The 60,948-nt window shown below is 47.4% G+C and overlaps 1 protein-coding gene across 4 annotated transcripts; it reads right to left on the reverse strand.

The window, feature by feature from the left end:
* Positions 1 to 23,981: 23,981 nt before the first annotated feature.
* On the reverse strand, positions 23,982 to 60,222 carry IL34 (interleukin 34). Of its 4 annotated transcripts, XM_063437812.1 has the most exons (8): positions 60,089 to 60,222; positions 37,175 to 37,321; positions 33,550 to 33,650; positions 30,702 to 30,779; positions 29,876 to 30,037; positions 29,496 to 29,653; positions 27,044 to 27,110; positions 23,982 to 24,099 (listed from the first exon to the last, which is right to left on the reverse strand). In XM_063437812.1, the coding sequence occupies exons 2-7, from the start codon at positions 37,197 to 37,199 to the stop codon at positions 27,065 to 27,067; spliced, it is 570 nt and encodes a 189-aa protein (XP_063293882.1). In that variant the 5' UTR covers positions 37,200 to 37,321; positions 60,089 to 60,222; the 3' UTR covers positions 23,982 to 24,099; positions 27,044 to 27,064. The 4 variants fall into 4 exon arrangements, 3 of the variants coding, with proteins under 3 accessions (XP_063293882.1, XP_063293881.1, XP_063293880.1); XR_010086128.1 differs by lacking the exon at positions 23,982 to 24,099 and having other exon boundaries at positions 27,094 to 27,110; positions 29,380 to 29,653; XM_063437811.1 differs by lacking the exons at positions 23,982 to 24,099; positions 27,044 to 27,110 and having other exon boundaries at positions 29,129 to 29,650.
* Between the last annotated feature and the right edge of the window lie 726 nt (positions 60,223 to 60,948).

The raw sequence follows: 60,948 nt of genomic DNA on the forward strand, positions 1-60,948 counted from the left end.
ACTTTACCCGAGGAACCTCCACATCTCTCACAGCCAATCACAGCCATCCATCGCCCTCACAGCCAATCATAGCCAACCATCGCCCTCACAGCCAATCACAGCCATCCATCGCCCTCACAGCCAATCACAGCCATCCATCGCCCTCACAGCCAATCACAGCCAACCATCTCCCTCACAGCCAATCATAGCCATCCCTGATCCATCACCCTCACAGCCATCCATCGCACTCACAGCCAATCACATCCAACCATCACCCTCACAGCCAATCACAGCCATCCCGGATCCATCGCCATCACAGCCATCCATCACCCTCACAGCCAATCACAGCCATCCATCACCCTCACAGCCAATCACAGCCATCCCGGATCCATCGCCATCACAGCCATCCATCACCCTCACAGCCAATCACAGCCAACCATCGCCCTCACAGCCAATCATAGCCATCCATCGCCCTCACAGCCAATCACAGCCAACCCTGATCCATCGCCCTAACAGCCAATCACAGCCATCCATCGCCCTAACAGCCAATCACAGCCAACCATCGCCCTCACAGCCAATCACAGCCAACCCTGATCCATCGCCCTAACAGCCAATCACAGCCATCCATCGCCCTAACAGCCAATCACAGCCAACCATCGCCCTCACAGCCAATCACAGCCAACCCTGATCCATCGCCCTAACAGCCAATCACAGCCAACCATCGCCCTCACAGCCAATCACAGCCATCCCGGATCCATCACCCTCACAGCCAATCACAGCCATCCATCACCCTCACAGCCAATCACAGCCAACCATCGCCCTCACAGCCAATCACAGCCAACCATCGCCCTCACAGCCAATCACAGCCAACCCTGATCCATCGCCCTCACAGCCAATCACAGCCATCCATCAGCCTCACAGCCAATCACAGCCAACCCTGATCCATCGCCCTCACAGCCAATCACAGCCATCCATCGCCCTAACAGCCAATCACAGCCAACCATCAGCCTCACAGTGTTTACAGACAGGGTGACTATCCTGGGGCCCTCACAGTGTTTACAGACAGGGTGACCGTCCTGGGGCCCTCACAGCGTTTACAGACAGGGTGACCGTCCTGGGGCCCTCACAGTGTTTACAGACAGGGTGACCGTCCTGGGGCCCTCACAGCGTTTACAGACAGGGTGACTATCCTGGGGCCCTCACAGTGTTTACAGACAGGGTGACTATCCTGGGGCCCTCACAGTGTTTACAGACAGGGTGACTATCCTGGGGCCCTCACAGTGTTTACAGACAGGGTGACTATCCTGGGGCCCTCACAGTGTTTACAGACAGGGTGACAGTCCTGGGGCCCTCACAGCGTTTACAGACAGGGTGACTATCCTGGGGCCCTCACAGTGTTTACAGACAGGGTGACTATCCCGGGGCCCTCACAGTGTTTACAGACAGGGTGACTATCCCGGGGCCCTCACAGTGTTTACAGACAGGGTGACTATCCTGGGGCCCTCACAGTGTTTACAGACAGGGTGACCGTCCTGGGGCCCTCACAGCGTTTACAGACAGGGTGACTATCCTGGGGCCCTCACAGTGTTTACAGACTGAGTGACCGTCCTGGGGCCCTCACAGTGTTTACAGACAGGGTGACTATCCCGGGGCCCTCACAGTGTTTACAGACAGGGTGACTATCCTGGGGCCCTCACAGTGTTTACAGACAGGGTGACCATCCTGGGGCCTTCACAGTGTTTACAGACAGGGTGACCATCCTGGGGCCCTCACAGTGTTTACAGACAGGGTGACTATCCTGGGGCCCTCACAGTGTTTACAGACAGGGTGACTATCCTGGGGCCCTCACAGTGTTTACAGACAGGGTGACTATCCTGGGGCCCTCACAGCGTTTACAGACAGGGTGACCGTCCTGGGGCCCTCACAGCGTTTACAGACAGGGTGACTATCCTGGGGCCCTCACAGTGTTTACAGACAGGGTGACTATCCTGGGGCCCTCACAGTGTTTACAGACAGGGTGACTATCCTGGGGCCCTCACAGTGTTTACAGACAGGGTGACTATCCTGGGGCCCTCACAGTGTTTACAGACAGGGTGACAGTCCTGGGGCCCTCACAGCGTTTACAGACAGGGTGACTATCCTGGGGCCCTCACAGTGTTTACAGACAGGGTGACTATCCCGGGGCCCTCACAGTGTTTACAGACAGGGTGACTATCCCGGGGCCCTCACAGTGTTTACAGACAGGGTGACTATCCTGGGGCCCTCACAGTGTTTACAGACAGGGTGACCGTCCTGGGGCCCTCACAGCGTTTACAGACAGGGTGACTATCCTGGGGCCCTCACAGTGTTTACAGACTGAGTGACCGTCCTGGGGCCCTCACAGTGTTTACAGACAGGGTGACTATCCCGGGGCCCTCACAGTGTTTACAGACTGAGTGACCGTCCTGGGGCCCTCACAGCGTTTACAGACAGGGTGACTATCCTGGGGGCCCTCACAGTGTTTACAGACAGGGTGACTATCCTGGGGCCCTCACAGTGTTTACAGACAGGGTGACTATCCTGGGGCCCTCACAGCGTTTACAGACAGGGTGACTATCCTGGGGCCCTCACAGTGTTTACAGACAGGGTGACTATCCTGGGGCCCTCACAGCGTTTACAGACAGGGTGACTATCCTGGGGCCCTCACAGCGTTTACAGACAGGGTGACCGTCCTGGGGCCCTCACAGTGTTTACAGACAGGGTGACTATCCTGGGGCCCTCACAGCGTTTACAGACAGGGTGACCGTCCTGGGGCCCTCACAGTGTTTACAGACAGGGTGACTATCCTGGGGCCCTCACAGTGTTTACAGACAGGGTGACTATCCTGGGGGCCCTCACAGTGTTTACAGACAGGGTGACAGTCCCTGGCCCTCACAGTGTTTACAGACAGGGTGACTATCCTGGGGCCCTCACAGCGTTTACAGACAGGGTGACTATCCTGGGGCCCTCACAGCGTTTACAGACAGGGTGACTATCCTGGGGCCCTCACAGTGTTTACAGACAGGGTGACTATCCTGGGGCCCTCACACTGTTTACAGACAGGGTGACTATCCTGGGGCCCTCACAGCGTTTACAGACAGGGTGACCATCCTGGGGCCCTCACAGTGTTTACAGACAGGGTGACTATCCTGGGGCCCTCACAGTGTTTACAGACAGGGTGACTATCCCGGGGCCCTCACAGTGTTTACAGACAGGGTGACTATCCCGGGGCCCTCACAGTGTTTACAGACAGGGTGACTATCCTGGGGCCCTCACAGCGTTTACAGACAGGGTGACTATCCTGGGGCCCTCACAGCGTTTACAGACAGGGTGACTATCCCGGGGCCCTCACAGTGTTTACAGACAGGGTGACTATCCCGGGGCCCTCACAGTGTTTACAGACAGGGTGACTATCCCGGGGCCCTCACAGTGTTTACAGACAGGGTGACTATCCCGGGGCCCTCACAGTGTTTACAGACAGGGTGACTATCCTGGGGCCCTCACAGTGTTTACAGACAGGGTGACCGTCCTGGGGCCCTCACAGCGTTTACAGACAGGGTGACTATCCTGGGGCCCTCACAGTGTTTACAGACTGAGTGACCGTCCTGGGGCCCTCACAGTGTTTACAGACAGGGTGACTATCCCGGGGCCCTCACAGTGTTTACAGACTGAGTGACCGTCCTGGGGCCCTCACAGCGTTTACAGACAGGGTGACTATCCTGGGGGCCCTCACAGTGTTTACAGACAGGGTGACTATCCTGGGGCCCTCACAGTGTTTACAGACAGGGTGACTATCCTGGGGCCCTCACAGCGTTTACAGACAGGGTGACTATCCTGGGGCCCTCAAAGTGTTTACAGACAGGGTGACTATCCTGGGGCCCTCACAGCGTTTACAGACAGGGTGACTATCCTGGGGCCCTCACAGCGTTTACAGACAGGGTGACCGTCCTGGGGCCCTCACAGTGTTTACAGACAGGGTGACTATCCTGGGGCCCTCACAGCGTTTACAGACAGGGTGACCGTCCTGGGGCCCTCACAGTGTTTACAGACAGGGTGACTATCCTGGGGCCCTCACAGTGTTTACAGACAGGGTGACTATCCTGGGGGCCCTCACAGTGTTTACAGACAGGGTGACAGTCCCTGGCCCTCACAGTGTTTACAGACAGGGTGACTATCCTGGGGCCCTCACAGCGTTTACAGACAGGGTGACTATCCTGGGGCCCTCACAGCGTTTACAGACAGGGTGACTATCCTGGGGCCCTCACAGTGTTTACAGACAGGGTGACTATCCTGGGGCCCTCACAGTGTTTACAGACAGGGTGACTATCCTGGGGCCCTCACAGCGTTTACAGACAGGGTGACCATCCTGGGGCCCTCACAGTGTTTACAGACAGGGTGACTATCCTGGGGCCCTCACAGTGTTTACAGACAGGGTGACTATCCTGGGGCCCTCACAGTGTTTACAGACAGGGTGACTATCCTGGGGCCCTCACAGCGTTTACAGACAGGGTGACCATCCTGGGGCCCTCACAGCGTTTACAGACAGGGTGACCATCCTGGGGCCCTCACAGTGTTTACAGACAGGGTGACAGTCCCTGGCCCTCACAGTGTTTACAGACAGGGTGACTATCCTGGGGCCCTCACAGTGTTTACAGACAGGGTGACTATCCTGGGGCCCTCACAGTGTTTACAGACAGGGTGACTATCCTGGGGCCCTCACAGCGTTTACAGACAGGGTGACCATCCTGGGGCCCTCACAGCGTTTACAGACAGGGTGACCATCCTGGGGCCCTCACAGCGTTTACAGACAGGGTGACTATCCCGGGGCCCTCACAGTGTTTACAGACAGGGTGACTATCCTGGGGCCCTCACAGTGTTTACAGACAGGGTGACCATCCTGGGGCCCTCACAGCGTTTACAGACAGGGTGACCATCCTGGGGCCCTCACAGTGTTTACAGACAGGGTGACTATCCTGGGGCCCTCACAGCGTTTACAGACAGGGTGACTATCCCGGGGCCCTCACAGTGTTTACAGACAGGGTGACTATCCTGGGGCCCTCACAGTGTTTACAGACAGGGTGACTATCCCGGGGCCCTCACAGTGTTTACAGACAGGGTGACCATCCTGGGGCCCTCACAGTGTTTACAGACAGGGTGACTATCCCGGGGCCCTCACAGTGTTTACAGACAGGGTGACTATCCTGGGGCCCTCACAGTGTTTACAGACAGGGTGACTATCCCGGGGCCCTCACAGTGTTTACAGACAGGGTGACTATCCTGGGGCCCTCACAGCGTTTACAGACAGGGTGACTATCCTGGGGCCCTCACAGCGTTTACAGACAGGGTGACTATCCTGGGGCCCTCACAGTGTTTACAGACAGGGTGACTATCCCGGGGCCCTCACAGTGTTTACAGACAGGGTGACTATCCTGGGGCCCTCACAGCGTTTACAGACAGGGTGACTATCCTGGGGCCCTCACAGCGTTTACAGACAGGGTGACTATCCCGGGGCCCTCACAGTGTTTACAGACAGGGTGACTATCCCGGGGCCCTCACAGTGTTTACAGACAGGGTGACTATCCTGGGGCCCTCACAGCGTTTACAGACAGGGTGACTATCCTGGGGCCCTCACAGCGTTTACAGACAGGGTGACTATCCCGGGGCCCTCACAGTGTTTACAGACAGGGTGACTATCCCGGGGCCCTCACAGTGTTTACAGACAGGGTGACTATCCCGGGGCCCTCACAGTGTTTACAGACAGGGTGACTATCCTGGGGCCCTCACAGTGTTTACAGACAGGGTGACTATCCTGGGGCCCTCACAGTGTTTACAGACAGGGTGACTATCCCGGGGCCCTCACAGTGTTTACAGACAGGGTGACTATCCTGGGGCCCTCACAGCGTTTACAGACAGGGTGACTATCCTGGGGCCCTCACAGCGTTTACAGACAGGGTGACTATCCTGGGGCCCTCACAGTGTTTACAGACAGGGTGACTATCCCGGGGCCCTCACAGTGTTTACAGACAGGGTGACTATCCTGGGGCCCTCACAGTGTTTACAGACAGGGTGACTATCCTGGGGCCCTCACAGCGTTTACAGACAGGGTGACTATCCTGGGGCCCTCACAGTGTTTACAGACAGGGTGACTATCCTGGGGCCCTCACAGTGTTTACAGACAGGGTGACTATCCCGGGGCCCTCACAGCGTTTACAGACAGGGTGACTATCCTGGGGCCCTCACAGTGTTTACAGACAGGGTGACTATCCTGGGGCCCTCACAGTGTTTACAGACAGGGTGACTATCCTGGGGCCCTCACAGTGTTTACAGACAGGGTGACCATCCTGGGGCCCTCACAGTGTTTACAGACAGGGTGACTATCCTGGGGCCCTCACAGCGTTTACAGACAGGGTGACCATCCTGGGGCCCTCACAGTGTTTACAGACTGAGTGACTATCCTGGGGCCCTCACAGTGTTTACAGACTGAGTGACTATCCTGGGGCCCTCACAGTGTTTACAGACTGAGTGACTATCCTGGGGCCCTCACAGCGTTTACAGACAGGGTGACCATCCTGGGGCCCTCACAGTGTTTACAGACTGAGTGACTATCCTGGGGCCCTCACAGCGTTTACAGACAGGGTGACCATCCTGGGGCCCTCACAGTGTTTACAGACAGGGTGACTATCCTGGGGCCCTCACAGCGTTTACAGACTGAGTGACCATCCTGGGGCCCTCACAGCGTTTACAGACAGGGTGACTATCCTGGGGCCCTCACAGCGTTTACAGACAGGGTGACCATCCTGGGGCCCTCACAGTGTTTACAGACAGGGTGACCATCCTGGGGCCCTCACAGTGTTTACAGACAGGGTGACAGTCCCTGGCCCTCACAGTGTTTACAGACAGGGTGACTATCCCGGGGCCCTCACAGTGTTTACAGACAGGGTGACTATCCTGGGGCCCTCACAGCGTTTACAGACAGGGTGACTATCCTGGGGCCCTCACAGTGTTTACAGACAGGGTGACTATCCCGGGGCCCTCACAGTGTTTACAGACAGGGTGACTATCCTGGGGCCCTCACAGTGTTTACAGACAGGGTGACTATCCCGGGGCCCTCACAGTGTTTACAGACAGGGTGACTATCCCGGGGCCCTCACAGTGTTTACAGACAGGGTGACCATCCTGGGGCCCTCACAGTGTTTACAGACAGGGTGACTATCCCGGGGCCCTCACAGCGTTTACAGACAGGGTGACTATCCCGGGGCCCTCACAGCGTTTACAGACAGGGTGACTATCCTGGGGCCCTCACAGCGTTTACAGACAGGGTGACTATCCCGGGGCCCTCACAGTGTTTACAGACAGGGTGACTATCCCGGGGCCCTCACAGCGTTTACAGACAGGGTGACTATCCCGGGGCCCTCACAGCGTTTACAGACAGGGTGACTATCCCGGGGCCCTCACAGTGTTTACAGACAGGGTGACCATCCTGGGGCCCTCACAGTGTTTACAGACAGGGTGACTATCCCGGGGCCCTCACAGTGTTTACAGACAGGGTGACTATCCCGGGGCCCTCACAGTGTTTACAGACAGGGTGACTATCCCGGGGCCCTCACAGCGTTTACAGACAGGGTGACTATCCTGGGGCCCTCACAGCGTTTACAGACAGGGTGACTATCCCGGGGCCCTCACAGCGTTTACAGACAGGGTGACAGTCCCTGGCCCTCACGGTGTTTACAGACAGGGTGACTATCCCGGGGCCCTCACAGCGTTTACAGACAGGGTGACTATCCTGGGGCCCTCACAGCGTTTACAGACAGGGTGACCATCCCGGGGCCCTCACAGTGTTTACAGACAGGGTGACAGTCCCTGGCCCTCACAGTGTTTACAGACAGGGTGACCATCCTGGGGCCCTCACAGTGTTTACAGACAGGGTGACCATCCTGGGGCCCTCACAGCGTTTACAGACAGGGTGACAGTCCCGGGGCCCTCACAGCGTTTACAGACAGGGTGACAGTCCCTGGCCCTCACGGTGTTTACAGACAGGGTGACTATCCCGGGGCCCTCACAGCGTTTACAGACAGGGTGACAGTCCCGGGGCCCTCACAGTGTTTACAGACAGGGTGACTATCCCGGGGCCCTCACAGCGTTTACAGACAGGGTGACAGTCCCTGGCCCTCACAGTGTTTACAGACAGGGTGACAGTCCTGGGGCCCTCACAGTGTTTACAGACAGGGTGACAGTCCCTGGCCCTCACAGTGTTTACAGACAGGGTGACCATCCTGGGGCCCTCACGGTGTTTACAGACAGGGTGACAGTCCCGGGGCCCTCACAGTGTTTACAGACAGGGTGACTATCCCGGGGCCCTCACAGCGTTTACAGACAGGGTGACAGTCCCTGGCCCTCACAGTGTTTACAGACAGGGTGACAGTCCTGGGGCCCTCACAGTGTTTACAGACAGGGTGACAGTCCCTGGCCCTCACAGTGTTTACAGACAGGGTGACAGTCCTGGGGCCCTCACAGCGTTTACAGACTGAGTGACTATCCTGGGGCCCTCACAGCGTTTACAGACAGGGTGACCATCCTGGGGCCCTCACAGTGTTTACAGACAGGGTGACTATCCTGGGGCCCTCACAGTGTTTACAGACAGGGTGACAGTCCTGGGGCCCTCACAGTGTTTACAGACAGGGTGACCATCCTGGGGCCCTCACAGTGTTTACAGACAGGGTGACCATCCTGGGGCCCTCACAGTGTTTACAGACAGGGTGACCATCCTGGGGCCCTCACAGCGTTTACAGACAGGGTGACAGTCCCTGGCCCTCACGGTGTTTACAGACAGGGTGACTATCCTGGGGCCCTCACAGCGTTTACAGACAGGGTGACCATCCTGGGGCCCTCACAGTGTTTACAGACAGGGTGACTATCCTGGGGCCCTCACAGTGTTTACAGACAGGGTGACAGTCCCTGGCCCTCACAGTGTTTACAGACAGGGTGACCATCCTGGGGCCCTCACGGTGTTTACAGACAGGGTGACAGTCCTGGGGCCCTCACAGCGTTTACAGACTGAGTGACTATCCTGGGGCCCTCACAGCGTTTACAGACAGGGTGACCATCCTGGGGCCCTCACAGTGTTTACAGACAGGGTGACTATCCTGGGGCCCTCACAGTGTTTACAGACAGGGTGACAGTCCTGGGGCCCTCACAGTGTTTACAGACAGGGTGACCATCCTGGGGCCCTCACAGTGTTTACAGACAGGGTGACCATCCTGGGGCCCTCACAGTGTTTACAGACAGGGTGACCATCCTGGGGCCCTCACAGTGTTTACAGACAGGGTGACAGTCCCTGGCCCTCACGGTGTTTACAGACAGGGTGACTATCCTGGGGCCCTCACAGCGTTTACAGACAGGGTGACCATCCTGGGGCCCTCACAGCATTTACAGACTGAGTGACCATCCTGGGGCCCTCACAGTGTTTACAGACAGGGTGACAGTCCCTGGCCCTCACGGTGTTTACAGACAGGGTGACTATCCTGGGGCCCTCACAGTGTTTACAGACAGGGTGACTATCCTGGGGCCCTCACAGTGTTTACAGACAGGGTGACTATCCTGGGGCCCTCACAGTGTTTACAGACTGAGTGACTATCCTGGGGCCCTCACAGTGTTTACAGACAGGGTGACTATCCTGGGGCCCTCACAGTGTTTACAGACAGGGTGACAGTCCCTGGCCCTCACAGTGTTTACAGACAGGGTGACTATCCTGGGGCCCTCACAGCGTTTACAGACAGGGTGACAGTCCCTGGCCCTCACGGTGTTTACAGACAGGGTGACTATCCTGGGGCCCTCACAGCGTTTACAGACAGGGTGACCATCCTGGGGCCCTCACAGCATTTACAGACTGAGTGACCATCCTGGGGCCCTCACAGTGTTTACAGACAGGGTGACAGTCCCTGGCCCTCACGGTGTTTACAGACAGGGTGACTATCCTGGGGCCCTCACAGTGTTTACAGACAGGGTGACTATCCTGGGGCCCTCACAGTGTTTACAGACAGGGTGACTATCCTGGGGCCCTCACAGCGTTTACAGACAGGGTGACTATCCTGGGGCCCTCACAGCGTTTACAGACAGGGTGACTATCCTGGGGCCCTCACAGTGTTTACAGACAGGGTGACCATCCTGGGGCCCTCACAGCGTTTACAGACAGGGTGACTATCCTGGGGCCCTCACAGCGTTTACAGACAGGGTGACCATCCTGGGGCCCTCACAGTGTTTACAGACAGGGTGACCATCCTGGGGCCCTCACAGTGTTTACAGACAGGGTGACCATCCTGGGGCCCTCACAGCGTTTACAGACAGGGTGACTATCCTGGGGCCCTCACAGCGTTTACAGACAGGGTGACTATCCTGGGGCCCTCACAGCGTTTACAGACAGGGTGACTATCCTGGGGCCCTCACAGTGTTTACAGACAGGGTGACCATCCTGGGGCCCTCACAGCGTTTACAGACAGGGTGACTATCCTGGGGCCCTCACAGCGTTTACAGACAGGGTGACTATCCTGGGGCCCTCACAGTGTTTACAGACAGGGTGACCATCCTGGGGCCCTCACAGTGTTTACAGACAGGGTGACCATCCTGGGGCCCTCACAGCGTTTACAGACAGGGTGACTATCCTGGGGCCCTCACAGCGTTTACAGACAGGGTGACTATCCTGGGGCCCTCACGGTGTTTACAGACAGGGTGACTATCCTGGGGCCCTCACAGTGTTTACAGACAGGGTGACTATCCTGGGGCCCTCACAGCGTTTACAGACAGGGTGACTATCCTGGGGCCCTCACAGCGTTTACAGACAGGGTGACTATCCTGGGGCCCTCACAGTGTTTACAGACAGGGTGACCATCCTGGGGCCCTCACAGCGTTTACAGACAGGGTGACTATCCTGGGGCCCTCACAGCGTTTACAGACAGGGTGACTATCCTGGGGCCCTCACAGTGTTTACAGACAGGGTGACCATCCTGGGGCCCTCACAGTGTTTACAGACAGGGTGACCATCCTGGGGCCCTCACAGCGTTTACAGACAGGGTGACTATCCTGGGGCCCTCACAGCGTTTACAGACAGGGTGACTATCCTGGGGCCCTCACAGTGTTTACAGACAGGGTGACTATCCTGGGGCCCTCACAGTGTTTACAGACAGGGTGACAGTCCCTGGCCCTCACGGTGTTTACAGACAGGGTGACTATCCTGGGGCCCTCACAGCGTTTACAGACAGGGTGACAGTCCCTGGCCCTCACAGTGTTTACAGACAGGGTGACCATCCTGGGGCCCTCACAGCATTTACAGACTGAGTGACCATCCTGGGGCCCTCACAGTGTTTACAGACAGGGTGACAGTCCCTGGCCCTCACGGTGTTTACAGACAGGGTGACTATCCTGGGGCCCTCACAGTGTTTACAGACAGGGTGACTATCCTGGGGCCCTCACAGTGTTTACAGACAGGGTGACTATCCTGGGGCCCTCACAGCGTTTACAGACAGGGTGACAGTCCCTGGCCCTCACAGTGTTTACAGACAGGGTGACAGTCCCTGGCCCTCACAGTGTTTACAGACAGGGTGACTATCCTGGGGCCCTCACAGCGTTTACAGACAGGGTGACTATCCTGGGGCCCTCACAGCGTTTACAGACAGGGTGACTATCCTGGGGCCCTCACAGTGTTTACAGACAGGGTGACCATCCTGGGGCCCTCACAGCGTTTACAGACAGGGTGACTATCCTGGGGCCCTCACAGCGTTTACAGACAGGGTGACTATCCTGGGGCCCTCACAGTGTTTACAGACAGGGTGACCATCCTGGGGCCCTCACAGTGTTTACAGACAGGGTGACCATCCTGGGGCCCTCACAGCGTTTACAGACAGGGTGACTATCCTGGGGCCCTCACAGCGTTTTCAGACAGGGTGACTATCCTGGGGCCCTCACAGCGTTTACAGACAGGGTGACTATCCTGGGGCCCTCACAGTGTTTACAGACAGGGTGACCATCCTGGGGCCCTCACAGCGTTTACAGACAGGGTGACTATCCTGGGGCCCTCACAGCGTTTACAGACAGGGTGACTATCCTGGGGCCCTCACAGTGTTTACAGACAGGGTGACCATCCTGGGGCCCTCACAGTGTTTACAGACAGGGTGACCATCCTGGGGCCCTCACAGCGTTTACAGACAGGGTGACTATCCTGGGGCCCTCACAGCGTTTACAGACAGGGTGACTATCCTGGGGCCCTCACAGTGTTTACAGACAGGGTGACTATCCTGGGGCCCTCACAGTGTTTACAGACAGGGTGACTATCCTGGGGCCCTCACAGCGTTTACAGACAGGGTGACTATCCTGGGGCCCTCACAGCGTTTACAGACAGGGTGACTATCCTGGGGCCCTCACAGTGTTTACAGACAGGGTGACCATCCTGGGGCCCTCACAGCGTTTACAGACAGGGTGACTATCCTGGGGCCCTCACAGCGTTTACAGACAGGGTGACTATCCTGGGGCCCTCACAGTGTTTACAGACAGGGTGACCATCCTGGGGCCCTCACAGTGTTTACAGACAGTGTGACCATCCTGGGGCCCTCACAGCGTTTACAGACAGGGTGACTATCCTGGGGCCCTCACAACGTTTACAGACAGGGTGACTATCCTGGGGCCCTCACAGTGTTTACAGACAGGGTGACTATCCTGGGGCCCTCACAGTGTTTACAGACAGGGTGACAGTCCCTGGCCCTCACGGTGTTTACAGACAGGGTGACTATCCTGGGGCCCTCACAGCGTTTACAGACAGGGTGACAGTCCCTGGCCCTCACAGTGTTTACAGACAGGGTGACCATCCTGGGGCCCTCACAGCATTTACAGACTGAGTGACCATCCTGGGGCCCTCACAGTGTTTACAGACAGGGTGACAGTCCCTGGCCCTCACGGTGTTTACAGACAGGGTGACTATCCTGGGGCCCTCACAGTGTTTACAGACAGGGTGACTATCCTGGGGCCCTCACAGTGTTTACAGACAGGGTGACTATCCTGGGGCCCTCACAGCGTTTACAGACAGGGTGACAGTCCCTGGCCCTCACAGTGTTTACAGACAGGGTGACAGTCCCTGGCCCTCACAGCGTTTACAGACAGGGTGACTATCCTGGGGCCCTCACGGTGTTTACAGACTGAGTGACTATCCTGGGGCCCTCACGGTGTTTACAGACAGGGTGACTGTCCTGGGGCCCTCACAGTGTTTACAGACAGGGTGACTATCCTTGGGGCCCTTACAGCATTTACAGATTGGGTATAAAATAGTGCAAAGCGGCCAGGCCTGACTGCCATGCTAGACAGAAGAATCTAGTGGGAGCTCTGGCATGTAATCTAACGAGAGCAGCTGTCCCTGCACACTGTACCCTCATCGACAACACTGCTTACTCCCGTAGTGCTCCTGAAGGGAATTATCGGAACTTGTATTGATGCTACCGAGTGTCCATGCTACCGAGGAACCTGAGGTGGCTTTCCTGCCTAGTGAATCTGGGAGAGTTGGTGTCATGGCCACAGCTTGCTGGAGAGGCATAACAGCTTGCCTCCTGCCCACAGACAATGGGCCTGGTCACAGACTTTAAAATGATATATAGATTATGTGGGGTCCCCTTGTTCGCAAATCATGTTTAGGCTTGATTAGAAGAGTGTGCTTGTCCAATTCTAAATATGATAAAAATGAGGCTTGAGTATTAGTCTGTGGATAGGTATTAATGTCTCTTTTGGATATGATATTGGAACACAAGGCTTGTTCATATCAAAGGACTCCTTATCTTGGAGGGGATCAGGACATATGGCAAATTAAAGTCAGTTTGTGCTGAAGCAAGACTCCCAGGCCACTTATGTGTGACTTCACACACCTTGCAGAGTGGCTCTGCTGGGGTCCCAGCTTTCAAAGAGGAATTTGGGTTGTTGGCTCTGACCTCCCATGCAATCAAATTAACCCCTTGTAACAACTGACAATACCAATTCTACCAGGCAGCCAATTCATATATGCACGAACATAACTTTTGTTTTACCAAACCAATCTGAGTGCTTTTTGGATATGTTGTGCGCTCTGATCGGGGCTATTCGCAAATATAATTTTTGTGGGGTTCTGATGCTGATGTCATGTATTTTTGGGATATGTAAAAAATGTATGGAAATTTTCCTATTTGAGAGATAATTTGATTAGCTTAATCAGAGCTCAATTATCTCTCTTGGCTTGTGGGAAGGAAACCCCTGTGATTTTGTATTAGAAACCCCATGCTAGGGGCACTGCATAAGAAGCTGTGTGTGGCCTAATAAAGTTCAGATTGCTGCTTTTACCCAATACAACTGATTGCATCCATTATATTGTGGAAACTCTACACAAAGGGAATACTTTCACTATATTCAGCACATCTGGAATTAGGACTAGTGGCGGTTTGAAGGAATAACCGCAATAGACTCACAAATGCGTGACAGTGGGGAAGCGGCTGATCTCTGCCCCAGACATGCTGACGACTGGTGCCACATTCTTCCCCTCTTTGGACCGGTATGCTATCCCGGTCTGCTCTCTGGGGCTCTCTGGCAAAGCTACAGACACACGGCCTCCCCGCTGAACAAGCAACTGGCACTAACTGGAACACGCGAACAAGATGGTGGGTTCTGTGTGTTCCTTCATTCCACACTATAGTCCCCACTATGTCCTGCACCACCCAAATTACATATCTGAACCCACAGTGGCGAAGCTGGAGATGGGTCTGAGAACTGAGTGAGTCTGAGAACCGCAGCTGAGAGAGAGGAGGGAGGCTCCTGCCGCATCCGGGAGCCAAGATACGGACAGAGGCCCATCGTGAGAGCTGCGGCACACAACGCAACATGCTCGACCTGGGGCCCATCGAAGGGATCCCTGCTACCGCTGCACAGGATGTACCCAACTGCCACAAAGCAACCCAGCATCACCACTCACGTGGACTGCTGAGCCTCATACTGGGACATTCGTGGACGGTCTGTACACGGCCGGGTCTAGAACTACCCCTTTCTGACCATATAACCTGGCAAGATATTCTGCTAAATGAACTGCTATGGTGCTTATTTTCACTTATTGCTTCTTATCTCTTTTGTTGGGCTCTCATTTACAGCCTGTCTGGGGGCCTCTGAGTGCTTTTTACTCAAAGCTAAATTGCTTGTCTGCCTATAGAGCTAGGAGCTGTCTACTATATACAGTTTATTTCCAGTGCATGAAGTCTACTGTTCTTATCAATATGTACTGTGCTCTTCTTTCTTAAACAAGAAATGTGCTGTTTTTTTCTGTACACTTCACGTCAGACTACCCAATGTGTAATACGTACTTTTTGTTCTGCCAAGCACATAAAAAATAAAGAATTTTAAAAATAGTGCAAAGAATACTTTCTTTTTAAAAGGATATCTTAGATGTTCCCACCCAATAGCTGCTTAGTGGGTGTGTTTGTCCCCCCACAGGATGAAACCTCCAATCAGGAACATGTCATTGGAGCTGCTCCACGGAGCCCTTTTCACTTTCTTAAACTCCTGCATGAGTTACTGTATAGGCTTGGGGCGCTCATCCAGGAGTTGTGCACCTGGACACAAAATGTATTTAGGCAGCTTGGACCTCTCATCGTATATTTGCTGACAGCTGTGAGACCTACAGTCAGAGCTGAGGGTGGCCTTCATGGGGCTGTGTGCACCAGCGTCTGCAATAATTCAACATTGTTATGGTGCTTAGAGTGACCGTTTAAAGGTCCAAGCTTCCCCACTTACAGTAGATATCCTTGATCTATAAACAGTCCCAGCTATCATGTTACTGAATCTGAGAATGGAGTGATGCAATAGCCTAGTCTGTGAGAATGGCAGTCAGACCGTGACCGCGCTGAATATTGCATGCAAGCATACACAAGGCAGTTCATTAACACCTTAAGAACCACAACTTTATGGTGGTGCAACGCATTTCTGACCAATGCCTTTTTGTCACTTTTGCCACGCGTTCGCGGTGCGACAATTTCCCCTCTTTTAGTTTCAGTGCACATACATGTTGGATATCATACGGCTTACTATTGGTGTGCTGTATGTATACATCATGCAATATTCAATAGGAAGTAGATATTTGACAATAGGAGGAAATTTAAAAACTTATTTTTTTTATTTTATGTCTTGGAACACAACGTATATCATGTTCAAAATGTTCATTTTAGGCTAAATTCCAAGTAGACTCATTTGTGTTTGTTTCGTCTTCTTGTTTTAGTAAGTTTACCGGTCCGTTTGTACTTGATGTGATGCCATGTCATTGTAAAAGCAGCCTTCTTGAAATAGTAAAAAAAATGTCAAACCCTTAATGCGAATCACCTATAAATCGCAATGCTCCAGAGAGTTTATCAGGTCAGAATCCAAAACCAAGCGGCCATCTTGCCACTGGGCTGCAAAGAATCTGGAACTCTCTGCTTATGCCGAGCGCCCACAAATCCCAAAGAAAACTAAATCTCAAATGGAAATTGATCAGTTTTGAAAAAAGAAAAAAAACTGCATTCCATTTTTGAAAATGCTCACCGCATTTCTGTTGTCAATGTCAGATCCACTATTCTATACCCTCTCTCTAAATAACACAATCCTTGCAGACTCTTCTTGGCATTTTTTTGGTGCTATAAAGGATTATCCTGTAGCTGTTTTGTATGGCCTGACCAAGAATCGATCATAAGTAACTTTTCTTATTTACATGTAGCCTATGGTGCAAACAGTCATTAAATCCATTAAAACCTATATTGATTCATTCTATCCGGTGGGGCCAATGCACAAAAATACATAGAAATATTATGCACAATGTCTGCGTGTGACATTTGGACATTTGTGTTGGTTGGCACGCTTTTTTTATACTTCATCCACTGGAGGCATGCTATGACACTGGAAACAAAAGCTGTATTGACACGGAAAATACATTGCTCTGTGTCGGGGAAGAAATAGCCTTACTGAGAACATATTGTTCCAATATCTATTAATGACTTTTGCCCATTTAGATTCCTGGGATCAAGTGAAAATTATGCCCCCCTGGCCTCGACTATCACTCTTTGAACTCAACCATCACTATCACTCTTGGGGTATATAAATTGCCAATTTTTTGGGGGGGGGGTTGTTTCCCCCAAATGAAAATAGATTGACACTACTTTGAGAGCACACTCCAGCCTATTATACAGGGTATGAATAACACCAATGTCATCGAGTTCATGAAACAGCGCTATTTACTTGCAAACAATCAAAACTGCCATTGACCAATGCGTTGATAACTCATCACCAATATTCTGATGGATATTCCTGGAAATGTATTAACAAGAATTGTTAGCTATCAGAAATGTTTGAAAAATCGCACATCTCACTGACAAAGTGCCTACACATTACTTACCTCTGGAAATTAAGCTGCACAGCAGATTGGAATATGGAACACCCTGTACATGACGTTTATAACTTTCATCGTGTAGTATGTAGTGTCTATTTTTATACTAACCCAGTTTTGCTCGGTGGCCCCGGTCATTATGTTCAAGTTGATGAGTCTTGTTTTAGTCATAGAATAAAGTACCATCATGGTTGTGCCATGGATCGCGAAATAAGGGTCTTTGCGATTGTGAACACAGCAACTATGCCAGCTGTTGGGTATATGAAAGTTGGGTATATGAAAGTTGTTTCTATAGGAGGTGCTAACACTTTCCTTCCATTTATTGGATGCGTGGCGCGCGCTTAGGTTCGACAGTGCAAAGTGATTCCTCGGCTGTCTACGACATGATTCAACCAGCGCTGAGTTTGAGTCATTAATGTGTCAATCACAGTGATACAAATTTTCTATTCATTTCTGCAACTGTAGCCACACGCAACATATAGAGTTATACTGGAACAAATGTAAGGTTCGTATCAAGACAACAAGGGGTGTTCTTCGTGATTTGCTTCCAACATATCTTGCAGAATTCGTATGGAGAGATCAGTTCGGCAAAGACTCGTTTACCACACGACCTTTTTAGCAAAATCTAAATCTCTTCTTAATTTTTTAATTTAATAAATCCTTAGATTTAAAATAAGCATTTGGATTTATTTCAACTATGTATGGGGAAGATGTACTTCCTTTGTGTCAAGTTCATGTCCTATGAGGACATAATCCTCACTTGATCCGGTTCTAGATTGTAACGCCTTTCATCAACCCATTCAGAAAGATCAAATGATCTTTATTAACCAGTTATTAGTCAGTTTAACTAAAATTTTAGACCAAAATAGCTGAACTGGAAGCATAGCGGACTTCTAGAACGATTCCAATTCAGTTATTTTGAATTCCTGACAATTCTCCCTTTAGTAAATAACGCTGATGGTTTGAACTCTAGTTGTTCTTGAATGTGGCTGACACACTGTAATATAACCAAAAATTAAAAAAAAAAAAAACAGTCTCAACGCCCAAAAATACGGAGAAAGGTAGCAAGAGACAATGGGATCAAGTCCACAATATTAAATACAAATGTTCATATGTAAAAAGATATGTCCAGGTGGTTAGGGAATAGTTAGGAAGTCTGTGTGTTCTGAGTTTGAAACAAATCTTGTCCAATGTCACTCAGTATCCAACCTTAAATAAAAGAGGTACTGACATAGAGTAATAAAGTAACAGTAATGTAATACCTTAAAAAAAAAAAGTAAAACTCTTACAAAATAAAATGGTGGAACTTATCTCGAAGTGCCACTAAAACAACATTGGTGCAATACAGTGCATTGGTTGGAAAAAGTGTGGTTACAGCTCCTCAATGGACTCCTGCAGACCGGCCCTGTGTACTATGACCGATAAAAGATAAGACATGTAAAAGATAAGAAGTAACATAGTATAAAATAAAATATCGGCTTTAATGGTTGCACTTACAATATAACAGTTGTAAAAAGGCCCATCAAAACATGTCCAACCTACCATTCTAACTCTGAGGAATTTGGGGAAATCCATCAATTTGATGTGCCTGAAAACCACATAAATTCTGTGAGTGTGACATAAACATAAGGGGCACCTGTGTTTTTACGTTAATCCCCTATGAGCGTATTCTTTCTTTTATTTCCATAGGTCTAGGTATATTCTACTCTGTTTCTATAAATTGTGAGGATTAAGAGGAATCCTTTTGTTTTACCTGACCAAAAAGGAAGTAACTATCCTTTTTTTTCCTTTTTTTCACTGCACCTGGGTGGTCTGAATTCGTAACTGTGACGGTAGTAGTTTGTATCACCGTCCAATATTCCCTTTTTCCCCATAAAAAGATATTCCCAATAATCCACAGGAATCAATATCGCTGGTATCGCCAAATAATCCACACATGAGCCAAAGCTTAATGCTGGAACAAGACTGATTTACTGGAAGCAACAGGCATTCAATTTAAACAGTAACAGACTCCTCCTCTGGGCCAGGCTAGATAATGGAGTTTCAGCAACATACTAAACTAAATTATCTGCTGGCCAGAAACATTACAATTTTCACCATTTTCAGAAAAGTACTTTCCATAACACATACAGTTATAACATCCCTGGGTAGCTGAGGATACTGGGAGTCACATCCAAATCTCACGAAATTCCGTTCGGTAGTTTCCGTGTTGCATCGTGTGGAAGTTTGACCGGCTCGCCATGTGGTGGTCTCCGCTTTACAGTTCCATGAAATCAGTAGCAAGAGCCGGTCTCTGGGGGGCAGGGCCTGACCAGCATGGCGGACGGTCGCAGCTTGCTGGAGCTCCCTAGCAAGATGCAGGCCCAAGCGACATATGGAGACTCCAGCGGCTCACGACCTGACCCAAAAGGGGACACACCTGTTACAGAGGGCGACTGGAGTTCCCCGGCCCGAAAAACCGGGATGCCGACCGCCATAAGCATGGAAGCGCGGCTGCGGTCTAGCGAAGGCTCCGGGCGGGAGAGACGGACGATCTCCCGCCCCATGTCTCGGCCACCAGCAGAACCACATAGAGTCCCGTTCCCCCCCCCTCTGGGCCGGGGGGGATATCCCGGTCCACACTCCACTGCCTATGGAGTGGATAGCCCCTGACAGACGCAGCATCGGAATCACAGAGGATAAACCGACGCACAAGATGGCAGATGCACTCACTTGCCACAGCCAAGTAAAGCACCTAACTGCCCAAAACAGACTGGACTCCCAGGAGAGCCTGACAACAAAGCTGGATGCTCTTCTGCAGGCCTTCTGGGCGAAGCTGGCGGCGAGAGCGGCAAGCCCCAAATGGGACCCCCAGGCACAAGACCAGAAGTGGAAAGCACAAAATGGCCGCGGATCGCAAGGCGGCATCCAGAAAGGCCCAGCACCCGTTTCAAGCAACAACCGCCAGCATTTCTGGAGGAGAATAGAGGCAAGGAGGCAACAGCCGACCATACCCGCTCCCAAGTCATGACCGACAGGCGGAGCTGTGGCGCGGCGTCCTACTCCCAAGCGGAGGATCAAGTGGCTACAAATACCAACCCATAACAGGTACAAGCAGAGGGTACAACGCCACCAGAGACCATGGGACTTCCATCCCACAACGACGAGCCGGCAGACCCCTCACAAACACACACGGGACCCCAACTCGACCCATGCTGAAGAGGGTGAGAGGGCATGGTACACACGAAGGCCCACTGGGACTGCTGACAACACCCCTCCCCACTGCCTTATACTGCCACACTTGGGAGTAGACATGCTCCCCCCGGCAGGAATCGGCTAAAGCACCTGGTTAATAGGCGGCAGGAACTCCACAGACTTAATGGTCTCACAAGACAATACCCTGCCAGCACCACAAGCTGGGTCGGACTCTGACTCCAACTCCCATGACTCTCCACCAATGGCCAACACACAGAGTACTGGTTGCTCCTTGGCCCCGACAGGGGTACACGCCCCCCCCCCCCCCCCCCCCACAAAGTCGAATATGCTAACCTATGTTTTAATCAGTATTAGTAACTCATGGCACTTCTTGTACCACCCTAACTAGCTTGTCTGTTATACCTTATACCTAATCTGCTACATAGGTTGTAATGCTATTTGTCTCACTGTACTATTATCACGCATGTTCTTAGTGTAACAGCACAGCTCTTTCTCTCATGCTCCTTAATAATGTACCACACAAATGCCGAAATACACAATCTGCCACAAAGCATCTTGTCTCTTAAAAGAGGACTTAAATCTGGGGGACCCCAGGGGACCTTATAATAGGGCGTTAGTTTCTAGCTTATCATTCTGCCCGCACATCAGTACTCCCCAGTCTATGCCTGCCATCTCACGATTCACATATAAGCTCGACTAACACGCATAACTATCATTAACTAACCCTCACACCGAGCATAGCACTACAAGTATAGATAGATGCTGGGGCCCGACTAACACTGTTTAAACGGAGTGCAAAGTTAAATGTCAGGTGTCATATATATTATGCATAATGCAGCATGGCATTTCTAGCACAACTAACTACAGAAAATTCACTCTCTCTTGCTAATCTTAGCACTTAACGTTACCCTGTTGAGCATCTACCCGTATTGTCTTATTACTTAACCTTAATGTCAGTCTGTAGTCTGTATTCTAGTCCTCCATGTTCTACATTGCCTGCTTTACTGACATAGCTACAGTTTAACCCAGAACCAAGCATGAATACTATACAAAAATGTGCAGATGTAACCCGTGTCCATTAACCCAAAATGGCCGGTACCTGCTGTTGTGGCAGTGCCGGCATGTTTGTTTGTCATCATTATGCACGCAAAAATAAAGAATAAAAAAAAAAATTTTTTTTTTTTTAAAAAAGAGCCAGTCTCCGTTCGCGCATAATTACATGAAAACTACCATACGAACATTGCAGTTGGTTATATAGAAATGCTCCCCTTGTTCGGTAGATTCCACTTCCCGAAGGCCGGTTTGATTCGTGAAGTGGAAAGTAGTCAGCCGGGACTTCCATGGTGACCGGGTGTTCGCGGAATTGCCATGCCGAAAACAGTTCCAGGCAAATCATGCGTAAGTCCCGCTGACCGCGTTCGTGAGATTTAAGATGGCCGCCATCCTTTGTTCTCGCCACGTGTTTGTATGCCAAATGGCGGTCACCTAGGAGCAATTAAGTTGCGGTTTCCTCAACGTTCCAAGTTCTAAGGGTGGTCTCTGTTCGGTAGACGAATAAATGTCCCGAACACAATAATATAACGAATACTATAACTGCACCAAAATAGCAGGGAGGGAAAGAACCGAATGAATGGAAGGTGATTCTTCACAGGTACTAAATTGATGGGTAAGTCAACCCCTGCACCAGTTTTATTTATTTAGCGATCCACCAATTGGTAAACAATCTATACCACATATTGTGTTTTGTGTTTAAGAATGATTGTGGGCATAGGGGTATTCCACTTTATGTGTTGAGCGGCTTATTATCCGGGCACTATATTGTATCACTCACTACCCCCTAGTACAGGTACATTTTGTTTTTGTGTTTGAAAAAGTGACATTTGCTTGAAAAAAACCCCATGCATTTTAAAAATGTAATTAAATGTCATTAAATATAATAAACTTTAAAAAAAAAAAGAAAATTTGACGGTTGTCCTTTAAATACTCATCTCTTACTCAGTTATAGAAATACAATTCCTTAAAACAAATGTCTCCCAATGAAATCCACTTCATATGGCTGGGCATTGTACAAAGCACTAAACATTGGTGCCAGACAAACCGATTGGAGGCCGCTTTCCTGTAAAGAGTTTAACGCGTTCGTGTTTATAGTTTGAGAATGTCACCAATCCCCCCTCATTACACAGAGTGTTTTGTTACATTTGGTAAAGGTTGAATTGAAGGATTGGTGGTGGAGTTTGCAGTAAATGGTGTGGAGTTTGTGTTTATAACATACTGTGTATTTTTCATTTGCTGTTACTATGTGAGCTTCGATAATAAAGAAAATGTCCAAACTTTCATCTAGGGCAGCGGGACCTGAACTCTGAAGACGTGAAGAAGATCACTTGTTAATGGGCCTTGCAGGTACAGTTGTACATATTGCCTGGGTATTGCCTGTGTCTGGGAGAGAGTAGCGGAGAAATACAGTAGAATCCTAAAGATTGCTCCACTTTAACTCCTTGGTTTTTAACACATCATTTTCTAGCGGAACCTTCTTTTTCACGTGGTCACGTAAATGTCTAAGTTAAGATGAAGGTGACATTTAATTATGGCTGCTTGTTGTCTGAGGTTGCAGTGAGACGGAGCAAGCGTGCAAGCATTAGGGGATCCACTACAGCTCCCCTGCTACTTACTGTGAGTGCTTGATTGGTTTTCTATTAGCTGGGACATTCTCCAGGCAGGGCAAAAGCTGGAAGCATATTAGCAGGCATATTGTAAAGACAGACAGCATTCTAACTATACATCATGTAACACAAACATTCACTGATTGTAAAGTATGAAAATGTTACATTCAAAGGGACAGCATGTAAGACACCCGAGACATGTGGCAACAATGAAGCCATCTCCTGGCATGCCATCGGTCAATATCCCAATGTATTTGCTTCCTTTGAATAGAGTCACGTGATAGTATAACGTACTGAGTATAAAGCATTATTATATAGGGGCTAACTCACTCAATGACAATCTCAAAATCCACTTGCAATTCTGCATTGAAAAAATAAAAGATAAAATGACTTTACGGTATTAGTGGGCATTCAGTTCCATGTTGCCGTGTGCTTCAGTGTACATCGTATTTATTAATAATAACTAGCTTGTATTCCATCTTGTCTCAGATCTTAATACCAGTGGGGAGTCGCTATCTTTTTACTTTCCTCTCATGCATTATACGCAGTACCTGGAGACAGTAATATCTTTCATCATATCTCCCTTGTTTAGCACAGTGTAATGTGATGGCTGTGTTAGGCCGTAGCAAGGTATACTGCCTTTTAAGTCCCACAGTCTGCTGTGACAGAGTCTAGACATCCGGGCCTATGGTCAGCCCTCCTATAAGGGAAGCGTTATGGTAATGGTGGAGCAGTGTGTGAGTCCCATTTATTATTCCCATCATTGTACTGCCTCTGAAAAGTAGTGGTTATCCGAGAATGGAGGTCGTATTGTCGCTCTCTGATCACACTGTGTTTATGTACCTGGGATGAAAATGAAAAAACAATAACAACACACGTAAGCATTATGCGTGCATTACATAGAATCTGAGCATGGTCATGTCAAGCCATAACAGGAGCCAATAGCAAGCTGCAAGACATAGAAACAGATTGGAGAGCCAGCAAGCCGTAACAGGAGCCAATAGCAAGCTGCAAGACATAGAAACAGATTGGAGAGCCAGCAAGCCGTAACAGGAGCCAATAGCATGCTGCAAGACATAGAAACAGATTGGAGAGCCAGCAAGCCATAACAGGAGCCAATAGCAGGCTGCAAGACATAGAAACAGATTGGCGACCCAGCAAGCCGTAACAGGAGCCAATAGCATGCTGCAAGACATAGAAACAGATTGGCGAGCCAGCAAGCCGTAACAGGAGTCAATAGCATGCTGCAAGACATAGAACCAGATTGGCGAGCCAGCAAGCCATAACAGGAGCCAATAGCAAGCTGCAAGACATAGAAACAGATTGGCAAGCCAGCAAGCCATAACAGGAGCCAATAGCAAGCTGCAAGACATAGAAACAGATTGGAGAGCCAGCAAGCCGTAACAGGAGCCAATAGCAAGCTGCAAGACATAGAACCAGATTGGCGAGCCAGCAAGCCATAACAGGAGCCAATAGCAAGCTGCAAGACATAGAAACAGATTGGCGAGCCAGCAAGCCATAACAGGAGCCAATAGCAGGCTGCAAGACATAGAAACAGATTGGAGAGCCAGCAAGCCGTAACAGGAGCCAATAGCAGGCTGCAAGACATAGAAACAGATTGGAGAGCCAGCAAGCCATAGCAGGAGCCAATAGCAAGCTGCAAGACATAGAAACAGATTGGCGAGCCAGCAAGCCGTAACAGGAGCCAATAGCATGCTGCAAGACGTAGAAACAGATTGGCGAGCCAGCAAGCCATAACAGGAGCCAATAGCAGGCTGCAAGACATAGAAACAGATTGGCGAGCCAGCAAGCCGTAACAGGAGCCAATAGCAAGCTGCAAGACATAGAACCAGATTGGCGAGCCAGCAAGCCATAACAGGAGCCAATAGCATGCTGCAAGACATAGAAACAGATTGGCGAGCCAGCAAGCCATAACAGGAGCCAATAGCAGGCTGCAAGACATAGAAACCGATTGGCGAGCCAGCAAGCCGTAACAGGAGCCAATAGCAAGCTGCAAGACGTAGAAACAGATTGGCGAGCCAGCAAGCCCTAACAGGAGCCAATAGCATGCTGCAAGACATAGAAACAGATTGGCGAGCCAGCAAGCCGTAACAGGAGTCAATAGCATGCTGCAAGACATAGAACCAGATTGGCGAGCCAGCAAGCCATAACAGGAGCCAATAGCAAGCTGCAAGACATAGAAACAGATTGGCAAGCCAGCAAGCCATAACAGGAGCCAATAGCAAGCTGCAAGACATAGAAACAGATTGGAGAGCCAGCAAGCCGTAACAGGAGCCAATAGCAAGCTGCAAGACATAGAACCAGATTGGCGAGCCAGCAAGCCATAACAGGAGCCAATAGCAAGCTGCAAGACATAGAAACAGATTGGCGAGCCAGCAAGCCATAACAGGAGCCAATAGCAGGCTGCAAGACATAGAAACAGATTGGAGAGCCAGCAAGCCGTAACAGGAGCCAATAGCAGGCTGCAAGACATAGAAACAGATTGGAGAGCCAGCAAGCCATAACAGGAGCCAATAGCAAGCTGCAAGACATAGAAACAGATTGGCGAGCCAGCAAGCCGTAACAGGAGCCAATAGCATGCTGCAAGACGTAGAAACAGATTGGCGAGCCAGCAAGCCATAACAGGAGCCAATAGCAGGCTGCAAGACATAGAAACAGATTGGCGAGCCAGCAAGCCGTAACAGGAGCCAATAGCAAGCTGCAAGACATAGAACCAGATTGGCGAGCCAGCAAGCCATAACAGGAGCCAATAGCATGCTGCAAGACGTAGAAACAGATTGGCGAGCCAGCAAGCCGTAACAGGAGCCAATAGCATGCTGCAAGACGTAGAACCAGATTGGCGAGCCAGCAAGCCATAACAGGAGCCAATAGCATGCTGCAAGACGTAGAAACAGATTGGCGAGCCAGCAAGTCGTAACAGGAGCCAATAGCATGCTGCAAGACATAGAAACAGATTGGCGAGCCAGCAAGCCGTAACAGGAGCCAATAGCATGCTGCAAGACGTAGAAACAGATTGGCGAGCCAGCAAGCCGTAACAGGAGCCAATAGCAAGCTGCAAGACATAGAAACCGATTGGCAAGCCAGCAAGCCGTAACAGGAGCCAATAGCAGGCTGCAAGACATAGAAACAGATTGGCGAGCCAGCAAGCCGTAACAGGAGCCAATAGCAAGCTGCAAGACATAGAAACAGATTAGCGAGCCAGCAAGCCATAACAGGAGCCAATAGCAGGCTGCAAGACATAGAACCAGATTGGCGAGCCAGCAAGCCGTAACAGGAGCCAATAGCAAGCTGCAAGACATAGAACCAGATTGGCGAGCCAGCAAGCCATAACAGGAGCCAATAGCAAGCTGCAAGACATAGAAACAGATTGGCGAGCCAGCAAGCCATAACAGGAGCCAATAGCATGCTGCAAGACATAGAAACAGATTGGCAAGCCAGCAAGCCATAACAGGAGCCAATAGCATGCTGCAAGACATAGAAACAGATTGGCGAGCCAGCAAGCCATAACAGGAGCCAATAGCATGCTGCAAGACATAGAACCAGATTGGCGAGCCAGCCCTTCACTAAAGCACGGCATTGATGGTTTAAAATCTATTACTCTCTTTGGCATTAGTACGGTTAAGCATACAATACAGGATTCCACAGCAAGGCTATAGGAAACACGAAGCACCCAGCACCTAACAGCGTCTGTATGTCAGAATTACATTACCAGTGTGGATTTACTATCATTGGGGGTCTGCCTACAAAATACATATTGACCACTCACTTCCAATCAGCTTCTTCAGCCTCAGTCACCTGTAGTTCCAGCACCTCTGTAACACGCTGTCTGTTTTCTGGAGGGAATGATTCTGTAAATAGTTACAGGTAATGAAATTTGGGCAATTTTACAGTTAGCCTGCTGTAACTGATCCGACAAACAATATTCAGCAGAATGAATTGAGCATGCCCCCCTGTTTGTATGAAGGGGGTGCTCTAAGTACCGTGTGTGATGGGTGCTCTGTGTACAGTGTGTGCAGTGTGTGCTCTGTATACAGTGTGTGCTGTGTGTGATGGGTGCTCTGTATACAGTGTGTGCAGTGTGTGATGGGTGCTCTGTGTACAGTGTGTGCTGTGTGTGCTCTGTATGTGATGTCTGTGTGTGCTGTGTGTGATGGGTGCTCTGTATACAGTGTGTGCAGTGTGTGATGGGTGCTCTGTGTACAGTGTGTGCTGTGTGTGATCGGTGCTCTGTGTACAGTGTGTGCAGTGTGTGCTCTGTATACAGTGTGTGCTGTGTGTGATCGGTGCTCTGTGTACAGTGTGGGCTGTGTGTGATGGGTGCTCTGTATACAGTGTGTGCAGTGTGTGCTCTGTATACAGTGTGTGCTGTGTGTGATCGGTGCTCTGTGTACAGTGTGGGCTGTGTGTGATGGGTGCTCTGTATACAGTGTGTGCAGTGTGTGATGGGTGCTCTGTGTACAGTGTGTGCTGTGTGTGATGGGTGCTCTGTGTACAGTGTGTGCTGTGTGTGATGGGTGCTCTGTGTACAGTGTGTGCAGTGTGTGATGGGTGCTCTGTATACAGTGTGTGCAGTGTGTGATGGGTGCTCTGTGTACAGTGTGTGCTGTGTGTGATGGGTGCTCTGTGTACAGTGTGTGCTGTGTGTGATGGGTGCTCTGTGTACAGTGTGTGCAGTGTGTGATGGGTGCTCTTTATACAGTGTGTGCTGTGTGTGATGGGTGCTCTTTGTACAGTGTGTGCAGTGTGTGCAGTGTGTGCTGTGTGTGATTGGTGCTCTGTATACAGTGTGTGCAGTGTGTGATGGGTGCTCTGTGTACAGTGTGTGCTGTGTGTGATGGGTGCTCTGTGTACAGTGTGTGCAGTGTGTGATGGGTGCTCTGTGTACAGTGTGTGCTGTGTGTGATGGGTGCTCTGTGTACAGTGTGTGCTGTGTGTGCTGGGTGCTCTGTGTACAGTGTGTGCTGTGTGTGATGGGTGCTCTGTGTACAGTGTGTGCTGTGTGTGCTGGGTGCTCTGTGTACAGTGTGTGCTGTGTGTGATGGGTGTTTGTGTACAGTGTGTGCGATGGGTGCTTTACGTACAGTGTGTGCAGTGTGTGATGGGTGCTCTGTGTACAGTGTGTGCTGTGTGTGATGGGTGCTCTGTGTACAGCGTGTACAGTGTGTGCTGGGTGCTCTGTGTACAGTGTGTGCTGTGTGTGATGGGTGTTCGTGTACAGTGTGTGCGATGGGTGCTTTACGTACAGTGTGTGCAGTGTGTGATGGGTGCTCTGTGTACAGAGTGCGCTGTGTGTGATGGGTGCTTTACGTACAGTGTATACAGTGTGTGATCGGTGCTCTGTGTACACTGTGTGTGTGCTGGGTGTGATTGTGTTGTGGGTAACTTGCACTGTATGTGAATGGTATAAGAGATGGATGTTAGATATTGTATGAATATAGGGTGGGTGCCAATCGGCACACTTCATGTAGATTTTTTTAATTCTTTATTTACATATAACCAATTGTCAGAGCTGCAGTTGGATTTCGAGTTTATGTGGATATATTTTTACCAACCAGTTATATATTTAAAGCCTTGTTACTGATTATAATGTTGGGGATTCCAGGGATATAAGTAGTATTATCTGAGCAGTGTCCTCATCGACCCATTGTTTTTGTAAAATGAATTGCCTCATTTATGGTCACATTTCCCATTTTTATAATATTGTTGGCACATAAAATCCAACCATAATAATATTGTTAAATACACATATATTTCCTGTGAAGTATGCTATAACAAATGTTTGAATTTTCCCTATAACTTGATGTGGTGGCTACGTGAAGCAATGTATTCAAATATGCCACACACCACCACGTCTTTTTAACATGATTCTTGTCTTTACCAACAAAGATTTTATTAGTTTGGAAAATGAGCCACCAGGAAGCAACACAGACTGTGAACGTCTCATGAGCATGGCCCTGCTTGGGGCTTATAACATTATACAATACCGAATTATCCCAACTGCTGCTAATTCCTTATTGCTCTTCTGTCCATTGATAATGGTAAACATCTTGGTTGGACTAAGGATGGGAGGGTGACATTTGCAAAATATAATAATAAACTTACATCCATACAAAACAGACAAACACGATTCAGTCCAGAGACTCAGAATGCTTCTGGTTTTCTCCTCTCAGTCAAACATGTCTATACATTGGTGCGAAGTGTCGTTGAGGAAATCTGACCTGGGATTAGAAAGGCTACAATCCTCGCGGTGCAGCTCATGTAAGACTTTGAAGCAGTTATCAAGCAAGGCCTTGGGACGGACTGGCTTCCTGTCGGCAACATCATTTGGTACTTTCAACCTCGTGAGAATCCCAAGAATAATTTCATTACTCACCTGCTAAAAGTACAGAGACAAAGGTTTAGGGAAAACCTGATTACTGCAACAGTGTTGCCAAAACCAAAACTGAGATTATCCCCACATCAGCCGTTCTCAATGCAATGATTATTGCCAGGATTTTGGAGAGGTTTTGTTTAACTTGTAAGCGGCTTAAAATCAGACTCACTGTACTTCCTGCCACGTGTCCTACTAGTGTTAATGCGTCTAATCCTTTGTCTGTACCTGCCGAATTTTCAGCAACTCTTTAAATATGGCTGCAAGGTCAGTGACGTACTGCAGCGAGGGATGTCTTCCAGGCAGTGCCGACTTCATTTTAAACAGGATACGCTCGTTAACAATACCCCACAGGTAACGTAACTCCTTAACGGGAATCCCTTGGTTTCTCTGCAAGGAGAGAGGAGTTTCAGACATTTTACACGTTATTTCTGATTAAATGCTGCTGGCAAGTGTTTCTAAGACAGATCTTTGTGAGGACAGAAGCCTGAGCTTACATGCAGGTCATACAATGGAAATAATGCGTTAAAGACAAAATAAAGATGGAAAATATCTCTCTACTGCTGCAAACCTGCTGCCTCTTTAGTACAAGGAAGAGGCTGAGATTTTTCCAACAGAGACAGTAGGGGTTTATGGGAAGTGTAGTCCAGCAGACACAAATCATTCCATTCATGAAAACACATGAATGGAACTACTCGGCAAGAAATCGTGGTTTGTTTGTTTAGCTGCACGAGCAGTAAATGCAGGCCCTGCCAACCAACCTGTGTGCATAGATCTTACATTATTCTAGCACAGACGTAGGCACCCTTTAGCACTCCAGATGTTACGCACTACATCTCCCACAATGCTCTTACACCCGTTATGTTGCAAAGCATCAGGGGAGATGTAGTCCACGTTGTTCTAGTATATAGCAATCGCCATGGAAACAAGCTATTCCTGGCCAGTTGCCCTGCTTTTGGTGTCCGGTTTCCCAATCTGAACTACTTTTCACCCAGCGGCACTTTCAGACATCTCGCCCAGTGTGTTCCCCAAAACCCAGGCCAGAGAGGATTACCAGGTTTGTGATGTTTTGGCAGCGTAGCACCTCTTCATGTTTCACCAGGAACTTGTAATCTAATGGAAAGTAATCACTCTGACAAAAGAAAAGAGACAGCGGTTATCAGATATCAGAGCCATATGTGAACTATGACACAAGTGACAATTAATTCCCATTATTTAATACCTAGAGAATGAAAACATGCAAAGGATGACAAATAGAGAATCTATTCTAATGGAATATTTGTATTATACTACTCCTGCTTATCAGATGCCCAAGGCCTAGGTAGCCAGGTAGCTAAGTATCATGTCCAGCTCACGCTGATGACGTTGGTACCCCATGTTTTAAAATGTGAATTAAACAGCTATTACAGAGAGCGGCATCAAGAGGAAGAGCACTACCAAACCAACTCTGATAAACATACGGTATATATCTTTTAAAAATACGCCATTGGACCATGGATGAGTCAGGAAAATCTAAATGACTCACATGTTTTATGCTACAACGTCCTTAATCATAGGTTATGATTGAAGTCTTCACTGTCACTACCCTTCGCTACCAAATGCGTACGTACAAGATTCAGTGGCATTGCTCCCATACCCAAGGATCATGCAGACACCATTCGTACCATTTAAGTTTGCATTTAGGGAATGTTTTTCAGTTGATTCCAGGATTTTTACTCCACACCCTTGGAGAGGAGAGGTTACATAAACATTTAGATAAAGCTTGAGTGCTTGTTTGCATGTGTTTTAGTATGTGTCTATATGTATGTATGATTGTCTGAGCCAGTGTGTGTCTGTCCCAGCGCGATGCTAAGTAATGTGTTTGTGGTGTGGTTGGCTAGCTACGTATGTGTGTGATTAGTGGATAAGAATAATGTGAGACGTGTGTGGAAGCATTTGGGGGATGAGTAGGGGTTACGTCATTTCTTTTTTCTTTCTTGTATTCAGGCAGTGAAATGTCCTGGGCCTGTCCTGTCTCTGTATACTCAACTGTGCTGGAAAGCATACTCGCAAAAGAAAATATGCGAGTAGGAGTATCAGCATATGTCCAGGCGCTGAACACAATGAGATGTTGTGCCTGTGTGTGCATGTATCATTACGTTTGTCACTCTCAGTTTGTCAGTGTGTGTTTGTGTGTGCATATATCAGTTTGTGTATCGCTGTGTCTGAGTATTTGAGTGCATATCTGTGTGTGTGTGTCACTCTGTGTCAGTGTATGTGTGTGCATGTATCACTGTGTGTCACTCTGTGTCTGTCAGTGTAAAATGTCTGTGCATACATCATTGTATGTGTCACTCTGTGTTGATAAGTGTATGTGTGCATGTATCAATGTATGTATCACTGTCTGTCCGTGTATGTGTGTGCATATCTCAGTGTGTGTGTGTGTGTGTGTGTCATTCTGTGTCAGTGTATGTGTTTGCATATATCAGTGTTTGTATATGTGTGTCTGTATGGGGAATGTGTGTGCATGTTTCAGTGTGTGTATCACTGTGTCTGTAGGGATATGTGTGTGCATGTATCTGTGTATGTGTGTGTGTGTGTGTGTCTTTCTGTGTCAGTGTATGTGAGTGCATATATCAGTGTGTGTGGATCATTGTGTCTGTCTGTGTATGTGTGTGCATATATCAGTGTGTGTATCACTGTGTCTGTCTGTATTTGTGTGCATATCTTAGTGTGTCAGTGTATGTGTGTGCATGTATCGTGTGTGTTTCACTCTGTGTCAGGGTATGTGTGTGCATGTATCAGTGTGTGTATCATTGTGTCTGTATGTATATGTGTGTGCATATCTCAGTGTGTTACTCTGTGTCAGTGTATGTGTGTGCATGTATCAGTGTGTGTGTTTCACTCTGTGTCAGGGTATGTGTGTGCATGTATTAGTGTGTGTGTGTGTGTGTGTGTGTGTGTCAGTCTGTGTCAGTGTATGTGTGTGCATGTATCAGTGTGTGTGTGTGTGTGTGTGTGTCACTCTGTGTCAGGGTATGTGTGTGCATGTATTAGTGTGTGTATGATTGTGTCTGTATTTGTATTTGTGTGCATATCTCAGTGTGTCAATCTGTGTCAGTGTATGTGTGTGCATGTATTAGTGTGTGTGTTTCACTCTGTGTCAGAGTATGTGTGTGCATGTATCAGTGTGTGTGTCACTCTGTGTCAGTGTATGTTTGTGCATATATTAGTGTGTGTATCATTGTGTCTGTATGTGTATTTGTGTGCATATCTCAGTGTGGTACTCTGTGTCAGGTTATGTGTGTGCATGTATCAGTGTGTGTGTTTCACTCTGTGTCAGGGTATGTGTGTGCATGTATCAGTGTGTGTGTGTGTGTGTGTGTGTGTGTGTGTGTCACTCTGTGGCAGTGTATGTTCGTGCATGTATTAGTGTGTGTATCATTGTGTCTGTCTATGTATTTGTGTGCATGTATCAGTGTGTCACTCTGTGTCAGTGTATGTGTGTGCATGTATCAGTGTGTCACTCTGTGTCAGTGTATGTGTGTGCATGTATCAGTGTGTCACTATGTGTCAGTGTATGTGTGTGCATGTATCAGTGTGTCACTCTGTGTCATTGTATGTGTGTGCATGTATCAGTGTGTGTGTGTAACTCTGTGTCAGTGTATGTGTGTGCATGTATCAGTGTGTCACTCTGTGTCAGTGTATGTGTGTGCATGTATCAGTGTGTGTGTGTAACTCTGTGTCAGTGTATGTGTGTGCATGTATCAGTGTGTGCCACTCTGTGCCTGTCACTGTCTATGCGTGTGTGCATCTTCTAGGACATAGGGTTTATCTCCTGTTCTCTATTCCTTAACATGAATCTGTTATGGAACTTTCTACTCTTTGAGTGTTTATTACACTGTCTACCAGATGACACTTGCCATGTACATTAACCTCTTTTCATACTGCAGCTTGTCATTTAGCACTTCTGTGATTTTGCACTCGTTTGGAATGACAGCTGCTCTTCCAAGGACCAATATACCTGTAACACAGAATTCACAGTATGTCAAAGTCATATTTACTCAAAGATGACTGTCAGCCTTACACTATTATTAATGCAATCACTCAGTGAGCGCTGACTGTCAGCCTTACACTATTATTAATACAATCACTCAGTGAGCGCTGACAGTCAGCCTTACACTATTAGTAATACAATCACTCAGTGAGCGCTGACAGTCAGCCTTACACTATTATTAATACAATCACTCAGTGAGCGCTGACAGTCAGCCTTACACTATTAGTAATACAATCACTCAGTGAGCGCTGACAGTCAGCCTTACTTTTATTAATACAATCACTCAGTGAGCGCTGACTGTCAGCCTTACACTATTATTAATACAATCACTCAGTGAGCGCTGACTGTCAGCCTTACACTATTATTAATACAATCACTCAGTGAGCGCTGACTGTCAGCCTTACACTATTATTAATACAATCACTCAGTGAGTGCTGACTGTCAGCCTTACACTATTATTAATACAATCACTCAGTGAGCGCTGACTGTCAGCCTTACACTGTTATTAATACAATCACTCAGTGAGCGCTGACAGTCAGCCTTACACTATTATTAATACAATCACTCAGTGAGTGCTGACTGTCAGCCTTACACTATTATTAATACAATCACTCAGTGAGCGCTGACTGTCAGCCTTACACTATTATTAATACAATCACTCAGTGAGCGCTGACAGTCAGCCTTACACTATTATTAATACAAGCACTCAGTGAGTGCTGACTGTCAGCCTTACACTATTATTAATACAATCACTCAGTGATCGCTGACTGTCAGCCTTACACTATTATTAATACAATCACTCAGTGAGCGCTGACAGTCAGCCTTACACTATTATTAATACAATCACTCAGTGAGCGCTGACTGTCAGCCTTACACTATTATTAATACAGTCACTCAGTGAGCGCTGACAGTCAGCCTTACACTATTATTAATACAATCACTCAGTGAGCGCTGACTGTCAGCCTTACACTGTTATTAATACAATCACTCAGTGAGCGCTGACAGTCAGCCTTACACTATTATTAATACAATCACTCAGTGAGCGCTGACAGTCAGCCTTACACTATTATTAATACAATCACTCAGTGAGCGCTGACAGTCAGCCTTACACTATTATTAATACAATCACTCAGTGAGCGCTGACAGTCAGCCTTACACTATTATTAATACAATCACTCAGTGAGCGCTGACAGTCAGCCTTACACTATTATTAATACAATCACTCAGTGAGCGCTGACAGTCAGCCTTACACTATTATTAATACAATCACTCAGTGAGCGCTGACTGTCAGCCTTACACTATTATTAATACAATCACTCAGTGAGCGCTGACTGTCAGCCTTACACTATTATTAATACAATCACTCAGTGAGCGCTGACTGTCAGCCTTACACTATTATTAATACAATCACTCAGTGAGTGCTGACTGTCAGCCTTACACTATTATTAATACAATCACTCAGTGAGCGCTGACTGTCAGCCTTACACTGTTATTAATACAATCACTCAGTGAGCGCTGACAGTCAGCCTTACACTATTATTAATACAATCACTCAGTGAGTGCTGACTGTCAGCCTTACACTATTATTAATACAATCACTCAGTGAGCGCTGACTGTCAGCCTTACACTATTATTAATACAATCACTCAGTGAGCGCTGACAGTCAGCCTTACACTATTATTAATACAATCACTCAGTGAGTGCTGACTGTCAGCCTTACACTATTATTAATACAATCACTCAGTGATCGCTGACTGTCAGCCTTACACTATTATTAATACAATCACTCAGTGAGCGCTGACAGTCAGCCTTACACTATTATTAATACAATCACTCAGTGAGCGCTGACTGTCAGCCTTACACTATTATTAATACAGTCACTCAGTGAGCGCTGACAGTCAGCCTTACACTATTATTAATACAATCACTCAGTGAGCGCTGACTGTCAGCCTTACACTGTTATTAATACAATCACTCAGTGAGCGCTGACAGTCAGCCTTACACTATTATTAATACAATCACTCAGTGAGCGCTGACTGTCAGCCTTACACTGTTATTAATACAATCACTCAGTGAGCGCTGACAGTCAGCCTTACACTATTATTAATACAATCACTCAGTGAGCGCTGACAGTCAGCCTTACACTATTATTAATACAATCACTCAGTGAGCGCTGACAGTCAGCCTTACACTATTATTAATACAATCACTCAGTGAGCGCTGACAGTCAGCCTTACACTATTATTAATACAATCACTCAGTGAGCGCTGACAGTCAGCCTTACACTATTATTAATACAATCACTCAGTGAGCGCTGACAGTCAGCCTTACACTATTATTAATACAATCACTCAGTGAGCGCTGACAGTCAGCCTTACACTATTATTAATACAATCACTCAGTGAGCGCTGACAGTCAGCCTTACACTATTATTAATACAATCACTCAGTGAGCGCTGACAGTCAGCCTTACACTATTATTAATACAATCACTCAGTGAGCGCTGACTGTCAGCCTTACACTATTATTAATACAATCACTCAGTGAGCGCTGACAGTCAGCCTTACACTATTATTAATACAATCACTCAGTGGGTGCTGACAGTCAGCCTTACACTATTATTAATACAATCACTCAGTGAGCGCTGACTGTCAGCCTTACACTATTATTAATACAATCACTCAGTGAGCGCTGACTGTCAGCCTTACACTATTATTAATACAATCACTCAGTGAGCGCTGACAGTCAGCCTTACACTATTATTAATACAATCACTCAGTGAGCGCTGACTGTCAGCCTTACACTATTATTAATACAATCACTCAGTGAGCGCTGACTGTCAGCCTTACACTATTATTAATACAATCACTCAGTGAGCGCTGACAGTCAGCCTTACACTATTATTAATACAATCACTCAGTGAGCGCTGACTGTCAGCCTTACACTATTATTAATACAATCACTCAGTGAGCGCTGACAGTCAGCCTTACACTATTATTAATACAATCACTCAGTGAGCGCTGACTGTCAGCCTTACACTATTATTAATACAATCACTCAGTGAGCGCTGACTGTCAGCCTTACACTATTATTAATACAATCACTCAGTGAGCGCTGACAGTCAGCCTTACACTATTATTAATACAATCACTCAGTGAGCGCTGACTGTCAGCCTTACACTATTATTAATACAATCACTCAGTGAGCGCTGACAGTCAGCCTTACACTATTATTAATACAATCACTCAGTGAGCGCTGACAGTCAGCCTTACACTATTATTAATACAATCACTCAGTGAGCGCTGACTGTCAGCCTTACACTATTATTAATACAATCACTCAGTGAGCGCTGACAGTCAGCCTTACACTATTATTAATACAATCACTCAGTGGGTGCTGACAGTCAGCCTTGCTCTCTGGTTTTGTATAAATATCTGTAGTGACCATTGCACATTGGAGAAAGCTTTAGAATATATTCTGTGCCATTCTTACTGAGGAATAATACTGCACTCTCCATCGCCCCCTACTGGCCGAACTCTCCTTGGTGAGATTCCTTTGGGTGATTTATCACAAGACGGAGGGTTAATCTACACACGGCTTCGTTTGTGATGTCTCTCAATGGATGCTGTTTGAGTCTTTCTGTAAAACAGAAAATAAAAGTTGCTGTGTCGCTTAGTCCCAGTTAATCATATTAAAAGCCACGCTGCTGAAGGCATACACAGCACTCCTATACATCACTGCAGAGCATGCGTTTCCTAACACTGTATGCACTGAATGTCTAATGTGATTTAAATAGGTTTACTGTGAATTAGCATGGTACGACAATTTTACAGATCTAATATTCACATTGATAGCAACATAACACCAAGATTTCTGTGTTTGTAAAACCCACACAGTCAGCTGAAAACCAAGATCCACAGTTTAAACGAAGAAGCCATGGTGAAAGGTTTTTTAATTATGAATACTGTATCGTAAATACATTGAGGCCAAATAGTGAAGATTAGACAACTGGGTCAGAGCATCTCCATATGGCAAGTCTGGTAATCAGTGGTTAGTACCTACCAAAAGTGATGCATTGAAGGACAACCGGAGAACCAGGGTCCGGTTCATGTACGCCCAAAGCTCGTTGATGCACTTGGGGAACAAAGACTTGCATGTCTTGGCTGATCACACAGAAGAGCTACTATAGCTCAAATTGCTGAAAAACCTAATGCTGGCCATACTTTTATAATACTATAAAATTCACCCTCTTACAAAACTATGGATCCCCTGCCACCTTTTATTTCCTTTCTGGTACAATCAAGATCCCGTTTAGTAAACCAATCACTGTTGTTGGAATCTACCACCCACCTAGCTCTCCGGTGCACTCCCTTTCTGACATAACCCAGCTCCATAGTGAAACTATAGCTCAAAACCAAAAAAGTGAACTGTTGGTTTTTGGAGATGTTAATACTGATTGGCTGAATCCTAACAATAATAAACCCTGTCCATTGTTTAAGATTTTACAAATAACTAAATTAATTACCTCCCCAACTGGAAAGCCATAACCGTACTTTGTTGGATTGGATTCTCTGCCCTAGTCCTGATAGAATTCAGTAGGTGGGCATTCTCCCTAACAGTTTCAGAGACCACTGCCCAATGTACTGTGTTCGCAAAATAAAGAACACAGTACATTCTCTCCAAAGGTTATAATCACCAGGTCTTTCAAGAAATGTAGAACCTAAAATCCCTTATAAATAATATCGAGAACCTCCGTTGGCACAGATTAAAGGGACACTATAGTCACCAGAACACCTACAGCTTATTGAATTTGTTCTGGTGAGTAGAATCATTACCTTCAGGCTTTTTGCTGTAAAAGCTGTCTTTTCAGAGAAAATGCAGTGTTTACATTACAGCCTAGTGATACCTTTACTGGCCGCTCCTCAGATGGCTGTTAGAGATCCTTCCTGGGGCAGTGCTGCACAGTGTGATGGACATTCAGTGTCTCCACCCTCTCCATGCAGACACTGAACTTTCCTCATAGAGATGCATTGATTCAATGTGTCATGCCGCCGAACACTTACCTGACTTGCAGGCACCCGCCGGGTCCGCTCTTGCCCGGGCGTGGACTGGGACTCGGAAGGCGCATCTCGTTCTGGTGGCATTCCCACGTGGTAATGGGAATGCCGCCCATCACTCACCTCAAACCTCTAACAAGAACTCCTCCCCCTCAATCAACGGCCGGGTCTGCAATCATTAGAGATGCCGGCGGCTGCAGATTAGATCCTTTTAAGGGTTTGTGATTAACCCTTAGAGTGCCATTCCATTTGGAACGTGTGGGTGATGGAACACACACACGTTCACTATCACATGTTTTCCTGTAGCCAATCAGGGAGCACCTTAGGCTATATATACCTTTTTATCCATTTCTTTGTGCCCTGTCGTGGTTTCCATTCTGGTTATCCGAGAGCGCGTTTCTGGTATTGATTTCTTGTGTATTTTGACCTTGGCTTTCCTTCTGACTATCCGATCTCTGTATTCCTTGACCTTTGGCTTTCCTTCTGACTATCCTGACCTCTATATTCCTCGAACCTTGGCTTGTTCAGTGTTTCCATGATTTCAGTGTTCTTGTCCACAGCCTGTCTTGTGGTTTTTCCTTTTTAACATAAATCCGGCCATTCTAAGGCCCGGTATTACGTCTTAGGGTTTTCTTTATTTTTTACTAAAGTTCTTCGTGTTGGGCATTAGCTATTCCTGACACAATGCATCTCTATGAGATGCTGATTGCCCAAGGTGGCATTTTGCTCCTCCCCCTGGCCAACCTCTTTGGCTGAGATCATCAGAATCTCAGCCAATCCAATGCTTTGGGATTATGATTGGATGAAATCATCACTTCTGATGATGTCGGCCAAGGAGGCAGATTAGGGGCAGAGCCAGCACCAGCAGACTGGAACAAATATAAGATTTTACTATATTTAGGCTTGTAAGGGGGCTAGAGGAGCTAGATAGTGATTTAATCCCAGATCTGGACTGTGTAATTAAATGTTTTCAGTCCGAGCTCTTGCGAGTTTGGAGTTTGCTTGCCCCACTGCTTAGAGTGTGAGTTAAAGGGACACAGTTGATCTCATTCAAATGCACCAGTGTAGAGACTCACTGTGATCAAAGTTCAAGCGTACTGGCTCCATGAACGATAACTGCACTTACAGACAATGGCGTAAGGCACACAAAAAAACACAAATGGCAAAAGCCCAAACTTTTAATGAAAATTTGAACAATAACATAATAAACCCAAGAAACGTTTAGAAAATCACAGTAACATACAAACCCCCAAAATCCACTCCAAACCCCCACTGTGAAATATACAACCAAAACTCTGCAACGGCCCCTAGATGTGCCTAATGCATTTAATAATTACCACCCTGATAGCCAGGCTAACGAATGACAAACAGTCTGAAATTACAAATGCGGATGAGGCCCCACTAAATTTCCAAAGATCTCATGTGGAGAAATTCAATTTTAGACCTGTCCCTGTTCGTGTCGTTCATAAACACCTAAATAATCTAAAAATGAAAAACCAGTGTGGACCAGATCAAATCCCAGCAATGTTGCTGAGGCTCAGTGCACCAGCAATTGCTAAACCTGTCACTACCCTTATTAATGAATCCCTGGTGTCGGGATACATACCCAAACTTTGGAAGGCTGCGAGAGTAGTGCCTGTGATGAAGTGCCCTTCGCCACTTGTGCCTGGAGGGGACAACTGGCTAGCCTCCTGCCTTCCGACTATGGCTCCTGTGCTGATAGCTGTATTTTACCCTGCAGAAAGGTTTATTTGGGTATTTCTGCCGGGGTGTTCAGGACTTTCAGTACGTGAGTAGTGCTACCCCAGATAGCTAGGCAATGGAGCCTATTCGTGTAACGAAAGACCTAATTGCACCTTTCTTGAAGCCTTGGCTCATGCTTGGGGGAAGGGATACCTACACTCTGGGGATTGCTATAATCACTTACTCCCCAGAGTAAGCTCTTGTAAGAGCTTGATTTGTTCCTGCTACGCTCTCTGGATTTAGGAGAGGTTCACCCACTGGGAGCTGGATCCTGGTCGTGGATCCAGGGTGGGTGAGAGACGGCGAGACCCCAGCGCAGCTACCTCACTGGAAGTGGGGTCCGCAGTGCTGATGGTGTCGGTTAGAGTGCTCAGAGTCCTCAGCAAGCGCTAGGAGCATCGATTGGCGGAGGTACTTGGTCGGCAGGGCCGCCATCAGGGGGTGACAACCGTGACAGTTGTCACGGGCCCGGCGGCCCTGGGGGGCCCGGACTGCTCTGGCAGTCCTGGGCCCCACTTTCCCTCTCTGCACACATAGATAGCGAATATCGCTATCTATGTGTGCAGCCAGTGGCGTACATACCAGGGTCGCAGGGGTCGCGGCTGCGACCGGGCCCGGCCCACCAGGGGGCCCGGCCGCCCTGCGACCCAGGTATGTAGGTCACTGGGCCAGCCTCTTCTGCTGGGGGGCCCAGGAGCCGGCCACCTCCGGGCCCCCCGAGGCTGGCCCTGCTGTCACCCGGCTGGCTGGCGGGCGCGCGAGGGAGCACTGTCCCCTGGGTGCTCCCTCTTCAGCTCCCTCGCGCACCGCACTGAAACCGGAGCCGGAAGATGGCGTCATCTTCCGGCTCCGGCATCAGTACGCGGCGCGCGAGGGAGCTGAAGAGGGAGCACCCAGGGGACAGTGCTCCCTCGCGCGCCCGCCAGCCAGCCGGGTGACACTGCTGGACCCCAGGGAATCCCCCCAGCTCTCCCACAGGTAAGGAGGCTGGGGGGGATAAAAAAAAAAAAAAAAAAACGTTTGAGTGTGTATGTTAGTGAGTGTGTTAGTGTTAGTGAGTGTGTGTGTTAGTGAGTGTGTTAGTGTTAGTGAGTGTGTGTGTTAGTGAGTGTGTTAGTGTTAGTGAGTGTGTGTGTCAGTGAGTGTGTTAGTGAGTGTGTGTGTTAGTGAGTTTGTTAGTGTTAGTGAGTGTGTGTGTTAGTGAGTGTGTTAGTGAGTGTGTGTGTTAGTGAGTGTGTTAGTGTTAGTGAGTGTGTGTGTTAGTGTTAGTGAGTGTGTGTGTTAGTGAGTTTGTTAGTGTTAGTGAGTGTGTGTGTTAGTGAGTGTGTGTGTTAGTGAGTGTGTTAGCGTTAGTGAGTGAGTGTGTGTGTTAGTGAGTGAGCGTGTGTGTTAGTGTTAGTGAGTGTGTGTGTTAGTGAGTGTGTTAGTGTTAGTGAGTGAGTGTGTGAGTGAGTGTGTGTGTGAGTGAGTGTGTGTGTTAGTGAGTGTGTGTGTTAGTGTTAGAGTGTGTGTGTTAGTGAGTGTGTGTGTTAGTGTTAGAGTGTGTGTGTCTGTTACTGAGTATGTTTGTGTGCGTCTGTCACTGAGTGTGTGTCTGTCAGTAAATGTGTGCGTCTGTTCATGAGAGTGTGTGTGTGTGTCTTAAGCACTTACCTTTCTCCAGCGCCGGACTCCCTTAACGCTGGGGATCTCTCCGTCCCCATCCGCCTCTCAGCTCCGAATGCACATGCGTGGCAAGAGCCACGCGCGCATTCAAACCGCCCATAGGAAAGCATTACTCAATGCTTTCCTATGGACGCTCAGCGTCTTCTCACTGTGATTTTCACAGTGAGAATCGCAGAAAATCCTCTAGCGGCTGTCAATGAGACAGCCACTAGAGGCTGGATTAACCCTCAGTGAAACATAGCAGTTTCTCTGAAACTGCTATGTTTTCAGCTGCAGGGTTAAAACTAGAGAGACCTGGCACCCAGACCACTTCATTGAGCTGATGTGATCTGGGTGTCTGTAGTGGTCCTTTAAGTGTATGTGTTTATGCATGCACTGGCATACATACCGCGGTCGCAAGGGTTGCAGCCCTGCGACCAGGTGCCCGCCGCCATGTGTTGCGGCCCCAGCCTGCGCAGAGTAAGCGCTCACGTGGGGGGAGGGAGGGGCCCCGGATCAGTTTTCGCACCGGGGCCCCATGGGTTGTGTGTACGCCACTGTGTGCAGCCCCGGGCCCCCGGCTTCCCAGTTACCGCAGAGGGGGCCCAGGCAGCACACAGCTTCTCTTCTTCTCGTTTCTGCTAATAACTCTCGCGAGACCCGGTTGCCATGGCAACGCTCCGCGGGTCTCGCGAGAGTTATTGGAGGAGAGAGGAGGCTGTGTGCTGCCTGGGCCCCCTCTGCGGTAACTGGGAAGCCGGGGGGCCCCACCATGCCACCGGACCACCAGGGATGGAATCTCCCCCCTCCCTAGACACAGGTAAGCAGGGAGGGGGGAGAAACAATTTAATTTTTTTTTTTTTTATTATGTTAAAATGCCCCCCCCCCCTCCCCCACACCCCAGCACATTTACACACACACACTGCATACACTGACACAACACACACACACACACACACACACTGCATACACTGACACAACACACACACACACACACTGCATACACTGACACAACACACACACACACACTGCATACACTGACACAACACACACACACACACACTGCATACACTGACACAACACACACACACACACACTGCATACACTGACACAACACACACACACACACACACACACTGCATACACTGACACAACACACACACTGCATACACTGACACAACACACACACACACACACTGCATACACTGACACAACACACACACACACACACTGCATACACTGACACAACACACACACACACACTGACACAACACACACACATACTGCATACACTGACAACACACACACACTGCATACACTGACACAACACACACACACACACACACTGCATACACTGACACAACACACACATGCATACACTGACACAACACACACTGCATACACTGACACAACACACACACACACTGCATACAGACACAACACACACACACTGCATACACTGACACAACACACACACACACACACACTGCATACACTGACACAACACACACACACACACACACACTGCATACACTGACACAACACACACACACACACTGCATACACTGACAACACACACACACACACTACATACACTGACACAGCACACACACTGCATACACTGACACAACACACACACACACACTACATACACTGACACAGCACACACACACTACATACACTGACACAACACACACCCATTGCATACATTGACACAACACACACACACACACACATTGCATACACTGACACAACACACACACACACTGCATACACTGACACAACACACACACACACACTACATACACTGACACAGCACACACACTGCATACACTGACACAACACACACACACACACTATATACAATAACACAACACACACACACTACATACACTAACACAACACACACACTCTGCATACACTGACACAACACATTCTGCATAGACTAACACAACACACACTGCATGCACTAACACAACACACACTCTGCATACACTGACACAAAACACTATGCATACACCAACACAACACACTATGCATACACCAACACACTATGCATACACCAACACACTCTGCATACACCAACACAACACACTCTGCATACACTGACCTAACACACTCTGCATACACTGACACAACACACACTGCATACACTAATACAACACACACTGCATACACTAACACACACACTGCATACACTAACACAACATACATACTGCATACACTAACACAACATACATACTGCATACACTAACACAACAAACACACTGCATACACTAATACAATACACACACTGCATTCACTAATACAACATGCACTCTGCATACACTACACACTAACACACTCACTGCATCCACTATACTGACACACACTCTGCATTCGCTACACATTAACACACTCTGTATTCACTACACTAACACACACTCTGCATCCGCTACACACTAACACACTCTCTGCATTCACTACACATTAACACTCTGCATTCACTACACTAACACACACTCTGCATCCGCTACACACTAACACACTCTCTGCATTCACTACACTAACACAAACTCTGCATCCGCTACACACTAACACACTCTCTGCATTCACTACACATTAACACACTCTCTGCATTCACTACACTAACACACTTTCTGCATTCACTACACTAACACACTCTCTGCATTCGCTACACATTAACACACTCTGCATTCACTACACTAACACACACTCTGCATCCGCTACACACTAACACACTCTCTGCATTCACTACACATTAACACTCTGCATCCGCTACACACTAACACACTCTCTGTATTCACTACACATTAACACACTCTCTGCATTCACTACACTAACACACTTTCTGCATTCACTACACTAACACACTCTCTGCATTCACTACGCATTAACACACTCTCTGCATTCACTACACATTAACACACTCTCTGCATTCACTACACATTAACACACACTCTGCATTCACTACAAATTTACACACACACTACATTCATTACAATGACACACTCTGCATTCACTACACCCTAACACACACTCTGCATTTATTACACACTAACACACACTCTGCATTCACTAAACTATGCACACACTCTGCATTCACTACACTAACATACACTCTGCATCAACTGTGCACACAGCATCCACTACACAAACATCCTGTATTCACAGTACACACACTACATCCACCAAAAATTGAAACACTCTGCATTCACTATACACAGACACTGTGTCTAATACACACACTACATCCACTACAGACACTGCATCCACTAAACACATTTCATCTAGTACATACAAACACTACATTCACTACACAAACACACACTACATCACTGTACACACACTACATCCACTACTCAAACACTCTCTGCATTCACTACACATTAACACTCTGCATTCACTACACTAACACACACTCTGCATCCGCTACACACTAACACACCCTCTGCATTCACTACACATTAACACACACTCTGCATTCCCTACACATTAACACACACTCTGCATTCCCTACACATTAACACACACTCTGCATTCCCTACACATTAACACACACTCTGCATTCCCTACACATTAACACACACTCTGCATTCACTACACATTAACACACACTCTGCATTCACTACACATTAACACACACTCTGCATTCACTACACATTAACACACTCTGCATTCACTACACATTAACACACTCTGCATTCACTACACATTTACACACACTCTGCATTCACTGCACTAACACACACACTACATTCATTACACTGACACACTGCATTCACTACACACTAACACACACTCTGCATTCATTACACACTAACACACACTCTGCATTCACTAAACTATGCACACACTCTGGATTCACTATACTGACACACACTCTGCATTAACTGTACACACAGCATCCACTACACAAACATCCTGTATTCACAGTACACACACTACATCCACCACAAATTGAAACACTCTGCATTCACTATACACAGACACTGCGTCTAATACACACACTACATCCACTACAGACACTGCATCCACTAAACACATTTCATCTAGTACATACAAACACTACATCCACTACACAAACACACACTACATCACTGTACACACACTACATCCACTACTCAAACACACTCTGCGTTCACTATACACACTGCATCCGCTACACAAACACACACTCTGCATTCACTGCACAAACAGTATCTAATACACACAAACACTACATCCATTACACACATTCTAATTCACTTCCACTATACACACCACATTCAGTCCCGCATCATTGTCAGCAGACTAGGTAGGGCGTGGGCGGGCCCGGGAGGGAGGGGGCGGGGGAGGGGGGCCCAGACCTTGTGCTTTGTCAGGGGCCCCAAAATTTCTGATGGCAGCCCTGTTGGTCGGAGTGCCAGCGGTTCGTCACAGTGCCTATCCATATAAGTGGTTACAATTCTTTATCTACCTATGGCCCGATATCATTGTTCCCATATAACAAAAAATCTTGGAAAAATGCGTCCACACGCAACTATGTGAATATTATCAACAATCAAATTATCTGACCCCTGATCAATCAGGCTTTCGTCCAAATCAGTCAACTACGACTGCCCTCTTAAAGATTTGCAATGACATCCAAATTGGCATGGAACAAGGAGACCTAACTGGAGCTATTTTCCTTGATTTTGAAAAGGCTTTGACACTGCGGACCATTGAATTCTATTGTAAAAACTTGATTGATTGCAATATGACAGCGCCTCCCTCTTCCAATCACGTGTGGTGTTCCCCAAGGCTTCATACTCAGCCCCCTACTATACACAGTATTCATAAATGATCTGCCTATTGTCAGGGTATTTATATTGGCAGACATTTTGTGCTATGATAGAAATTAAAATGTATATTGTCAGAGTCACCCTGAACAGAGCAGACTCCATTTTGTTATTTTCAAGCTAACAAGAGACACAAGATTTCTATCCCTTCTGTAAAACTAACCACTTTGCCAGAGCTAAAGGAATGCTTAGTATATACAAACCAAATTGATAAGAAATGAGAACGGGGGATGGACAGACTGTCTAAATGCTAATGTAATATAATCAATTCTAAACCCAGACATTTGTGACAGAGAAGATTAAATAATTTAATTTTACTTTTGATATTGTATAACGTCCTATTGTAAGTTTAGGGGTCATACTTAGTTATAACTGTCATATTAGAAATTATAGCAGAATTTGCCAGACACATAGTCTGAAGAAAGCCCAAAGAAACTCTTTGAACTGACAGAAAACTTAAATTATAAATAACCATAAAGATAAGCTAAATTACGTCAAAATAGCCACCAGGAAAAGTTAACTCTTTCCTGGATAGGAATGTTTAGTGGGACGAGACTGCCCTCTATAGACCAAACACTTAAATTGCTATTCGGAAGGTAACCACACCCCCAGTTTTCTATTGGTCTATCACCTAGTGAATTTTCCCTTTAAGAAGTTAAGACAAAGGGAAGAGAGAGGTATGCAAAAGGAAGCAAAGAAGCAAGGAGGTGAGCAGTCGGGGGCAATGCAGAGAAATCCATAACAGATATCCACTCCAGGGCACTCAGAATTTCTTACACACCAATCACACATCCATTCAGTTCCTGAGACTACCTACTAATCTGATGAAAATATCTACTCAACTGGTAATTATACTGGTTTCATTTAATTAATCTAAATTAATTAAAATTTTCTAATAGCATGATATACGACTGGATAAATCACGATCAGATTTCGATATTTATAAATCTTAGTTACTAAAGAATATATAGTTATAATATTCTATTCTGCAGATAGAAAGGAATAATTGTATACATTAATGTGACATATCACATGTTAGCATATCGTGATATTTATCCAGGTGTGATTGATTTGCTCTAAAATAAGATAAAATATCTGTTTAGGCAAGTTAAAATTCTGCTTATAGAACATGGTAGATTACTCTTATTGGATGGTTCCAGGAAATGACTAATGAGCTGGTTGAAATGTTATTTTATTTAAAATTACATGAGAATAGGTCTTAATTACCTAGGAGGTCTAACCAGCATTGAAAGGGTTATTCTAACTGTCAGCTAAGTTTTATGGCCTTAAGCTGCAAGCTCTGTGTGTGTAAGTTTCACTTTCGTCTCTCTGTGAAGACCGTCATAAATCATTGTCAACCATTGGAAAATGTATTGCCATTTGTATTGCATATTATCACGCATGTTACATATTATTATTATTTAAATTGTCACAATAAATTGTATCTATTTTTATAACAAATTGTGATTTTTATTTATATGGAATACATTTCACTTACACGATAACGATCTTTGGGATCTGAGAATTGAAATAGTGGGCAATTCTCAACTGATTACTATTATTATCCCATAAATATCCCCACACTATCATCTGCAAAGCCTCAACTGTACAGGTGTACGTGGACGGCACAGTAATCTACGCTAGTAAACCCAAGCTACCACAGACCACCTCCAAGACCAGTTCACAGAGGTAGAATAGAACTACATTATATCCCCTATACACATACTGCATACCTTACTCATAAACACAGATACCATCCTCTATACACACATTATAGTCTTCTAAACTACATTATATCCCCTATACACACACAGATACCATCCCCTATGAGGGGATTATAGCCCTATAAAATACATTATATCCCTGCGAAGAAATCACCAAGTTATTTTGTTTATTTTACTTTGTTCCATTCGGTAGCTGTAACTACCGAACACCGACCACCCCCCTGGCTCATTAACTTCAAAGAGAACAGTCGTTTAAGCACTCTCCCTGTGTGGCCACCGTTCATATAGTCGAACGCCACGTGTATGAGAAAACAGCGGCCATCTTGTTCGCACGAAAGGAGGCAGTGGGACTTGGTCGTCAAGTGTCTGGAACTAAAATCAGACACTCAACTTCACGAACACCGGTCCATACTGTACGAACGCCTGCTTCCTTTTCCCGAACAGCTAGGAAAGCGCTGTTCGGTAGTTTTGTTCCCACTAACTAGGGCAGGGGTAGGGAACCTATGGCACGTGTGCAATGCACGGCACTCGACTTGTCTTTGCATGGCACTTAAGACTACTAGAGCCAAACAGGCTCTGGCCTATCAGGAGTCCCAGTGAAACTTCATATATCTGCTAATATGAAAAGATAGTGAAGGACAATCCTCAATTTATGCATTGCAGTACGTAGAGGAAGTTATCGGAGATCACTTCCTCCCAGCACTTGTGAATGGGAATGTGGTGAAACCGATCTTGCCACGTGTCATTGGAGGGGGCTGCTTGCCCGCCTCTTGCCTTCTGACTATGGCACGGGAAGATGTGGCCCTTTAATTACAAGATTTGGGCATAATGGATTTTTGGTGTGCTGCTGCTGGCCCTTTAACTCCCAAAGAAAGGGTTTGTACTTTTAAATTGGCACTTTGAATGCCGTCGAAGTGCCGAAGTAGTCGAAGTGGCCGCCATTCAAAAAACAAACACGTGGCAGCGGCCATCTTGGTTCATTCCATGCGGTCAGCGGTATGTGTAGCCAAATTCATGGAAGTGAAATTGCTACACAGTTCCGCGAACACCGCTAAGCCTTACCTTCTCCTACGGTGATTTTGCAGCCGCAGAGACTAAGTCCCATTCGAAGATTCGAACGCTCGTTCGAATGGGAGTTAGTCATTTTTTCAGCCTGAAATAGACCGACCGCACAGCTCAAATCTATGGAACTGTTTTGGGCATGAAAATGTGCTTGCGGTCGGTCCTAAAGGACTTCCATATAACTTTTTAACCCCTGAACCGATTGCCTTGATTTTTGAGTATGTGATTATTTCTCACATGCTGATTATGAAAATGTATGTTTTAGAAGTTATAAATATTGTGTAAAAACTGTATTCCTCTGCCTGTGATAATGAGATGACCCATTGTGTTCAGTAATCATATCACAGGCAGAGGGGAGGATTTTGTGTGGGAGTGTCTGTGTGTATTGTACGGATTGTTTGGTTGTTCTGTAATACCCTGTGGGCTGTACTGTGGTTGTGGATTGGGAATAAAAGAGACTGTATGTGCCAGGACAGTGAGTTCCTGCTTAACCCTCAAAGTGAAGTGTCGTCTCATTCGTGGGGGGAATTTGATTGTATGCCGATTGCCAGGAGTGTAAGCTGTTCATAGGGCTTTTCCTGTTCGGCTACATCCAGTGTTCGTGTGTCTCTTGTTCGGGACTTGGTGAATTCGTGCAGTCTGCAGTTCGGGAGATTGGTGATTGCAGTAGCTGCTTGTCTATCTGGAAGGGGATTATCGCCTAAACGGTTTTTAACCTCTTGGGAGCGAAACGGTCCGTTACAATTGGTGGCAGCGGTGGGATCATTTCCACAGCCCAGAAGGACAGCTACAGGGCAACATCATTCCTTGGATTACAAAGTGAGGGCAACGCCAGTACCCGTACAGCGCCCCTATCTACAAAAGAAGCAACTTCAACAGAACAAGCATGGAGCCCAGCTACACGCAGGAGGAGTTTGACAAAGAGCTGAGATCACGGCTGATTTTCCTCGGACCCAACCCTTCGGAGGAATACGTGCAGTTCGTGAGGAAATTAACAGCAGAGTACCTGCAGGGCATGGCAGATCGAGCCAGGGGTGTCGTCCGCCCTCCCCAGCGGCAGAGTGCGTTACGGGGAGTCTAAGGTATCGTCTTTCCTCCCCAGCGGCAGTGTGTACCCCAGGGAGCTGAAGGTGTCACCCTTCCTCCCAAGCGGCAGTGTGTATCCCAGGGAGCTGAAGGTGCCGTCCTTCCTCCCCAGCGGCAGTGTGTACCCCAGGGAGCTGAAGGTGTCGCCCTTCCTCCCAAGCGGCAGTGTGTATCCCAGGGAGCTGAAGGTGCCGTCCTTCCTCCCCAGCGGCCGTGTGCGTCACAGGGAGCTGGAGGTGCCGTCCTTCCTCCCCAGCGGCAGTGTGTATCCCAGGGAGCTGAAGGTGTCGCCCTTCCTCCCCAGCGGCAGTGTGTATCCCAGGGAGCTGAAGGTGCCGTCCTTCCTCCCCAGCGGCAGTGTGTATCCCAGGGAGCTGAAGGTGCCGTCCTTCCTCCCCAGCGGCAGTGGGTATCCCAGGGAGCTGAAGGTGCCGTCCTTCCTCCCCAGTGGCAGTGTGTACCCCAGGGAGCTGAAGGTGCGTCCTTCCTCCCCAGCGGCAGTGTGTGTCCCAGGGAGCTGAAGGTGCCGTCCTTCCTCCCCAGCGGCAGTGTGTATCCCAGGGAGCTGAAGGGGTCGTCCTCCCTCCCCAGCGGCAGTGTGTGTCCCAGGGAGCGGAAGGTGCCGTCCTTCCTCACCAGCGGCAGTGTGTGTCCCAGGGAGCTGATAATGCCGTCCTTCCTCCCCAGCGGCAGAGTGTCCTGCAGGAAGCAGAGACCGTTGGTCTTGCACCCCAGCCGCAGGACAAAATATTGAAAGGGGAGACAGTTAGTCCCCCCGTCCACCAGCAGAGAGAGTATCAGGGAGAGGAGCTTGTTACCCCCTCTCTCCAGCGGCAGTCCATGGTCCAGGGAAAGGAGCTTGTTACCCCCTCTTCCCAGCGGCAGTCTACAGTTCAGGGAAAGGAGATTGTTACCCCTTCTCCCCAGCGGCAGCCTAACCCACCAAGGGGAGATGTTAAGCCCCACAACTGTGCAGATGGGACCGTAGTCTCTGCACTTACAGCACAAGGGGTAGGGACGGTCGGTCCTGTTTCCCAGCCACAGAGCGGGGTATCCAACCAGGCTACTTCCGTAGTAGCGCTGGCATCAGGGCAGAGTACCGCTGGTCTCTGCCCACTCAGCAACCCACCAAGGCAGCCTACCAGTTTCCCGTACAGTCGTGGTGAGGCACCTGGACATGGACAAGTTCCCACGTTATCCAGGTGGAGTAACCATTTATTCTGGGTGGGCTGTACTGCTGTTTGTGCTTCGTGGGTGGGTTGCTGGACTAACCAGGGCACTGACCGGCAGGAGGTCAGATACCCTGTTAGTCTGGGGGGTAAAGAGGAGAAGTGTGGCAAAACCGATCTTGCCACGTGTCCTTGGAGGGGGCTGCTTGCCCGCCTCTTTCTTTCTGACTATGGCCCGGGAAGATGTGGCCCTTTTTTTTTTTTTTTAAATTCTTTATTTTGTTTGTGCGTTATTCGGTTTCATGCATTAGTTTGACAATTACAAGAGATTAAAGTATGCATTACACGAGTATTAGTCAAGTAGTTCAGCACATATTTTCTTTTTATAACATGTTGCATAACGAGTGTGTGCAGTAGTGCTTACAAATGTGTCTGGGTGTATAACCCTTCGTGTGATGGAGGTAGCCCCTGTTTCTGTTCTTCGCGGATAGGGTCACATGGTTGTGCTTCTGTTGAGGCTAGGTACTACTATGTGTAAGTGCACTAGTTCGTAGTTTTCGTGAGAAGTCGAGGGTGGTCTACCCGAGGAGCTATTTTAGCTGTGGACACTTATGTGAGCCGGTCGGTTGCACTGTAGCGTCCTTGTGGGGCCACGGTTCTTACCACGGTAGTGGGGGCCCCTTACCTAGGGGGGCTGCGGGGGGGGGGGGGTAGATGCAATTAGCTTGTCCGGAGCCTGTTTGCATTAGTGAGGGCTCGTGTGCTTGTCACGGAGTGTGTGATTATTTCTGGGTGCGTGGATGGGTGATTGTGGAGGAGTGTGCGAGTTAATAACATATGTAGTAACAGGTATAACTAAATATCTAAACAGTTATAGAGAAAGAGTAACAGTTCAGTATGCGAGTACAATAGAGTCCGCCTGAGCCAGGTTGACCAGGCCTTCTTGTAGGCTGTGTCAGGTTTCCGAGCCTGTGCTTGGGGATCGGGGAGTAAATGGCCTCGTGGTAGCTGGATCTCCCATCCCGGATGGTCCTGTTTGGGCTGTTGTCTGGGGTGCGTCCGATAATCCAAAAAGTGTGAGGACTGCCAGTATGTCAGCCTCTGACGTGGCTCTATGAATAGTCCCGTTGTGCGGAATCAGCAGGGTTCGCGGCATGCCCCATCTGTACTGTACGCCTGCGGTTCTCAGGCGGCTTGTTAGGTGTTTTATTGATCTCCGCCAGTGTAATGTCGCTCGAGTGAGGTCTTGGAAAAATAACAGGCTGGATTTTTCGAACAGTAGGGGAGTCTTGCCTCTGATTGCTGCCAGAATTGCCGCTTTGTCTTGTGTTGTAGCACATTTTAGTATAACGTCCCTAGCCTCCGCGGCTGGTGTGTTGTTGCCTGCTGGCAGGCGGAAAATGCCCTCTAGGTTGATTTTTCTGGCAGTGGCTGGTGGTAGTATGGAGGTTAGAAGCCTCCTCACAAAGTGGGGTAATTCCTCTTGGGCGATGTCTTTTGGGACTCCCCTGAGCTTAATATGATTGCGGCGCAGGCGGTCCTCCTGGGCGGCCACCTGCGTCGCCAATGCTTGGTGAGCAGTCTGCAGGGATTGCAGGGCTCCGGTGAGATTGGATGTCTCACTGGTTAATGATTGTATGTCCCCTTCCATGGCACTCACCCTCTCCGCGGTTTTTCGTGCGTCCGTTTTGAGAGTACCAATATCCGCGGCCAGCAGGGATTGAATCTCTTGCATCCAAGTTTGCAAGTCTTGTTTCGTGGCAAAGGTGTTCTCGCTCAGTTCTGTGCCAGCCAGGGGAGATTTGGTTCGCTTGTCTTCAGGCCTTAGCTCCGGTGAGTGAGCCCGCTCCGAAGGTGCTGGCGGGAGGCCTACTGTGGAGGATCTCGTGGCGGCCATTTTGGAGGGTGCGTGTCGTTGCAGCATTTCCCCGATGTTTGGTTGGTCTGGTGCCGATGTCGGGTGCTGTTTTTGTGTGCGGCGCCCCATTGTTGCAGTGGGGCTGCTGTGTAGTGCGGTGACCGTCTCCTCCGATTCCGGGCGGTATTTCGTCCCGATGCTATCTAGGAGAGTCTCCAGGTCGTCTCTCGTGGGAGTGGGGTAGGCCCGGTGTTTTAATTTCACCTTTCCCGGCTTTGCTTGGTGAAAGAAGGGCATTGGTCGGCTCCTCACGATCACCCAATGCTCGGAGTGGGGTTGGTGTCTGCGAGTGGGTTGAGATGTTCGTGATATTCTCAGGTTTATCTTTCATGTGGCCCTTTAATTACAAGATTTGGGCATAATGGATTTTTGGTGTGCTGCTGCTGGCCCTTTAACTCCCAAAGAAAGGGTTTGTACTTTTAAATTGGCACTTCGAATGCCGTCGAAGTGCCGAAGTAGTCGAAGTGGCCGCCATTCGAAAAACGAACACGTGGTGGCGGCCATCTTGGTTCATTCCATGCGGTCTGCGGTATGTGTAGCCAAATTCATGGAACTGAAATCGGCTACACAGTTCCGCGAACACCGCTGAGCCTTACCTTCTCCCACGGTGATTTTGCAGCCGCAGAGACTAAGTCCCGTTCGAAGAGTCGAACGCTCGTTCGAATGGGAGTTAGTCATTTTTTCAGCCTGAAATAGACCGACCGCACAGCCCAAATCTATGGAACTGTTTTGGGCATGAAAATGTGCTTGCAGTCGGTCCTAAAGGACTTCCATATAACTTTTTAACCCCTGAACCGATTGCCCTGATTTTTGAGCATGTGATTATTTCTCGCATGCTGATTATGAAAATGTATGTTTTATGTTTGGGACATGTATATTTTAGAAGTTATAAATATTGTGTAAAAACTGTATTCCTCTGCCTGTGATAATGATATTACCCATTGTGCTCAGTAATCATATCACAGGCAGAGGGGAGGATTTTGTGTGGGAGTGTCTGTGTGTATTGTACGGATTGATTGGTTGTTCTGTAATACCCTGTGGGCTGTACTGTGGTTGTGGATTGGGATAAAAGAGACTGTATGTGCCAGGACAGTGAGTTCCTGCTTAACCCTCAAAGTGAAGAGTTGTCTCATTCGTGGGGGGAATTTGATTGTATGCCGATTGCCAGGAGTGTAAGCTGTTCATAGGGCTTTTCCTGTTCGGCTACATCCAGTGTTCGTGTGTCTCTTGTTCGGGACTTGGTGAATTCGTGCAGTCTGCAGTTCGGGAGATTGGTGATTGCAGTAGCTGCTTGTCTATCTGGAAGGGGATTATCGCCTAAACGTTTTTTAACCTCTTGGGTGCGAAACGGTCCGTTACAGGGAATAAACACTGTAGTAGAGCAGCCCGCAGCTGCTGTTGCAGCTCCTGTCCTTGACCTGTACCTGCCTAGCCCGGTCCCCACTGGAACTCAGGGAAGCCTCCCACACTGCTAGATATACACAGAGCTGCAGAATAACCCTCCCCTCATACAAATAATGCAAACATCTCACACACAAACACACATACAGTCCGCCCAAACACAACACCATTAACAATCCACATACATGCACACAACCCCACATGCAGTCTCTCAAATGCAATACCTCAAACAGCCCCACACATACACACACTACCAAACACATAATGTGACAAATCCATCCACACAAACAATTCCACAAGCAGCCCCCATACACAGGCCACATTCATAGGTATCATACACAACACCACCAACTGCTCCTGAACATATACAATATAATACGCACAACTACAATGATACAAAGCAACTGCTGTATATATAGCACAAGCAGAATACGGCAACATACACAATTCAATTTTTTTTAAAATAGGACCGGCAAGTTATGGGACATCACAATCTTATTTAAGCACAGTGCTGCTTAAAGGTTGCCTACCCCTGAACTAGGGGAACAATCGCTACTATGAGCCAGGGGGAGCAGTTTGTGCATTTATTTGTTTTTCAGACTTCACGAAATAGAACGGCCAAACCACTACTGCGGCCGGTCACCTAAGACTTCCATAGAATTCGAAAACCCCTGAACTGATCTGGGGATATGACATTTGTGGGAATATTGTATGTTTTAGGGTACATTTCACGTTTTTGGGAAATTGTAATCTTTGTGCTTGTAGATAATTGAGTTATTACATTATCTGACCCAATTATCTCCAGGCAGAGAGGTGTATGTTTGTACTGGGAGTGTCACAGTTTTCCCCTGCATTATTATTGGCTGTATGATTTGTGTTCCTATGCCCCACAAGGTCCACGCGGGGGGTCCCCTTGCATGGGAACTTGCATAAAAGCCAGTGTGGCACCCATTAAAATTCAGTTCTGTTACACCCTTCATCTAGTTTCGGCTGATGTTTGGGTACCTGTCTGCTTTACTGGGAGAATCTACTTGGGAAGCTGTTATTTCGTATGAAGAATCGTTCACTTCAATTCTCGTACTGCGGCTTATAATAACTCATGCTCTGGCAGTTCGGGAGGAAACAGACGAACGGGTATAGGATATAAAAGCGTTCGTTACAATCCCCTGTACACACACTGCATACCTTGACCATACACACACACACAGATACCATCCCCTATACACACATTACAGCCTTATAAACTACATTATGTCTCCTATACACACATTGCATACCTTACCTTACCCATACACACAGATACCATCCCATAGACACACATTACAGCCTTATAAAGCACATTATATCCCCTATACACACACAGATACCATCCCCTATACACACATTATACCGTAGCCCTATAAAATACATTATATCCCCTATACACACACTGCATACCTTACCCATACACACACAGATACCATCCCTTATACACACATTACAGCCTTATAAACTACATTATGTCTCCTATACACACACGGCATACCTTACCTTACCCATACACACAGATACCATCCAATAGACACACATTACAGCCTTATAAACTACATTATATGCCCTATACACACACAGATACCATCCCCTGTACACACATTATAGCCTTATAAACTACATTATATCCCCTATACACACACTGCATACCTTACTCATATACACAGATACCATCCCCTATACATACATTACAGCCTTATAAACTTCATTATATCCCCTATACACACACATATACCATCCCCTATACACACATTATAGCCCTATAAAATAGATTATATCCCCTATACACACACTGCATACCTTACCCATACACACACACACAGATACCATCCCCTATACACACATTACAGCCTTATAAACTACATTATGTCTCCTATACAGACACTGCATACATTACCTTACTCATATACACAGATACCATCCCCTGTACACACATTATAGCCTTATAAACTACATTATATCCCCGATACACACACTGCATACCTTACTCATACACACATTATATCCCCTATACACAAACTGCATACCTTACTCATAAACACAAACACCATCCCCTATACACAAACTGCATACCTTACTCATATACACAAATACCATCCCCTATACATACATTACAGCTTTATAAACTACATTAGATCCCCTATACACACACTGCATACCTTACTCATATACACAGATACCATCCTCTATACATACATTACAGTCTTATAAACTACATTATATCCCCTATCCACACACTGCATACATTACACACACACACACCATCCCCTATACACACATTATATCCCCTATACACACACACTGCATACCTTACTCATACACACATTATATCCCCTATACACACACTGAATACCTTACCCACACACACACATAGATACCATCCCCTATACACACATTACAGCCTTAAAAAGCACATTATATCCCCTATACACACACAGATACCATCCCCTATATACACATTACAGCCCCTATAAAATACATTATATCCTCTATACACACACTGCATTCCTTACCCATACACACACAGATACCATCCCCTATGAAATGCATTATATACCCTACACACACACTGCATACCTTACCCACACACACATATACCATCCCCTATACACACATTACAGCCCCTATAAAATGCATTATATCCCCTATACACACACTGCATACCTTACCCATACACACATAGATAACACCCCTATACACATGTTACAGCCTTATAAACTACATTATATCTCCTATACACACACTGCATACCTTACTCATACACACAGATACCATCCCCTATACACACATTACAGCCCCTATAAAATGCATTAGCCACAAATACAATGCCACAAACAGACCTATTTGCACACACACTACAATACACTGCAACAGTACCCTCTACACACACACACACACACAATGAATCCCATAAGCAGCATTTACACACATGCACCGTACCCATTCCTGGTTATGCCTCACTTTTGTAGATTTAAAAAAAAATAAAAAATTATTGCAACTAAACTTGAGGAAGTTTTATTTTTCACACCAAATACATATGTGTTAAATCAAAGGATAAGTGGAGTAGAAACTCAGAGAAGAGTCAGTTCCCTTTAAAAATCACACTATAGTCACCAAAAAGCAACGTTGTCTAAATGAAGCAGTTTTGGTGTATAGATCATGCCCCTGCAGTCTCACCACTCAATACTGTGCCAATTAGAAGTTAAATCACTTTGTTTATGCAGCCCTAGCCACACATCCATGCATGTGATTACACAACCTTCCTAAATACTTCCTGTAAAAAGAGATATAATGTTTACACTTCATTTATTGCACAGTTGGTTTAATTTAGAATGTTTTGTATGTCATGCTTTGTTAATAGCTGCAAGACAATGCATTGGCCTCCTATGTGTAAATAAAGTTCAGGAACGACCCCCAATACTGCTCAGTCTCAATTGGATGTCTTGTGGATTCACCTTCCATAGTTATGGTTATAGAAAGACACACAATTCCAATCAGTGACCGAAGCCCTTCCAGCAACTTTTTTTTACATCTGTAAATAAAACCTTCCCACAGGGGTACAGGGGTGCATGGGTACAGAGGTAAAGAGATGCAGGGGTACATGGGTGAAGGGGTACAGAGGTACATGGGTACATGGGTGCAGGGCTACAGGGGTACATGGGTGCAGGGGTAAAGGGTTACACCCCATGTATTGTTTTTGGATGGTGATCCAGTTAAAGGAACAGCCCTAGCTTTGTTTGAATCTCTTTGATGCATATAATAGACTCCTGTGTGACTTCTAGTATAGCCAGACCCCACTAACTTTATATCTCAGGCTGATTACTTACTTTGTATCTGTGACTGATTGCTTACTTTGTATCTGTGTCTGATTGCTTACTTTGTATCTGTGTCTGATTGCTTACTTTGTATCTGTGTCTGATTGCTTACTTTGTATCTGTGACTAGTTACTTACTTTGTATCTGTGTCTGATTGCTTACTTTGTATCTGTGTCTGATTGCTTACTTTGTATCTGTGACTAGTTACTTACTTTGTATCTGTGTCTGATTGCTTACTTTGTATCTGTGACTAGTTACTTACTTTGTATCTGTGACTAGTTACTTACTTTGTATCTGTGTCTCCTGGCTTACTTTGTATCTGTGTCTGATTGCTTACTTTGTATCTGTGAATAGTTACTTACTTTGTATCTGTGACTGATTGCTTACTTTGTATCTGTGACTAGTTACTTACTTTGTATCTGTGACTAGTTACTTACTTTGTATCTGTGTCTCCTGGCTTACTTTGTATCTGTGTCTGATTGCTTACTTTGTATCTGTGAATAGTTACTTACTTTGTATCTGTGACTGATTGCTTACTTTGTATCTGTGTCTGATTGCTTACTTTGTATCTGTGTCTGATTGCTTACTTTGTATCTGTGACTAGTTAGTTACTTTGTATCTGTGACTGGTTGCTTACTTTGTATCTGTGACTGATTGCTTACTTTGTATCTGTGACTAGTTACTTACTTTGTATCTGTGACTGATTGCTTACTTTGTATCTGTGTCTGATTGCTTACTTTGTATCTGTGACTAGTTACTTACTTTGTATCTGTGACTGATTGCTTACTTTGTATCTGTGACTGATTGCTTACTTTGTATCTGTGACTAGTTACTTACTTTGTATCTGTGTCTGATTGCTTACTTTGTATCTGTGACTAGTTACTTACTTTGTATCTGTGTCTGATTGCTTACTTTGTATCTGTGACTAGTTACTTACTTTGTATCTGTGTCTGATCCTGAGTCCTCGCTTGGATGGAGATCATATAAGAAGTGCACAGAGGGTGACAGCTGCTTTCTCTGTCTGGATTCTTCTTACAGAGCTGAGAGCTAGCTATGTGGGAGGGAGAAGGAGTTTACTGCACAGGAATGAAGAGAAGGAGATCCCTCCCTCTTTGTCCTTCAGGAGGCAGCATCTCTCTTAATGACCCCCTTCAGCCCCTCTAAACAGGCCCATTGCCACTCACAGCATCCAGCAAGTCTCCCCAGGACATACACATCCCAAGGGGGTTCTTTGGATATTCCTATAGAGGGATTCTTTATTGAGATGAAGTTGTTATGGTGCCTAGAGTCCCCATCTCACAAATATGGCAATTTCAACAGAAATCAGCAAGTTTACTTGACCGTGATGTTTTTACCCACAGAGCTAACCGAATTGGCAACCATGCTGGGCTAGCTACAAGTGAAGCATATGTTTTTCTCTATATGTTTTTGCATAAATACAACATGAAGACAATGGGCAGGAGGAGGGAGAGGGGGGGAGACAACAACATTTTTTATTTTAACACCTATAATATTCTTCATTCTTTGCAACGCCGGCTCCTTATTCCAGCGGCCAGAATCTTCTAATTACGGAGAGTGACATAATGTCTCTGCCTTCTGCCCAGAGAATGCAACGGGGTCTAATTCCCGCGCATGTTCGATGGAGACCAGTACTATAGGGTCATGCGGCAAGGTGATTTCTCGAGGCTACGGAGGAAGAATTGGATTGGATTTGCCCCCTTAAAAGGTTATAAAACTTACCTTAATTCCAGCGCCGAAATGCTCTGCTGGCGCTGGGCCCGTCTCCTTGCTGACATC

This window comes from Pelobates fuscus, chromosome 12 (assembly GCF_036172605.1).
Source record: "Pelobates fuscus isolate aPelFus1 chromosome 12, aPelFus1.pri, whole genome shotgun sequence".
Lineage (NCBI taxonomy): Eukaryota > Metazoa > Chordata > Amphibia > Anura > Pelobatidae > Pelobates > Pelobates fuscus.

Bases quoted from the DNA above. Each gene is read 5' to 3' on its own strand.
- IL34 (XM_063437810.1), bottom strand. From the start codon at position 37,199: ATGGAGAGTGCAGTATTATTCCTCA. The intron at 30,038-30,701 runs GTAATCCTCTCT...CTCTCCTTGCAG, and splicing joins GCCAAAACATCACAAACCTG to AGAAACCAAGGGATTCCCGT. The intron at 29,654-29,875 runs GTACAGACAAAG...CTGTACTTTTAG, and splicing joins AGTTGCTGAAAATTCGGCAG to CAGGTGAGTAATGAAATTAT.